The 50488-nt window shown below is 57.1% G+C and overlaps 5 protein-coding genes across 7 annotated transcripts; 3 read left to right on the top strand and 2 right to left on the bottom strand.

Moving 5' to 3' along the window:
• The first annotated feature begins 1372 nt into the window (after nucleotides 1-1372).
• On the top strand, nucleotides 1373-4478 carry CD164L2 (CD164 molecule like 2). Its single transcript, XM_069477523.1, has 5 exons — nucleotides 1373-1460; nucleotides 1904-2071; nucleotides 2173-2244; nucleotides 2760-2804; nucleotides 4330-4478. The coding sequence occupies exons 1-5, from the start codon at nucleotides 1373-1375 to the stop codon at nucleotides 4476-4478; spliced, it is 522 nt and encodes a 173-aa protein (XP_069333624.1).
• Nucleotides 4479-8099: 3621 nt separating this feature from the next.
• FCN3 (ficolin 3) lies at nucleotides 8100-12441 on the top strand. 2 transcript variants are annotated; one of them, XM_069477521.1, is made up of 8 exons: nucleotides 8100-8196; nucleotides 8474-8569; nucleotides 8951-8995; nucleotides 9231-9263; nucleotides 9503-9630; nucleotides 10896-11025; nucleotides 11135-11269; nucleotides 12093-12441. In XM_069477521.1, the coding sequence occupies exons 1-8, from the start codon at nucleotides 8106-8108 to the stop codon at nucleotides 12332-12334; spliced, it is 900 nt and encodes a 299-aa protein (XP_069333622.1). In that variant the 5' UTR covers nucleotides 8100-8105; the 3' UTR covers nucleotides 12335-12441. The 2 variants fall into 2 exon arrangements, with proteins under 2 accessions (XP_069333622.1, XP_069333623.1); XM_069477522.1 differs by lacking the exon at nucleotides 9231-9263.
• A 1794-nt stretch (nucleotides 12442-14235) lies between these two features.
• On the top strand, nucleotides 14236-25735 carry MAP3K6 (mitogen-activated protein kinase kinase kinase 6). 2 transcript variants are annotated; one of them, XM_069479639.1, is made up of 29 exons: nucleotides 14236-14939; nucleotides 16226-16365; nucleotides 16455-16478; nucleotides 16794-16984; nucleotides 17103-17271; nucleotides 17634-17740; nucleotides 18154-18324; nucleotides 18412-18524; nucleotides 18906-19065; nucleotides 19289-19451; nucleotides 19528-19635; nucleotides 19748-19797; nucleotides 19892-19987; nucleotides 20144-20231; nucleotides 20314-20447; nucleotides 20717-20844; nucleotides 21088-21224; nucleotides 21539-21644; nucleotides 22203-22360; nucleotides 22458-22650; nucleotides 22750-22888; nucleotides 23200-23365; nucleotides 23515-23691; nucleotides 23972-24077; nucleotides 24335-24500; nucleotides 24590-24702; nucleotides 24794-24867; nucleotides 25151-25227; nucleotides 25424-25735. In XM_069479639.1, the coding sequence occupies exons 1-29, from the start codon at nucleotides 14351-14353 to the stop codon at nucleotides 25512-25514; spliced, it is 4134 nt and encodes a 1377-aa protein (XP_069335740.1). In that variant the 5' UTR covers nucleotides 14236-14350; the 3' UTR covers nucleotides 25515-25735. The 2 variants fall into 2 exon arrangements, with proteins under 2 accessions (XP_069335740.1, XP_069335741.1); XM_069479640.1 differs by lacking the exon at nucleotides 16455-16478.
• Nucleotides 25736-25917: 182 nt separating this feature from the next.
• On the bottom strand, nucleotides 25918-34600 carry SYTL1 (synaptotagmin like 1). The gene is made up of 15 exons (XM_069479637.1): nucleotides 34543-34600; nucleotides 32203-32431; nucleotides 31065-31213; nucleotides 30754-30826; nucleotides 30623-30668; nucleotides 30085-30121; nucleotides 29731-29830; nucleotides 29462-29576; nucleotides 29095-29255; nucleotides 28754-28850; nucleotides 27864-28022; nucleotides 27538-27616; nucleotides 27322-27421; nucleotides 26305-26510; nucleotides 25918-26108 (listed from the first exon to the last, which is right to left on the bottom strand). The coding sequence occupies exons 2-15, from the start codon at nucleotides 32391-32393 to the stop codon at nucleotides 25969-25971; spliced, it is 1653 nt and encodes a 550-aa protein (XP_069335738.1). The 5' UTR covers nucleotides 32394-32431; nucleotides 34543-34600; the 3' UTR covers nucleotides 25918-25968.
• Nucleotides 34601-40046: 5446 nt separating this feature from the next.
• On the bottom strand, nucleotides 40047-50278 carry TMEM222 (transmembrane protein 222). Its single transcript, XM_069479638.1, has 6 exons — nucleotides 50088-50278; nucleotides 44757-44841; nucleotides 43468-43499; nucleotides 41624-41720; nucleotides 41396-41526; nucleotides 40047-40146 (listed from the first exon to the last, which is right to left on the bottom strand). The coding sequence occupies exons 1-6, from the start codon at nucleotides 50219-50221 to the stop codon at nucleotides 40059-40061; spliced, it is 567 nt and encodes a 188-aa protein (XP_069335739.1). The 5' UTR covers nucleotides 50222-50278; the 3' UTR covers nucleotides 40047-40058.
• Nucleotides 50279-50488: the final 210 nt, after the last annotated feature.

Raw genomic sequence — 50488 nt, 5'->3', positions numbered from 1 at the left:
ATTGCTCTGCTGAGTGGAGAACAGACTGGAGCAGGAGGTGGCGAGGGCTCCGGTATGGAAAAGCGAATGGATCAGAGCTACCAGCTGGTACAACTGCTATAGCAGCTCAACCTCGTTCTGAGACAGTCACAGAGGGCTTCTTGCAGGAGGTGGGTTTTTAATGGTGTCTTGAAGGATTAGTTAGATGGAGTTGGGGCGAAGGAGGACCCTCTAGGAGACAGAGCAGTTAGGATAAAGGCAGCGGGATATGAAGGGGGAGGGGGAGGTGCTGTTCCGTCTTCTTGGAGTGTGGGGAGGTAATGGAGAGAGCCCAAGACAAATTAAGAGACTTCTAGAGCCAGGAATCAAAGCGTGGTGGAGGCCAAGCCATTGTTGAGAAGTTAACTAGAAGAGACGTGGTCAAATCCACGGTTTCAGGCGAGCCCTGCTCTTTGGTGCCAGTGTGGGGAGGGGCCGGGAGGCTGAGAAGCCGCAGAAGGAGGGCGAGGGGGCAGAGAGGGCTGAAGATGAGACTTGGTTTCCAACCAAGCAGATGGGCGGAGGAAGACGGAGAAGAGGGGGAGGAGGTGCCCCCTAAGGAGCTTGAGAGGTGGCTGTGGAGAGAGGGGACAACCCAAAGAAGCTGGTGCCAGACCACGATAGGTGGCCTTGGGGAAGGCTGCGGAAAGGCCCAGCTGACCTAGGAATGGCGTGACCCATGAGTTGGCCAAAGGGTGTGGTGGGGCCGAGGCAGACACAGAGGGCTGAGGGGCACAGGGAGGAGGGTGCAAGGGCTGAAGCGAGGTGGAGAGGGGGCACCAAAGCTGGGCCTGGGCGGCCAGAGGCGACGGGCGAACTGAAGCCCGTCCCGAGGGTCACGGGGCCTGGTTGGAGGGCGCACCCGGCAAGGCCTGGCCTGTGCTGAGCCCTGAAGGCAGGAAAGTGACCTCACTTCAAATCCAGATTTTGCCACTAACTCTGTGACCTCGGACTAGTCACTCACCTTTTCTGAGCCTGTTTCCTCACCTGTGAAGCAGGGGAAAAAACAGTCGCTACTTAAAGTTTTCACGAAGCGGCCCTTGGGGGTACCCAGTAACCACCTTTGCAACTAGTCATGGACCCCGCCCGCTTTTGTCCAAGCCCCGCCCAGACCGCTGAACCCAGCCCACCTGACCGCGCCCACCAGCCACGCCCCCATCTGGCCCCGCCTTTCCCTGGCTCACTCCTGGACCAACGAGCCCCGTCCCACCTGGCCGTCCCCCACTGGCCACGCCCCCACTTGGCCACGCCCCGGTTGTCTAGGTCTCGTTCCCCACAAGCTCTGCAGAGCCCAGTCCAGAAGGGACGCGCCACGCCAGCTGTCCGCGGACCCCCAGCTCCCGCCCCCGCTCCCATGGCCGCGCCGGGACCCCGCGCCTTGCGGGCTGCGCTCTGTGGCGGCTGCTGCTGCCTCCTCCTGTGTGCCCAGCTTGCTGTGGCTGGTAACGCGCTCAGGGTCTGATCAGGGGCCCAGGCAAGGGCAGGTGGAGCATGGCCCTCACCCAGCGGCCATCCCAGGAGCAGTCTGGGCTGGGGAGTGGGGAACTTTCCAGACGTGTGCAGAGCTCCGGGGGTGGGAGAAGGGGGCTCTAGCTGTGTGTGGGGCCCTGTGTGATATACAGGCTCCAGGTGTGGAGGATTAGGGACCTTCAGGTGTGTCTGGGGGTGGTGGCTCCAAATGTATCGGGAAGCCCAGGTGTGTGCAAACGGAGGGCCTCTGGGTGAATGAGTGTAGGGGAGGTTCTAGGTGAGGGTAACCATGCGCTTGTGGAAGCTCCAGGTGTGTGCAGGGGTGCGAGCCCCAGCAGTGGCAGGGTGGAGGTGGGTGGGTGATGCCGCTGGGCTTTGAGGAGCTGCTCCCTTCCCACTCCCATTGCACTCCCAGGCAAAGGAGCTCGAGGCTTTGGGCGGGGAGCCCTGATCCGTCTGAACATCTGGCCAGCTGTTCAAGGAGGCTGCAAACAACTGGAGTTCTGTAAGCATTGTGTGGAGGGGGACAGAGCACACAACCTCTCGGGCTGCGTGTGGGAGCAGTGTCAACCAGAGGAGCCAGGTATGCAGTTGGCACCATCCCAAGTTGTGTGTCTCCAGCTCTGAACCCCAGAGCCTTGGCCCCTCTCCCCAAAACCTCTCCCCTGCACCTTCTCCCACCAGGACGCTGTGTGGCTCCAGCTGAGGTAGCCAAGGAAGGTTGCTCTGTCTACAACCGCTCAGAGTCATGTCCAGGTAAGGCAGCTCCCACTGGCCAAAGCCAAGTTGGAGGGAGGGGGCTGAAGTCTCCCCAACCATAGCCTGCCCCCTAGGAGGAACCAGCCTCTCTCCGGGAGTGGACTATACCCACCAATACTTGGGTCCAGTTTCAATTGTCTTTAGCTCACTGAGAAGTCCCTTCCCCCCTCCGGCCTGTTTCCTCATCTGAAAATGGGTGCAGGTGTATAGAAGGATGGAGCATTAGCTCTTCTAATTTAAGGCATGGTAAGGGCTTGGGACATTCAGAAGGGAATGGAGGGGGCTTCCTGGAGGAAGTGACATCCGTGATGAGCCCTGAAGGTAGAGCTGGAGAGAGGGCACATCTGGTGGACGGAGGGAACTGTGTAACTGAAGCTTGAAGGTAGGTATATCAGGTGTCTGGAGCAGGGACAGGGGCTTGATCTGAATCGGAAGTCCAGCTGTGGGCAGGACTTGGGTTTGCGGGAGTCGGGGTAGGAGGCTGTTTGGTCATGCATTCCCCATCTCCCCAGCAGCCCACCACCACCCCACTGATGAACCGAAGACGATCACAACAGGTAGGTACTACCAGGGGGTGAGGCAGCGGGAAGACCACAGGTACAGGGAAAAAACAGATCTGGGCTCAGGCACTGATATGCCCTGTGACCTCAGCCTGTGACTTCTCCCCTCTGAGCTGGTTTCCATGTCTGTGAAATGGGCTGGATTATACCTACCTCGCGGTATTGCTGTGTGGATTTTATGAGAGGCGGCATAGTGCCCACTTGGGTATCTGACTCACTGAAGGCGAAGAAATGACAGCGCCCCTCCCTTCCCCCATCACCAGTTCTGGGAACTCAGGGTGACCCCTCAGGACCTGTCCTTGGAGCTGAGGGTGTGTGGCTCACATTGGAGATAAGATGTCCTCAGTGACTACTGCAACCTCCAGGCCCAGAGAGGGTCACAAAGCAGGTTCCTGGCAGAGCAGAAGCAAGAACCCTGCCCCCCTCGGTTCCCACTGCCCCTCGGAGCCTGGAGGTCAGCAGACTTGGCAGGGATGGCTGGAGAGGCTCTTGGTTAATTAAAGCCGGAAACCGATCTCACAGGCTGCATTATTGATGGCTCGGCTCCCTCAGCGCGAGCCCCAGATCAACCTCGTGTGGCTCACTTCTCCCCTCTCTGCTCCTCTTCCCCCTGCTGTTGCCTCTGGGGCTCCCTGAGCGGCAGCTGGGACAAGTCTTTGCCCTTCATATTCTCAGACCCCCTTACACCACCTACAACCTCCAGGAGGTGGACCCAGCTCATGGCTGGCCCCTGTCCACTGTCCCAGAACGATCTTCCACCCACCAGCCTGCCCTGTCCTGGGCACCTGGCCCAGGGCCTGAAATGGAATCCCTGGTAGGAGTTGATGGGTAACGTGGCACAGTCGGGAGCCACCCAGGCATAGCCTGGCAACCATGCCCCTAAGGCTCTAGCCTCTAAGGGGCAGAGGAAAGTGTCGGGGGACCCTCTGTGAGTATGGCTCTAAGTGTGAGGTGACTTTGGCCAAGTCTGGCCCTCAGCCAGGACCCTCCCTCTGACATGCACTCAGCAGGGTGCTGGCTCTGGGCCTCCACTTCCTCCTCTGCCCCTTTCCTCTCTAAGGCCTCTGACATTGGGTGACACTGGGGTCTCAGGGCTTAGGAGTCCTGAGAAAGGACCTCATCAACTGTATGTGGGCTCTGAACCCTGAGATCCAAGCCTGAAAGGGACTCTGGGCTGGGTGGTCTGGATGCCCGAGTTCTAGATCCATCCTCACCCTGTTGGGCTAGTGAGGGACAGGGAGGCTGGAGGGGAGCTCAGCCACCATCTGGTCCATGTGATCAGGAGGCCCAGAGAGGGTGTGCATGGGGTAAAGCCACAGAGCAACTAGGGCAGAGCCAGGGCTGAACAAGCACCCCTGGCCCCAGCCACTGTCCCTCCCACCAGGCACCCCCCAGCTGTCTGCAGGAGCTGGGGGGAACTTCAGAGCCCAGTGTTCAAGGACCACATAGTGATGACTGGGGCCTCAAGGTGCACCAGTTATGGGGGTTGAGCTTTGACCTCTACCCTGCCTCACCCCTGCAGGGAGCCCCTCAGTCCCTGAGGCCCACAGCCCTGGCTTTGATGGGGCCAGCTTTATCGGGGGTGTCGTGCTGGTGCTGAGCCTGCAGGCAGTGGCCTTCTTCGCGCTGCGCTTTCTCAAAGCCAAGGACAGCACCTACCAGACACTGTGAGTACCTGGCCAGGGCAGAGTCGCAGCCACTTCCCCCTCCTGCCCTGCAGTTCCCCCTCAGCCCTAAGGACAATGACTCCTTCCCAACGTCCCCATGTGAGCCACACCCCTTTTCTCTCTTCCATTTGGGGGGCTTTCTCTGCCAGATGTTGGCTGGGATGAGGACTCAGCCTGGGCCAGGTGTCTGGGAGCCCAGCTGAGCCCTGCTGTGTCTTTGTCCCCTCATGCTGCGAGCAGGGAGGAGAACCAGTAGGTGACAGCCCAGGCGAGCTGTGGCCTGCAGCTCTGTGGCCGTGGGCAGGAGCTGGGGCCGGGTGTCTAGTTTGGTTTCCTCTGAGAAGGGGAGCTGTGCCTGGGCCCCTGCGTGCCGTGTGTGCTGTGGGACGGGTCGCTGCAGCCTGCATTGAAGTGTTTGCTCTTCCAGCCCTGCCTGCCCTCCGGGGGGTGGGGTCCTCAGCCAGCTGAGGCAGGGTCACCTCCCTGAATGTCCTCTCTACCCTCTGCAGAATCTGACCCCGTGGGCCTGGACTCCACACTGAGGGGAAGGGGGGATGCAGAGGCTGCTCTTTTGACCCCTGTGGCAGGGTGGGTGGGAAAAATTTTGGCCACCAATTTTTGGCCCCTGTGGGCACGGAACAGGCCCAGCGCCCGATGTCTGACGTGCCTTCCTGTTCCGGGCCTGGTACCTGCAGCTGAGAGCCTCCCTCAACCACCTCGTGTCTCGTCCGTCGTCCCTGCTGGGCCCCCCAGCCTGGCACCTGAGTTTTGTGCCTGCCGCTTCCCACCAACCTGGTCTAGGCGCTGTCCCCAAATAAAGGAACTCCTTCCAGTACTGTGCTTCATGTCCTGTGTCTTGGGCTCTGCGTGGGTTGGATGGGGTGAGGGTATGGCCACTGTTCTCTCCTTTATTTATTTATTTATTTTTTGAAACAGAGTCTCACTCTGTTACCCGGACTAGAGTGCTGTAGCCTCAGCCTAGCTCACAGCAACCTCAAACTCCTGAACTCAAGCGATCCTCCTGCCTCAGCCCACTGTTCTTTGCTTAATGGGCATTCTGCCTAGGATTGTTGCTGTCACCTTTTAAAATATTTTCGCCTTTGACACCTGCTAACCCTCTCTGCCTGCCCTTGTAGTACAGGTGAGGGTTCAAAGACTCAGGTAAATGCACCTGCCTGGGATCACAGGCTGGATGGGGCAGGGCTGGGGTCTCAGTCAGGGCTTTTCTGACCCCAGTGTGAGCAGAACTTCATCCCCAAGTAATCTCCAGGCTCTCTCAGCCCCCTAAAATTAGGTCTTTGCCCCGGTGCCAAGGTGGAGCACCCCAGGACTCCCAGGCAGCTGTGTCTGGCGTTCCTCACTCAGGCTCTCCTGGAAAGCCCTGGCCCCCGTGCCCCATCCCTCGGCACAGAAGTGCCCCAACTAATACCGTCTCCCACTGATCAGCCACTTGCTGGGGCCAGGCTAGCTAAGAGTTTGGCGTCCTCATCTCATTTAACCCCACTACTGAGCTGGGAAGTTGAGAGGAACAGGGCGAGGGTAGAGAGCTCAGCACAGGGAGCCTGATTGCCCTGTGTGAACCCAAGCAAGTTGTGTAACAGCTCTGGCCCTCAGTTTCCCCATCTGTAAAGTGGGGGTAGCACATCCCAGTGGGACGTGGAGAAGGTTCAGAGCAGGCGTGCGTGCTGTTTGCTTCATTCCAGGCCTCCCGGTCGGCCCTTCCAGCTGTGCAGCCTGTGGCTGGGCCCTCTCACCTCTTCCTCCTGCAGCGCAGCCACACTCTGGGGGCCCCGGCTGCAGGCGGAGCTGCTCTGCAGGTAGTCCCCCCTCCTCTGCTCACGGAGGGCTCGCCTGCCCATGCTCCGCACCACCCACGACGCCAACCACGGTCCACCCCACCCTCACTCGTGCCGAATCTCCAGCCTCTCGGGCATCAGCCCCCCCTTTAATCTCCCCTCCAGCTCCTCGGACCCCATCCTGTTCCCAGCCCGCCTTGCCTTCTCTACCTTCCCAGCCTTCGCACTCGCTGTTTCTCCTGCCTGCATCACTCTTCCCTGGCTTCTCCCTCAGCACAATTTCTCTTTGTCACCCTCGTTTTATTTATTTATTTTTAGAGACAAAGTCTCACTCTGTCGCCTAGGCTGGAGCACCGTGGTGCAGTCAGAGCTCACTGCAGCCTCGAACTCCTGGACTCAAGAGACCCTCCAGCCTCTCAAGTAGCTGAGGCTGCAGGTGTGTGCCATCACACCTGGTTAATTTGGTTTTTTTTTTCATTTTTTTTGGAGATGGGATCTCTCTATGTTGCCCAGTCTGGTCTGAAACTCCTGAGCTGAAGCAATCCTCCTGCCTCAGGCTCCTGAATGTGTTTCAGACCTTTTTCTATGAATTTACAACATATATACACACTCATAACATTTTTAAAATACAAAGTGGGCTCATGCTGTACATAATCGTTCTGCGCTTTTGCCCCTCTCATCACAGATCAGATTCACCCTGACTTGTCCAGATGGTCACAGTTTATTTGCCTGGGTCCTATCAATGGCTGGCTGGGTCATTTCCACGTTGACTCTTACAAGCAGCACTGTGATGGACAGGCTTGTTCGGAGATCTTGGCATGCCCATGGGAGAGTTTGAGGGGGACAGATTCCTGGAACTGAAACTGCAGTTTCAGGGCATCCCTCTCACGGACGCATCCTGCCAGGCAAAGTCAGCCTGCACTTCCCTGATACCACCCGTGCCTCAGCCCGCTGGCACTGGGCCCAGCACAGAGGAGCCCTCAGGGAGGGCTTGCAGAATGAGTGAATGAAGAACGAATGAGGCCTCCCTCTCCTCCTCTACCACCTGAGGTCCCTCTCTGACTCAGGCCTCATCCTTCACATGTGGACCATGGCTGCTGGGTCCTCACTGTCCTCAGCCCCCAGGCACCCCCTGCACAGGCTGCCCTTTCGATTGGCCTATATTACCAGCTGTCTCCTAGGCCTCAAGGGACTCGAGGTTGGGCATGAAGTCACTTCCCTAAGGGGGCTTCTGCCCGGTGGGGGCATGGGACTTGAGCAAAAGCTCTGTGGCTCTGGGCACATGAGTGCCGGAGAGAGCAGAACTATGTCCCATCTCTGGGCCTCAGTTTCTCCTCCTTTCTTCAATAAGTGTTTATTGAGCACCTGCTTTGTAGCAGGCCTGTAACCCAGGGCCAATGATAAGGGCTAAGAGTAAGGCTGGGAGGGTGGGAGGTGACGTGCAAACCGCACTCAGCGTGACCCTGGACTGCAGTAGGTGCCCAGTAAATAGTAGCAGTGGTCACTGTTAAGAGTAGAGACAAGGATCAGGGGAGGATTCCTAGTGGAGATGGCCCTCGGGCTGGACCTTCCTGGACAGGTGGAGCTTCACAGGTAGAGATGAACAAGAGCGTAGAGGGCTGGAGAGGCGGCTGGGGGCCCCGGCAGCCAGGGTCAGAAGTTGGACTCCATCCTGGTTGGACAGGGCAGAGGGAGGAAATGCTCCCACCCCCTGCTGGCTCCAGTCTGGGCGGGGTGTCCCTGGGGGACAATGAGAGGAAGTCTTCTTCCTTCACATCCTTCCACCAGCCTGTCCCCTTATAAACCAGCATCCTTCCTCTGGTGACCGCAGAAAGATGGGCCTCCTGTGGACCCCTCTGTCCCTGCTGCTGCTCCTGCTTGGGGGGCCTGCCTGCCTGAGGGCCCAGGACCACCCCAGCTGCCCAGGTACGGGCCTAGGGTGCCCTCCCCACCAACCCACCTCTCATTCCCTCCCTGGGTGTCCCCCCACTCAGGCTCACCAGTCCCAAGGAGCAGGGTGGGAGTTTGATAATCTGAGCCGTACATGTAAATACATGCAAATAGGATGCAAATCACACAAACCCTTGCCAGCTCGGGAGACGAGTATCCTGACAGCTAGAATCTGGGAGATGGAAAGAGAACTGCAGAGGGGTCTGGGAGAGACAGGCCCACCCTGTGCTCACCCGCCTGTGTCTCGTTGCAGGACCCAGGGAACTGGAAGCCAGCAAAGTTGTCCTCCTGCCCAGTTGTCCTGGAGCCCCAGGAAGTCCTGGGGAGAAGGGGGCTCCAGGTCCTCAAGGTGAGAGATGTGAGAGATGCCGGGGAGCCGGCAGAGCCCTTGGGGGAAACCAGGGTGGCCGGGGAGGCAGGAGTCACTCTGTGCCGAGGAGCCGCGGCAAAGGGCAAGGAGCCCGCTCCGTGCCAGGCTCCAGGCTGGGCGCCCAGCATCCTACAATCCACTCTGCCAGGTAAGCAGTATCAGTTCTGTCTACCGAGGAGGAAGATAAGGCCAGAAGACGGTGAGTTTTTTGCCCACAGTCACAGAGCTAATGAAGGATGAAACTGGGATTTGAACCTTCTTGCTCCAAATCCCTTGGAGGTTTTTGTTTGTTTGTTTGTTTGTTTGTTTTGTCGTGGGTATGGGGCAGGACTCAGGGGATCTCTGCATCTGGGATTTCAGGGCAACCTGGACCACCAGGCAAGATGGGCCCCAGGGGCGAGCCAGGTGAGTGTGTGGGCTGGTGGCCTCCCCTCCTTTCTCTGCTTGTGTCCCTCAAATAGAGGGTGGGAAGTCTCCATTTGGCGCTGCTCAGCAATAGGCCAGATTGCCCCCCACAAGGGGACGGGAGGCTGGGAGGAGTCGGGGGATTAGGAGAAGGGGTACCTGATCCACACTGGTTCGTGGGCCTTTCCCTGGGGCTGCTCAGACCTCAAGCCAACGCTCAACCTTCTCTGGGCAGGCGATCCAGCCAACCTGCTCCGGTGCCAGGAGGGTGAGCAGTCTCCGCAGGCGCCAGGAACTCGGAATCAGGCGGTGCAGGGGTGTCGGGGACCACCACCCTCCCCCTGCCCGGCGTGGCCAAGCCCCTCCCCACAGCCCTCCTTAGGACTCTTCCTCAGGGGCCTAAAGGAGCCAAGGGGGCTCCTGGGCTCCCACACTTGATCCATTGCCCGGGTGTGGGGTTGGGGAGTAACTTGGGGGCCCCCCCCTCAGTTTATCTCCCCTTTCCAGGCCCCAGGAGCTGCCGGGAACTGCTAAGCCGGGGCGTCACCTTGAGCGGCTGGTACCATCTGTGCTTACCTGAGGGCAGGGCCCTCCCAGTCTTTTGCGACATGGACACCTCAGGGGGCGGCTGGCTGGTGCGTGTCTGAGAAACCAACTGGTAGGCCAGGCCCAGTGGTCACTTCTGGCCCCGGCCCCTAGGGGGAGCCAGAGCCCGCCGGAGCAAGGCATTCCTTAGCGATTCACTGCCACGTCTGCCCAGCTCCCAGCAGGGCTGAAGAAGTATGAGAAGGCTTCACAGAGGAGGTGTCATTTGAAAGACATGTGAAGGCTGCGTAGAAGTTCTCTAGACAGATGTGGCGTGGGGGGGGGGGGGCGTTCCAGGTAGAGGTAAGACAAACTCAGGGAGGCAGGAGAGTACAAGAGGGTTTGTGGGACTGTGGGTAGGCTGAGGTCTGCTGAGGTGGGCCAGGCGTGGACAGAGGACCTCTGCAGAGGCCAGGTCATGGAGGGCGCCAAATGACCCGCTGAGGAGTGTGCAGGGCACTGGGGGGCCACGGGAGAGTGTTAAGCAGGGGAGGGACAAGGTCAGACTTCTGTTATAGAAAGATGACTCAGGCTACACGGCACAAGGTGCATTGCAGTGGGGGACAAGCATGGAGGCAGGGACATGGCTTAGGATGACTGTAGGGGGCTGGGCAGGAGAAGACAGTGGACAGTGGAGCAATGGAAATCAAGGTGCTTAGGTGGAACGACATTTAGGAGGAAACTCCGCAGGACCTAGGTGCTGCTTGGCTTGGCTTGGAGGGACGTCTGGGTAAGGCCAGGTTCCAGCTTGGGCCTGTGGGGCTAAACTCTCTGCTTTCAATATCCTGGTTAAATTAAAGCAGGTTATTTTGAGTCTAACTCCCAGCAGGACTGACTGTCTCCTGAGGGCAGAGACTGTTTCTGTCATTTCAGTCCTCCCCAGGGCTTGCAAGGCTAAGGTGTGAAGTTGAAGTGTCAGTGTCAGTAAAAGTCAATAAACGAATGTGGAGTTCATCAATATATCAATATATTCACAGGCAAAGCTCACTTGAAGGAATCACTTTTTTTTTTTTTTTTTTTTTGAGATAGCGTCTCACTCTATCTGCTAGAGTGTAGTGGTGCAATCGTAGCTCACTGCAGTTTTGAACTCCTGAGCTCAAGCCATCCTCCTGCCTCAGCTTCCCAAAGTGCTGGGATTACGGGTGTGAGCCATTGCACCCGGTCAGAAATTGCATTCTATCAACAATCCAAAGAGAGAGGAAGTGTCTACCCACCTCTCAGAGTTCACGTGTGCTCAGATGCCACTTCCCTGTGCTTCCCCGCAGCCCATGCCCAGCCCCGAGTAATAGCTGGTGTGCTGCCCTCTCCTCCCTAGGTGTTCCAGAGGCGCCAGGATGGCTCTGTGGATTTCTTCCGCCCTTGGTCTTCCTACAAAGCAGGTTTTGGGAGCCAGGAGTCTGAATTCTGGCTGGGGAATGAGAATTTGCACCAGCTTACTCTCCAGGGTGGGTTCCCTGCAGGGTACGGGGCCCTGAGGGGTACTGTCTGCTGTCCTGAATACCCCCTACCCTGGGATCTGAGGGTTCCCCTGTACCTGCATCCCCTTCCTTCCAGGTACCTGGGAGCTGCGGGTAGAGCTGGAAGACTTCAATGGCAACCGTACCTTTGCCCACTATGCGACCTTCCGCCTCCTGGGGGAGGCTGAGCACTACCAGCTGGTGTTGGGCAAGTTCTCAGAGGGCACTGCAGGTGGGTAACCTCAGGTGGGGCCCTGGGGAGGGAGGCTGGATCCTTTCCCAGCACTGCCACTGCCTCTATGAATGACCAAGGGCAATTCCTTCCCCTCTGTGGGCCTCAGTTTCCTCATCTGAGAAATGGCACTTATGAGACAGGATGGTGCGAGAGTGAAGAATTTGGGCTCTGGAGGCAAACAGACCTGAGTCTGAGTCCAGCTCTTCTACTTACTAACTAGGTGACCTTGGGCAAGTCCCTTCCTGTTCAGAGCTTCATTCTGTCTCTACAAGATGGGTGGGGAGAGGGAGGGGCCCTGGGTGCCGTGGGAGGCTGTGTTTAGTGTTAGCCTTCTCTGCTTCGGAAGAGGAACCAGGGAGGGCTTCTTTCAGAGCAGCAGTGACTGTTGGGGAGAGATTTGAAAGGGGGAAGTGGTTATGGGGAGGTGCCTCAGGGGAAGCCCCTTTCCTGCCCAGGTGTCCCCAAGGTTCCTCCTCGCCGTCCCTGGCAGAGTTGCTCAGGCTGCTTCTGGGAGCCCAGAGGGGACAAGAGGAGACAAGGAGCTAGAGGGAGGCTGGGGAGGGGGCGGTGGTGGGGGAGGTGAAGTAAGGGGGAGAGCTATTGGCTTTGGAGCCAGAGAGTCCTGAGTTCAAGCCCCACTGCCGCTGTGACTAGCTGAGTGACATTGGGCAAACAATCTGGCCCCTTGGTGCTGCTGTTTTCTCACGGAGCCTGATAAAATTCACCGCCACGTTGCTCTGAGGCTCCTATGACATAGTATCGCCAAAGGTGCCAGACATGGTGCTGGGAGCCAAGGTGCCCTCCGTCCCCTCCCTGCCAGGGGACTCCCTGAGCTTCCACAGCAAGAAGCCCTTTACCACCTATGACGCGGACCATGACTCGAGTGGGGGCAACTGCGCGGTGGTTGTCCACGGTGCCTGGTGGTACGGATCCTGCTATCAATCCAATCTCAACGGGCGCTACGCAATGTCCGAGGCCGCTGCCCACAAGTACGGCATCGACTGGGCCTCAGGCCGCGGTGTGGGCCACCCCTACCGCAGGGTTCGGATGATGCTTCGCTAGGGCACCCTGGCAGCCAGCACTCTCATCTCTCCCATACAGCTTCCTACCCATGGCCAACCGACTCTGCTTCCTTGGCCGCATTTAAAAATAAAACAATTTTAACCCTTTCTTGGCTTTCAGGACTCTTCCAGTCACTGGGGAAAACCTTAGAGGGCAGAGCAGGGACACAAGTTCCAGCTCCACTCAAGGAAGAACTTCCTTCCAGTCAGGAAGATGGAAGGGACAGCCTCATAAGGTGGTGAGGCTTCTGTCTCTGGAAGCGTGCAAGACAAGGCCAGAGGAGCATATGGTGCAAGGACTGGCAGAGATTCAAGCATCCAGGGACAATCTCCCTGGGCCCTTCAGGTCCTGCAAGTGGTTGGTTTTGTGGTGGGAATTGCGCAGCAATTGCCCCAGCATCCTTTGCATTGCTCGCGCCTGCCCCTTGTAAGTTGTCTGTTTCCTACCGTAGCCTCTGTCACAGGCCAAGTCCTCACCCTCTACTAAGTCTCTCCTTGTTCCATTGGGGGCCGATTGGAATCTAGGGTCAGACTAAGGAGGGTACATTTTTCTTCTATGAGGCAACAGGGCAATGAAACAGCAGCCACTGGACTAACATTTATTGAGCAGTTTATCTGTCCAATGTCACATTCTAGTGACAGAAATAAATTATTAGGAGTCTGACAAGTAGTCCTGGGATTGCACCCTGCTCTATCATGTAGTGATCTTGGACAAGCTACTCAGCCTAAGTCCCCAGTTCCTGATTTCCGGGACCACTGAGGTTTACACCAGGTTGTTGCTTCAGCCCCTAATTCACACAATGAAGTTGGGGATTCTTGGGGATTTGAAGCTGGGAAGCTGTTGCAGCCCAAACGGCTAGGATTTCTAGGGTTCTCCTTCAAAGGGCGGCTAGAGAGACGTTTACAGGGAAGTGCTTCGTAGGTGCCATGGTCACGTTCTGGGTAGAAGGCAGCAGGGCTCCACAGCAGGTTGGGTTCTGCGAAAGGCAGCCCCCGGCAAGAGGGTAAAGGCTGTGGCTCAGATGCCCAGTCCCACTCCAGGGCTGAAACTTCTGGGCAGGCTGGCCTTCCACATCCCCGTCCCTGCCTGTGCGTGCTGCGCCCTGGAGAGCTGTTCTGCGCTGTGTTCCGCACACCCTGACGTCTCTGGAGAGCCCTTCATTCAACAGATGGCGCCTCTTCCTTAGCCCTGGTCTGGGCACACACCTCATGAGCCCAGTCCACAGTGGTTGGCATGTACAGAGGCACAGGCTGTTCTGGAAGTGGCCAGTCTCAGAGGTTCTGGCGGGAGAGTGTAACCAGCTCCATGAACCCCTATGTTTTTTATAATCTTCTCCCTTAACTACTTGACTCTTAGTTGTTTCTCAAAAATGATGGACTTCTGGCCTGAAGTGATCCTCCAGCCTGGGCCTCCCAAAGTGCTGAGATTATAGGTGTGAGCCACCACATTGGCTGAAATGATGGATTTTGTACAAGACAAAGGAGTTGAGATTCTGAAAGCCCCAGAGCAGACTTCCTGACGCCAAGATTCACTATACACCCCCACAACCTGCCGCCGTGCAGGTAGCCCCTTGTGAGATACACCCCGACCTGCCCCCAGGTACTGTGGCCCCTCCTTTAAAAGTCCACGAATCCCTTAATCCGGAGATAGGTTTGAGGCAGCTTCTCCCGTTCTCCTGGAAGGACGTCTGTCCTATTAAAAATTCCTTTCTTCCTTGGCAATCCTGTCTCAATAATTGGATTTTTGTGCAACCAGCAATTGGACCTACACGGAAACCCCCTTGCGGTTTCGACAAGAGGAGGGAGGGGAGAGGCCGAGTCCCAAACTGCTAGGGAGTGGCGCTGCCCTAGGGCCGAGGGTGGAGCTTTCCCCGTCGACCGGGAATGGGCTGGACCCAGCCTACATGTGAAGGCAGGACTGAGCGTGGGCGGGCGGTCCCTTGAGGAGTCTGGGAGGTAGACACCGCCGCACCGAATCCCGGGAGCCCCCACGTGACTCTGAGCCGCCGATCACCGGATGCCCCAGATTCCTGGGACCCAATCCCCGATTTCAGATCCTCAGGAACTTGCAAGCCCGAGCTCGGATTTCTTCCTAAACTTGATTCCCGGAACGGGACGTCCGGCAGGATTCCGGATCCCCACATCCTGTAGGAGATTGTCCGATCCCGACCGGATTCCCGAGCGCGAGATTCCCGGATCCGCAGGCCCAGGCTCCTGCCCCGCCGCGGGTTCCCAGCGCCCCGCGCCCCGCGCCCAAGCGCCCTGCATGGCGGGGCCGTGCGCCCGGCCCGGGGCGCAGCGCGCCGGCAGTTGCTGGCAGGACCCGCTGGCCGAGGCGCTGAGCAGGGGTCGGCCGCTCGCTGGGTCCCCGGGCCGGGGCTGCGCTCGGAGCCGGCCGCTCAGCGTGGTCTACGTGCTGACCCGGGAACCGCGGCCTGGGGTGGAGCCGGGGGAGGGAACCGAGACCGAGCCGCTGCCCCTGCGCTGCCTGCGCGAGGCTTGCGCGCAGGTCCCCGGGCCGCGGCCGCCGCCGCAGCTGCGCAGCCTGCCGTTTGGGACGCTGGCGCTGGGCGACACCGCGGCGCTGGACACCTTCTACAACGCGGGTGAGCGCGCGCCGGGGGCGCGGCCACTCGGGGCGGGGCCGGGGTGGGTACCGGGTCTAGGGGCCTTAAGGTGAGGCAAAGCTGCGGGACTTGAGGCGGAGCCCTGACAAAAGTCGAATTTAGGGGATCTGGAGCGTTGCCGGGCTCGGGATGGGACTTTGGGATCCAGGCCCGGTTCCGGGGTTCCGAGTCGGGGCTTAAGCACCCTTCAGTCTCGGCTGTGCCCCGCGAGCGCGGCAAGGACCGGGCGGAGCTTAGGAGCCTTGGGGCGGGGCTGTGGCGTCCCACGGGTGGGGTTGGAGAACTCAGCTTGGGACAGTCTCGCGGGGACCTCCTAAGGGCAGATCCCGGGAAGGCAGCTTGGAGTAGGGAAAGGAGGTGCACCTGGGAGGCTGGGGTTCAGGGGTCCTAAGGATTCTACTTCCGAGCATCCGGCTGGAGAGGCAGAAAGGGAAGTGAAGGGACCCAGCGGGACCGGATTCTGGGAAAGAGAGTTTAGGTCAAGAGGCCCAGGCAGCCAAGAGGGAATGGGCGGGGCAGGGGCGGAGCTGGAGGAGGGCCAGGGCCGATCGGGGGCGGGGCCAGAAGGTGGCTGTTCCAGCGCGGGTCACGGCTCCCTCCTGCCAACCCTGGTGCCCCGCCCTCGGTACTTGTGCATCCTGGAGTCCGGGAGCTGTGCTTCCTGGATGTCCGTGAAATCTCAACCTAAAAATGAAGGCTGACCCGACCTCGAGGACACAAAGACACACACAGTCATCGACAGACTAACAAATCGCATACATGTTGACTTACCCAGGCTCTTGCAGACCTTGTCCCACACAGAGATACAGTGGGACACAGTAAGCTATACACACACCCACCCACCCAGCCACACACACATAGACACAGCGTTGTCTACACACATTGGTGGTGCCGGCCCCTTTAAAGGGGCTGGGTTGGAGATCTGGGGGGGGGGACTTCTGTGTGTACACAACTGCCTTCCAAATGGCCTGGAACAGGGTCTGAGCTGGGGCACAGCCTTCCCTCCCCCATGCCTGGTACTCACAGGGTCTGAACAGTGGGACCAAGGTCCCAGCCCAGTGAACCCAACTCTGCTCTTGCAACACCACAGATATCAGTTCTGTGAAAGAGCCAGAGGGAACCTAAAAGGGAGAAACTGAGGCCCAGAGCAGAATCAGAGCCTGCTGGTGTCCCACAGCAAGGCAGGCTGAGCCAGGATAGATCCCCAGGCTCCTTCCCTGCCGAGCTGGGCCTCGGGCTCAGGGCCTGCTCCTCTGTGCCCACAGACGTGGTGGTTCTGGAGGTGAGCAGCTCTCTGGCACAACCCTCCCTGTTCTACCACCTCGGCGTGCGTGAGAGCTTCAGCATGACCAACAACGTGCTCCTCTGCTCCCAGGCAGACCTCCCCGACCTGCAGGCCCTGCGGGTAGGTGGCCAGGGGGCTGGTGGAGGCAGGCGCAGGGTTGGGGTGGCATCTACCCAGAACACCAGTTTCTGACTGTCTGCCTCCTGCAGGAGGATGTTTTCCAGAGGAACTCGGTGAGCAGAATCTACCCCTCACTTAAGTGCCCTTTGACCTCCACTGTGACTTGTGACCTCTACTAATCTTCCTGGCCTCTTCAGTTACCTCTGACCTCTACTAATCTTCCTGGCCTCCTCAGTTACCTCTGACCTCCTAATGCCCCCTGATATCCATATGACCCTCTGTTTTGTTTCCTATTGTCACGTTTCATGAAGTGTGCCCTTTCCTGCTGTCCCAATCCCCACTGGTGCTGACCTCTGACCCCATCACTGCCCCTCTCTTGCCCTGTGCTGACCTCTGATCTCCACTGATCCCTGCCTCCCTCCCACCAGGATTGCGTTGGCAGCTACACACTGATCCCCTATGTGGTGACGGCCACTGGTCGGGTGCTGTGTGGTGATGTAGGCCTTCTCAGAGGTCTGGCTGATGGCCTTGTACAGGCTGGAGTGGGCACTGAGGCCCTGCTCACCCCTCTGGTGGGCAGGCTTGCCCGCCTGCTGGAGGTCACACCCACGGACTCTTGGTAATGGGGACATCCAGGGAGGGCGCACCGGGAGGAGGCTGGTGAGGGTACCGTGGGCCAGGGCCGAGACACAGGCCCCACCATCCTCTCTCCCTGCCTCCCCTGTCCTGGGCGTCAGTGGCTATTTCCGGGAGACCATTCGGCAGGATATCCGGCGGGCACGGGAGCGGTTCAGTGGGCAGCAGTTGCGGCAGGAGCTGGCCCGCCTGCAGCGGAGACTGGACAGCGTGGAGCTCCTGAGCCCCGACATCATCATGAACTTGCTGCTGTCCTACCGCGACGTGCAGGTGTGTGGCGTTGAGCCAGTCTGGCAGCATGCGTTTGAGTCAGACACACCCAAGTTCAGCTGTGCCGCTTGCTCACTGGTGGCTTAAAGCAAATTATCAAACCTCTCTGAGCCTTGGTTTCCTTCTTTGTAATCATGTCACTGACTCCCAGGGCAGTTGTGAGGTTGGGAACACCCAGCATGGGGCACATAGTAGGTGCTCCCTGGAAGGTGTGGTGTCTGCTGTACCTCTGGGTCTGAGGGATGAGTGGAGAGGATGGCGGGTGGGAAGGTGGGATGTCAAGGGTGGGACAGGACACTGGCTCAAGGTGTTCCTCAGGGGCTGGGGCCAATCATGGCAGAGCTTGCTGTCCCCTCATGCAGGACTACTCGGCCATCATTGAGCTGGTGGAGACGCTGCAGGCCTTGCCCACTTGTGATGTGGCCGAACAGCACAATGTCTGCTTCCACTACACGTTTGCCCTCAATCGGTGAGTGGCAGAGCAAGGTTGGGTCATAGGCACATGGAGGTTGCTGTGGCCTGGGTCTCTGCCATGCAAAGTCATTGCTGTCTGGGATCACTGCTGTTCAGGGCGGCTGCTGTCAATAGGTCCCTGTTGTTTTGGGTTACTGTTGCCTGGGTGGGGGTAGGGGAGGTGGTGCTGCCCTTAGTGTGGTCACAGCTGTCCAAGGTCACTGCGCCTTAGAGTCATTGCATCTAGGAATCACTTCCATCTAAGGTCACTACCCTAGAGAGGTCAGTGCTGGCCAGGATCACTGTCATTTTGGGGTCATTATAGTCAGGCTTCTGGAAAGGTCCCTGCTGTTAGGGGTCTAGGGGTCCCTAGACAGAGTGGGTCAAGGCCACCAGACAGGTCCTGAGCCCATCTTCCCTCTTCCCTAGGAGGAACAGGCCTGGGGACCGGGAGAAGGCACTGGCTGTACTGCTGCCACTGGTACAGTTTGAGGGCTCTGTGGCACCTGATCTATACTGCATGTGTGGCCGTGTGTACAAGGACATGTTCTTCAGCTCTGGCTTCCAGGACGCTAGACACCGGGAGCAGGCCTATCACTGGTAAGGAGCACGGTGAGGGGCGGCGGGCTGAGCCAGTGATCTGAGAGGTGGTGCCGTGGCATCAGTCGGCCCTGTGCCCCACCCCAGGTACCGCAAGGCTTTTGATGTGGAGCCCAGCCTCCACTCGGGCATCAACGCGGCTGTGCTCCTCCTTGCTGCTGGCCAGCACTTTGAGGACTCCGAGGAACTCCGGCTAATAGGTGAGCCCAGATCCTGGCTCCCTGTCCCCTCCCCCACAGGGCCTTGGAGGGGCCTGGGAAGAGGTAGGGAAAGAACACTGGGCAGGAGCTAGGATTGAGTTCATCTGTTTTGGACTATTCTGCCTGTACCCACACCTGGGTCCTCGTGACCCTCAGGAGCTCTGGGGCCCACAACTGTTCCCAATCTCATACCTGTGTTCAATACACCCTGAGTTCCATGTATACTTGTTCCCAAACCCTCACCTGTGCCTGAGCTCCTACTGCCACCTGCAACCTTGCCACCCAACGTTTTACCCATATCTATGTTCATTCCCACCTGAATGGTAGGCCTCACCCACACCTGCACCCTCACTCACTGGAGTCCACACCCGTCTCCCCCAGGCATGAAGCTGGGCTGCCTACTGGCCCGAAAAGGCTGTGTGGAGAAGATGCAGTATTACTGGGATGTAGGTTTCTACCTGGGAGCCCAGATCCTCGCCAATGACCCCACCCAGGTGGTGCTGGCTGCAGAGCAGCTGTACAAGCTCAATGCCCCCATATGGTAGGTGGCCCCCTCTGCATTCTTGACCTGGCCTGGGCTGCCAGCTCCTACCCCCATGTTCACTGGCACTCTAGCCTGAACCCTGAGCCAATGACTTGGCCACTTTTTGACCAGTGCCCGTAGCACCCAGTGCCCATGGTCTGGCTACATCCAAGCCAGTTTACTCTCCCTGGCAGTGCCGGCTGGTGCCTGGGCTGAGCTGAGGACAAGGCTGTGCCTGCAGGTATCTGGTGTCTGTGATGGAAACCTTCCTCCTCTACCGGCACTTCCGACCCATGCCAGAGCCCTCTGGAGGACCTCCACGCCGTGCCCACTTCTGGCTACACTTCCTGCTACAGTCCTGCCAGCCATTCAAGACAGCCTCTCCCCAAGGGGACCAGTGCTTGGTGAGGCCACAGGTGAGGGGGACCTGGGAAAGGAATGAGTCCTTTCTGACCTACCCCTCTCCTCCACTGCCCACAGGTGCTGGTCCTGGAGATGAACAAGGTGCTGCTGCCAGCGCAGGTTGAGGTTCGGGGTAGGGACCCAGTGAGTGCCGTGATCCTGAGCCTGCTGGATGGGGAGACCCAGGTGAAGTCGCCTCTTAGTTCCCTCACTCACATCTAACTTAGAGACTTTCTCCCATCCTCAGACCCCTTTCTTGTCCCCAGGACTCCCCATCAAACCCCATTTCTTCTCGCAGGACGTTCCTGCCAGCTGGACCTTCCCAGTCGCCTCCATTTGCGGAGTCAGGTGAGAGGCAGGACCTGGAGCAGACCCGGGTTGGAGGAAAGGGGGCGGGCGTTGCGGCAGCCTGTGTCTCACCGGGTCTTTCGTCCTTTCCCAGCGCCTCCAAGCGGGACGAGCGCTGCTGCTTCCTCTATGCGCTGCCGCCGGCCCAGGACGTCCAGCTGTGCTTCCCCAGCGTAGGGCACTGCCAGTGGTGCGCGCAGCCTCTCGTGGTCGGGGTACTCAGAGGGCTGGGACGCCCAGGGGAGTAAGGGAAAGGAACGGACGACGTCCGCAGGTGCTCCCGGCTTTGGAGGGGACGGTTCCTGTCCAAGATGCCCCCCGCAGGTCTGACCTCCCCTTCCCTCAGGTTCTGCGGCCTGATCCAGGCCTTGGTGACGAATCCGGATTCCTTGGCGCCCACGGAAGCGGCAGAGGGCGTGGGGGAGGTGCTGGAGGTGAGGACGCGAGACTGGGACCTGGAGGAGGGCGACCGGCTGCGGGCCCAGCTGAACCCCCATCTCGCTCCGCGCCCCGCAGTTTGATTACGAGTACACGGAGACGGGCGAGCGGCTGGTGCTGGGCAAGGGCACGTACGGGGTGGTGTACGCGGGCCGCGAGCGGCACACGAGGGTACGCATTGCCATCAAGGAGATCCCGGAGCGGGACAGCAGGTGCGGTGCTCCCAGCCGCGGGCGGGGTGGAGGGCTCGCGGGGGCCCGAGTTGGGGGGCTCTATGGACGGGCCCGTGGGCTGAACAGCCGGGGCCGTGCGGGCGCGGCTGAGGTCCGGAGGGTCGGGTGATAGGGCTGCGGAAGGTCGGAGACCCGCTTGTGGGCGGGGCGGATCCCCGGGGGCGTGGCCTGGCTGGCACCAGATAGGGTATTGGAAAGGCTTCTCTGCCCAAATCTGTCCCATTCCTTTCTCCCCCACCTCCCCCCAGGTTCTCTCAGCCCCTGCATGAGGAGATCGCTCTCCACAAACGCCTGCGCCACAAGAACATCGTGCGTTATCTGGGCTCAGCTAGCCAGGGCGGGTACCTTAAGATCTTCATGGAGGAAGTGCCTGGAGGTACCTGCCCCGTGTGGGATGGGAATGAAACCCGAGGTGTGGGGATGGGTGGGGGCAGGAAGGGGTGGAGAGCCCTGAGGGGAATAAACCCTAGATGTGTGGGTGGTGTAGCCCAGAATTAGCTGACGAGTGGCATTGGCTGATGGAGTCTGGGCTATGGCATGGGTGTGTCTGGGTCTTGAGAGGAGAAATGTGGGCTGGAATAGCAGGTGCCAATAACGAACTTGGACTGTACCTGCCCAGGTAGCCTATCCTCCTTGCTGCGGTCAGTGTGGGGACCCCTGAAGGACAACGAGAGCACCATCAGCTTCTACACCCGCCAGATCCTGCAGGGACTCAGCTACCTGCACGACAACCATATTGTGCACCGGGACATCAAGGCAAGTCCTGGGGCAGGCCCACCCTGGCCTGTTGGGGTTTGCAGGGAGGGGAGGAGACATGGTTTCAGAGGTTGGCAGTTTAGATTAAGTGGGCAGACCTAGTGCAAAGGGTGGGGAAGGTTCCTTAGAGAAGAAGTTCCGCCTTGAAGCCAAACCAGATGCCAGCTCCCAGAGGGGCATATAAGTGGGATGGCAGGGGGAAGGCATTGATAGAGGCAGGGCCAGGCTGGGATCCCCAGGAGATGGGGTCCCAGGAAAATTCCAGTTCTGCTCTCAGGGGCCCAGCTCAGTGTCTACTAATCACCATCAATCAGGGGGACAATGTGCTGATCAATACCTTCAGTGGGCTGCTCAAGATTTCTGACTTTGGCACCTCCAAGCGGCTGGCAGGCATCACACCCTGCACTGAGACCTTCACAGGTAACAGGTGTGGGGCTGGTGCATGGGGATGCTGACCTGGAGCAGAACTCCCAAAGCCTTCTAGGGAATAGGGTGTCTCCCAGGAATGGAGTTAGAGTCCTAATGGGGGACGAAACCGAGGCAGGTGATTCGGCCAGGGATGAGGGGTTGGAATCTTGAACTGGAGCTTGGATAATTGATGAAATTGAAGTTAGCACCTGAAGTGGATCCCAGGAGTGTTGATGCAGGCCAACGTGGGTGTGGGAGGACAAAGGAGGTGAGAGTTCAGGGAGGATGATGCAATCCAGGATATGTGATGCAACCCTACTGTGGGTGAGTCCATGAATATGATGGAGGGTAGGATGAGTGTTGAAAGCCTTGGCAGGTGATGGAGCCTAGGGTGGGTGATGAAACTCAGCAAAGATGTTTGATGGCCAGGGTAGGTGATGGAATCCATTTTGGATGATAGATTCAGCATGGGTACAGGTGGCCAGAGGATGCTGGCGTTCCACTCTCCCACATAACCCCCACCCCATGAAAAAGCCTACACAGACATTGTTGCTCCTGTTCCTGTCCTAGGGACCCTGCAGTATATGGCTCCAGAAATCATTGACCAGGGCCCACGAGGGTATGGGAAGGCGGCTGACATCTGGTCATTGGGCTGCACTGTAATTGAGATGGCCACAGGTCGCCCACCCTTCCACGAGCTGGGGAGCCCACAGGCTGCCATGTTTCAGGTGAGACCCCACAGGGTCTGGCCCATGGAGATGGAGTGGGGCCAGACTGGGCCTTCAGCACCTCTAAACTTGACTTTTGTTTTCCCTCCCCCCTCAGGTGGGCATGTACAAGGTGCATCCACCAATACCCAGTTCTCTGTCTGCTGAAGCCCAAGCCTTCCTCCTTCGAACTTTTGAACCAGACCCCCGCCTCCGAGCCAGCGCCCAAGCACTGCTGAGGGACCCCTTCCTACAGCCTGGGAAGAGGAGCCGCAGCCCTGGCTCCCCCCAACATGCTCCACGGCCCTCAGGTTCTTTGGGGGTGGGGGAAGGGAGCACATTGGAGGGCTGAGGAGCCACGGAGGTGATAGGGCTGGGGGGCCCAGCTGACAGCCTTATCCCTCCCTCAGATGCCCCTTCCACCAGTTCCATTCCTTCAGCTGACTTGACCATCCAGTCTCAGACTTTCCCACGCCCTCAGGCACCCTCTCAACACCTGCCCAGCCCACCGAAGCGCTGCCTCAGTTATGGGGACACCAGCCAGCTCCGGTGAGAGCCTGGGGTCCTAGGGGTGGGTTTCTTTTGCTTAGTTTTGCCTTTGTACTCCTTCCAGAAAAAGCCCTCCTTGGGGGCCTGGGCACCTTGCCACGTGCCAAGGATGGCATCCCATGCCTGCTGTGCCCTGTCCCAGAAACTTTAACTTGTACTTGTTGTGCCCCCTCAGTGCTGGGTTTATTTCTTTTTATCCCTGTGAGGTACGCATAAAAGTAGAAGCCCAGGATTCAAACCGTGCAGCAGAGGTGGCTGGACGGTGCTGCTGCCCGCCCTCCATCAGCTGCTCCCCATTGTATTGTGCCCAGGGTGCCCGAGGAGCCTGGGGCTGAGGAGCCCGCGTCCCCGGAGGAGAGTTCGGGGCTGAGTCTGTTGCACCAAGAGAGCAAGCGCCGGGCCATGCTGGCTGCGGTGCTGGAGCAGGAGCTGGCCACGCTGGCGGACAATCTGCTCCTGGAGCAGGAGCAGGAGCAGGTGGGCGGCCCACCCCAGAGCCCCCTGGTGGTCGAGTATGAACAGGACTCCTGCAGATGATCTCGCCCCACCCGCAGCATCTCTCTCGGCTAGGGTGGGGACATCGGGTGGCGGCGACACTGGCTGACAACTCCTCTCTTCCTTCTCAGGGTTCCCGTCTGGGCAGGAATCATGTAGAACAGCTGCTGCGCTGCCTCGGGGCGCACATCCACACTCCCAACCGCCGGCAGCTGGTCCAGGAGCTGCGGGCACTGCAAGGGCAGCTTCGAGCCAAGGGCCTTGGGCCTACACTTCTGCATGGACCGCTCTTTGCCTTCCCGGAAGCGGTGAGGGGGCTTTCTGGCAGTTAGGGCTACCCAGTAACAGACAATGAGCTTCCTGTGCCTGGAAATGTGCAAGGACTTTATGTTCCAAGATTCTGTGTCTCTTCCTGGAAGACAGGGCCATCAGGAAAGGGACGTCTGCCCAGTCCTAGCTTCCCAGCCCTTCCCTTCACCCCAGGCCCGCCCACCCCACTTGCCTCAGCAGACTTTCTGGCCTTTCCAGCTCAAGCCCCACCTCTAGTTGGGGCTCAGCAGTCTCAGCAGCGGTCTCCCTCCTGTCTAGGTGAAGCAGATCCTCCGCAGGCGCCAGATCCGCCCACACTGGATGTTCGTGCTGGACTCGTTGCTCAGCCGCGCGGTGCGGGCTGCCCTGGCTGTGCTGGGCCCGGGTAGGCGCAGGAGGGAGGCCAACCGGCCCACGGCGTGGGTGTGGCCCTTGGGGCCGTGGCGAACGCCAAATGGGGTGGGTAGGGGGCGTGGCCTGCGGGGCCGGGATCCGCAGCGGGTGGGGCGTGGTTAAATGGACCAGAACCATTTGGGCCCCCGCAAAGAGCCCGGTATCCGGGCCCAGCCGCCCTCGCCGGTGTCCGGGGGTCCCAAACAGGCGTTCTTGCCCTGCCTGAGCTCACCGCACTTGTACTGGCAGAGGTGGACGAGGCAGTCCCACCGAGGTCAGAGTTGAGTAAAGACGGGGAGTCCCAGCAGAAGCAGCAGGAGACCCGAGTCCAGCAGAGCCCGCTCCCCACGGAACCCGCGCAGGGCCCCCCGCCTCTCATGGTGCAGCTGAGCCTCCTGCGAGCAGAGACTGATCGGTAAAGCCCCTCAGAATCGCCATAGGCTCCGCGCCAGCGTCAAGCCGCTCTCCACTCGCCACTCTATTCTGCTCTCTGCCCTCCAACAGGCTTCGCCAAGTCCTGGTGGAGAAGGAATGGGAGTGCCAGGCCCTGGTGCAGCGGGTGCTGCAGCGGGTGAATGCGGAGGCCGGGACCAACGCCCTGGCCTCAGAGCCCCCAGGTGAGCGGGCCTGGCTGGAGAACACTAGTGGTGGGTGTGGGGCAGCTTCTAGCAGGAGGCACACCGGGCTCATCACCCGACTTCTTGACAGCTGCCCTCCCAACTGACCAGGGCCTGGTGCAGTGGCTACAGGAACTAAGTGTGGATTCAGCCACCATCCAAATGGTGAGAGGGGCTGCTGGCCATTCCTAACCCCAACAACCACAGACTCCATCTCTGTCTGTCTGTCAGCTCTTCTCACTGTTCCCTCTGATGCAGAGAATCTCAAAAATGGATGAGCACTTAGTATACTCCTCCCATTGTACAGATGAGAAAACTGAGCCCCAGAAAAAGGGGGAGATCTGCCTCAGTATTTTTGCAGTAGAAAGGAGCTAGTATCTGGGTCTTTGGACACATCTTTCTGGAATTTTATCTGTCCCTGTTTCTGTGGGTCTTTGTCCATAACCAGCTGCTGAACCACAGATTTACCCTCCATGCCCTGCTCACCTGTGCCACCCGAGATGACCTCATCTACACCCGCATCAGGTACATCTTGGGCCCTCCAGGGATGAGCCATCCTTATGGCCTCATGCTGGCCAGCGGCAGGCCTGCCTAGGTTCTTCCCTGGAAACTACAGGGGCACCTAGGTTCCCTGAGGACAGAGGGGGTATCGGGCAGACAGTGGGTACCAGAGAGAGCCCAGGGCCTTCTGGCTGAGCCACATTGAGCCCACTACTCCCAGGGGAGGGATGGTATGCCGCATCTGGAGAGCCATCTTGGCACAGCGAGCAGGATCCACACCAGTCACCCCTGGACCCCGGGAGGCTGAGTGAGCACATCGGAGGCAGGACAGACGCAAGGATGGATGACTGGAGAAGATGCAAGCTGCTTCTGACGTGCCCACCCCAAGACCCACGGGCAACTGCAGGAGGCCAGGTGGGTGGGGGCCAGGGTAGGGCCCAGGCCTAGCCCCAGTGTGGGGAACCAACCAGAGGCACCCAAGCACACTGAGCACTACCAGACAAGAGATTATTAAACTGAACACTTTTGTACCCTTGTCCTGACAATTTCGGAGGGGTGTGTGTGTGGGTATCCTAGGAACAGCCCCAGGGTCTTTGTGTCAGAGTCAGAAGTCCCTTAATCTGGCCCCTCTCATTTCCCTGCTGTCACCTTCCTCCCTCTCTCTCCCAGCAGTCACCAGCCCCTTATTTCCCTTGGAGCAGACTTTATTGACTTTAGCGGAGGGCAGACCCTGAGAGGGAGGTCCAGAGAGAGGGGTTGGTAGGGCTACGTCCTGGGGGCCAGGTTCGTTCTGAGGGGTAGAAGGCCATCCACCCACTCGCACGGCTGCTCCAGGAGTGTCTGCCACAGTTGCTTCTCCTCAGGTGTGGAATCCATCCAGGGCACCTGGAGCCCGTAGCTGCTGCCTGGATGTGGGCGGGCAGGGGTCGAGGGCATGGTCACGCTGGGCACCTCAGGGCCCAAGAAACACCTGCCTGGTCCCAGATTATACACTGTTCCCAGTCACTCCCAGTTCTCAGTGGACTCCAAAGTTCAGGAAAGGGCAGAAAAGGGCCCAAGGCCACCCAGTATTGGCTCCCCTCAGGGTCCTGCCCTGCTTACCAGTGCCCAGGCTGAGGCGTGTGCCCCCCAGCTGGCGGCTGGCCAGGGCCCCGTGGTCCCAGAGGGAGAGCTCAGCACAGGCCTGGCGCAGGTCAGCAGGCCGAAAGCCGTCGTAAACCATGGTGTGGTTGAACACGGGGCTGAGGCTGTGACGAACCACCCTGGTACGCTGGCGGCTGGCCCGGCTGTCATCAGGCAGCACCGAGCTGTGGGGGAGGTGGGCTGGCATCAGGTGACCACCACCCTCTCACACTTCCCTAGAGGCAACCAGTCACCAAGTCCTACCCATTCTCCCTCACATATGTCCATGTCCCCTGGCTCCTGCCTGAGACCAGGCCTCAAGCCCTCACTGCCCTGGGGCCTTTGCACCAGCCTCCTCTCAGGGCTCCTGCCTTTTAAAGATTCAACTCCTATTCACAGGACCCCAGAGTGATGTCTCTGAAATGCAATTCTGCTACTTCCTGGCTCAGTGACTTTCACTGGCTCCCTACCGCCCGCCCGCCCCCCTCCCCATAGTTTCCGAAGTTTTCAAAGCCTCAGAACTCTCTCTGCAAAATAAAATATTCTCAAAGGTACAATACCTGAAAGAAAAACAGAATGCCTCTGGCTGAATCAGGGTTAGGAGCTAGAACAGGATTGGTCTACCTCCATTTCTCTCTCTGAGGGTGGGGCAGCACCTGGAGGCATCCCTAGAGGTGTCCCCAAAAGCTTACTTTGAAAACCACTGAACTACAAGTTCAGGGCCAAGCCCCACAGCCTGGCTTTCCAGTTCTCCGAGGGGCTTCTGCTGCCTCTCAGCCTCAGATCTCCGAGTCCTACAGGCCCCAGGCACCCTGAAATGCAGCTCCTGAAAGGGGTCGTCAATTTTCCTGACTTCAGGCCTTTGCTCAAGCTGGCCCCTTCACTCCTGCTCTGTTGTCAAAGCCCAGGCTGGGGGGTCAAGGGTTGATTACTAGGGGTTCGGAGGTTGGGAGTTCCACTGCAAAAGGAAGGAAAGCAGGTAGCCCCTCTCCTCACCACTGCACGTAAGTATCCAGGGATCCCGAGCGCAGTGGGATGAGGTCCCGAGCTTCCTTCACCCAGAAGTGCAGCTCCCCGCTCGGGGGCAGTCCCGCGCCTGCGGAGAGGCTCAGCTCAGGCCCGCCCCCAGACAGAGTCCACCCCCTCGCCGGACAGGAGTCTTCCGCCTCCCAGGGCCCATCCAGCTTGGCCTCTCGCGGGGCGGTCACTCACCCTCCGAGCCGGCGGGGACGTACTTGAGGGACAGGGAGAGCAGCCCGCGGCTGGGAAGCTCGTCGGGAGAGGGTGGGACCTGCGGGAGGTGGGCTCGTCGTGGGGTGGGTGCAGGGCCTAAGGGAAAGGGCCTCAAGGGGGTGGGGTCTCCATAAGCCTTGGGGTGTGGTTAGCGGGGGCGGGGCCTCCAGAGAAGGGCCCTGGGGATCCTAGCACCCACAGGCAAGGGGCCTACGATTGTGAGGCCGGGGAGGTTCTGGAAAGCCCGGTAGGGTGAAGGCGGGAGATCCGTGCCGCAGGTCTCCCCACGCGCCCGGCTGCCTCACCCGCGGCTGTAGGGGGAGCCAGGTGGGCTCAGAGTCCCAATTCCACGTGTCCAGGGGCACTTCAACTTCGCCCAGAAAGATGTTGCGACCCAGGCTTTCGCGGTGCCACACCGACAGGCTCAGCACGCGGCCCAGGAGCTCGGCCTGCGGGACGGAGTACTGGGGACAGGAGGTGCTTTTCAGTGGAGCAGCGCTGGTGGCCCAGAGTGTTGACAGGGGCGGGTCCTACCGAGCTCCTAGCAGGATGGAATCCTGGGGAGCCCCGAGGGCATTAATAGGGGCCTGGACTATCACCAGGCCTACCACAAGACTAACAAACTGGGCTGGCCCGAAAGTCCTGAGTTATCTCAATTGATTGTTCACAGTCAGTTACAAATGGAACTCTTTGCTCTACTCTTTCTCCGTTTCTCACTACTGCATTTGACTTTATTTTTTTTTTTTTAAGACAGGGTCTAACTTTGTTGCCCCCGCTAGAGTGCGGTGGCGCCATCCTTGCCCACTGTAACCTCAAACTCCTGGGCTCAAGCGATCCTCCTGCCTCAGCCTCCCAAGTAGCTGGGACTACAGGCGCATGCCACCACACCCCACACCCGGCTAAGTTTTCTAATTTTTAGTAGAGACGAGGTCTCTCTATGGTGCTCAGGCTCGTCTTGAACTCCTGGCCTCAAGCGATCCTCCCGCCTTGGCCTCCCAAAGCGCTGGGATTATAGGCGTGAGCCACCAAGCCCGGCTTTAACTAGTTTTTTAAAAAATATTTTTTTAAAGACACAGCGGGGAACGCGTTAATGGGGTCTGACGCTCTGGCAGAATGGAGGGTGTTCCCGCCACGCCGATCCGCAGGAAGGCGCATCCTGCTCATTAAGGGAACCGCACCGTCGTCGCAGCCTTACCCGCAGAGTCTCGTTGAAGACCGGGTTCAGATTCCGTTTCTTCACGGCCGTCTTGCGCTTGCTCTGCTTATCCGGGAGGAGGTAGCTTTTGACGTAGCTGGGGCGAGGGAGGTGAGAGCCCGCGGTCAGGAGGGGCCCTGCCAGCCTGCTCCCAGCCCTGGGCCTCGCGCTGCAGGCGTCTTACGGGATCACCTCCCGCAACCCCACGCCTCCCACACGCTGCCATTCCCATTTCGAAGATGAGGCACCCAAGGCCGAGAAAGCTGAGTGGCGTGTTGGGCTGCGAGAGCGGCCCCCTCGCGTCTCCGCACCGCCCGGAGGGGAGCAGGGCGGGCACTCACGGGTCGGAGCGGCGGCGCCGCGCGGCGGCCAGGCCCTGGCACTGGATCACGTGCACGCGCAGCTCGGCGGCGCCCGGCTCGTAGCGCAGCGCAAAGTGCACGGAGCCGCGCACCGGCACCGCCTCGGCCTCCCCCGACAGGCTCATCTGGCTGCCGCTCAGCTGCGGGCGGGGGAGGGCGGCAGTCAGGGCGCGCGCGGGGCTCACGTCGGGGCTGGGGGAGCGCAGAGGGTTCAGACCCCGGCATGGGGGCGGGAGCGCTGGGTCCCAGGGCGAGCGCGGGGTCCGGCTGGGGCTATGCGTCGGGACGTGGAGGGAGGAAGCACCCACCTCCAGTCTCCCCCAGGCTTTCTCCCTCACCCTCTCACCGTGGAGGAGTTCAGGCTGGACACGGAGGAGCTGCTGCTGAGCATGCGGTCCAGTGCGGGGCCAGACCCCGGGGCCTCCTCCCAGTTCTCCAGGATCTTGGGTGCAGCCTTGGTCCGGAGAGGGGAGAAGTGTCGGGGGCGGCTCCTCTTTCCCTTCCAGTCCCCCGACCGCACTGGGTCGCAGATAGCTCGCAGCCCTGGGCAGGAGCACTCCCCGCCTAGAGTCCGCTCCGGGTCTTGAGAGCAGCCGTGGGCCGCTCCCGCCTACCTGGGCTTGCGGGGGTAGCAGCTCCTGCTCTACCCTCAACGCGGGCTCCAGCTCCGAGTCCGCCTCCTCCGCGCAGACCTGCACGCCCCCTTGGCCGGGGGCTGGAGTGGAGCACAGGCTGCTGAGCGAGCCCCTCTCCTGCCCGCCCTTGAGCAAATTTGGAGGGACTGGTTTGCAACCCCGGTGACCTGCGGATTCAGGCCCCGGTGCTGCCCAGTGGTTGCCCATGGAAGCCACACGGAACCCCCCCACACAACGCAGGAGGAGGAGGGTGAGCACAGGTGTTTGGGGTCAGTTAGAGCTGCCTCTGATCCCTGAAACCTCTGTGTGTGCCGCAACACATGCTCCCACTCACCTTCCTGGGCCTGGGCCTCCTCCTCCTGATCTGAACCCTTTAGGAGAACATATGGCGATGGGAAATCAGGTCCCTGAAAGAAGGGAGGGGTAGAGGTCACACTGGGAGCCAGTGAGGAAGGGTCAAAGGTCATGCTGGGGTGACCCGGTCAGAGGCTCCCGCCAGATACCCCAGCTTCAGATTTAGGGCAGCCCTCAGGGCAGAGCTGCAGGACCAGTCAGACCTGTACTTCACGCCCCTCACACCTTGCCTGCCCCGCCTGACTCCTAGCCTGTCAGTGGGCGGGGGCGGGGGGAGTGCAGTACCATCTGAGTCCCCGACCTCCCAGCTCAGTCCCGCCCCTCTCCTAATATTCACCAGTTCCCCTAGAGCCCGGCTCCACACCAACCTTTCACCAAGGAGGATGCTGGGGCCCAGACAAGGGAAGGGGTGTCCCAGGTCTCCTGCTTCCCAGGCTCAGGCTCTTTCCCAGGAACATTCCGCCTGCACTCCAGGGGCACTGTGTACTCATTTAGTAACTCCTTCCTTCCTTACTCACCTCAGTCTCCTTGAGCCTCTCTTGGGGGGCCTCATCTATGGGGTGCCTAGCAGTAGGGAGACATAGTTTTCAGGGAGGAGATCCAGGTGGCCAGTAGGCAGCTTCTCTCCTCTCCCAAGTCATGTCCTCACCTGGGCTCTGGCTCCTCTTCGTTCTCTTTCCCAGCAGCCTCAGCCTCCCCATCACTGCCCACAGCCTGGTCTCCTGGGCCCAGGTAAGAAGCTCTGTGAGCCCCCTTCTCAGGAAGTTTGTCTGTGACTCACAGCAGAGGCCCTTGGAGATACCCACCCACCTCCCGTAGCCCATGGAGGGGCATTGCCCACCCAAAGACACACAGTATTGGGGCAGCCAGGATGGGAGCCCAGGAGCCCTCTCTCCCTGCCCACAGACAGCCAGTGCCCTGGACTGCAAAGGCTTGCCCACCCTGGGGATCCTCCCTCACCCCTGGAGCTCTTCTTCCTGCGGATAGAGGCTCGGACAAGGTCAGAGCCGAAGTGTGCATGGTGGTGCCGTTGGGAGCGTGCTTCCTGGAACCAGTCCCCTGTCAGGATCTTCAGCTGCCCAGGGTCCACCAGCGAGGCCCGGAGCTTGCTAGAGGATGGGGGAGAGTGTGGCTGTCACTACTCACCCAACCACCATTCCTGCCACCCACTCTGTACCAGTCTCTGTATAGGGACTAGGGACCCAGCAGCAAATTAGACTTGATCCATGCTCTGGAGGAGCCAAGGCTGCTGGGGAGATGAACCCAGAAGAGACAAGCACACCGTAGCGAGGTAGGTGATGTGACAGATGTAAGAAGGGCCAGCTCTGCCTGTGAGAATCTAGGAGGTGACATTTGAATTGCTCTTAAAGGACAAAGGAATTGTCCAGGTAGAGAAGGATAACAATTAGGTAATTACTGTGGACCATACTTGCATAATCCCTCTTAATTCTGTGAGGTAGGACTCCCCAGCCTCATTTTACAGATGAGGAGTGTGGTACTCAGGGAGGTCAGGTATGTTGCCCAAGGTTACATAGCTAGGAAGTATCTGTCCCCAAATGCTGTTGGGAAAGGCCACTGTGCTCTTCCAGAAAGAAGGAACAGCACAGGCTTGGAAGTGACAGGTGTGTTCAGAGACTGGGGAGCAGCCGGTGCTGTGTGGATACTTTGTGTGTGTGTGTTGGGTGGGGGCTATGGAGAAAGATGAGATGGTGGAGGCTGGCATGGACCAATCAGAGAGGCCTTGTGGACAGTCCGGCGGGGGTGGGTTTCAGCAGGGATATTAAGGACAGATCTGGGCAGCTCCAGCTGCAGCATGGCGGGTGGGCTGGAGGGACCCTCACAAGGGAGCTAGTGCAGCCACCCTGGGAAAGGTGATGAGCTCTGAGCTGGCCAAGGCCAGAGGGGACCAAAGGGTGAAACCAAGAACCACTCAGACATCTGCCAGGCAGCAGGTTGGGAGGCATTCAAGGGGTGTCCCAGGTCTCTTGCTTCCCAGGCTCAGGCTCTTTCCCAGGAACATTCCGCCTGCACTCCAGGGGCACTGTGTACTCATTTAGTAACTCCCGGTGCTCCCCTGGCCTGGGTCTCCCTGCCTCACCTGACCCGCCCCTCCTCCAGCTGGCGCAGGCGGGCATCTCGCTTGAGGACCTCAGCAATGGCTGCTTGCTCCTCCTCCGTCAGGAAGCTGAGGTCCAACAGTCCTTCAGCCTCAGGTTCTGGCTCATGCTCCATTGGGAGGGAGGGCAGAACCCAAAGCCCCTCTTGAGATGGGTGCCCCCTCTGGGGCATCAGCTGGGGCCGTGCCCCAGCTGGGCACACGTGGCTCCCTGGGGGCAGACCAAGGGCCAGGTTGAGGCCTGCACAAACACACAGCACATCCTGGAGCCAACTGCCCTTTTCTCCCCAAACATATGCCCAGGTGGTGGGTAGCGTACAACCCCAGGAAGGCTGAGGTCAAGGTGGGGTGGGATACACCCATGGACTTATACATACACTGGCCCATGAACACACTCAGGGACACACTCAAAGAAGTGTACAGAGACATGCATCCATACACTGATCCATGTAGGCACAAATACCCAGTCACACATGCACACTGATACCTGTATAAAGACAGGCACACACACCTGTTCCCCCATGAAGGGACCTCTGCAGACACAGGCAGAAACCTATGCCCAAGAGAGAGACATGTGCACACATCCTTAAACCTGCACATGGCATGTGCACACAAAGGCGGACAGGGGGACAGGGGCCCATCCAGATAGGTTCACCTATACAAAAATAAGTCGGGGGACAAATATGTCCCTAGATATACGCACACAGACGTTTGCACACAAACACTGCCCATCTAACTGGGTTGTGAGCTCCTTAAAGGTAGGGACAGTGAATCACCCTCAAAGCCAGTACTTTGCACACACACAACAGATAGTTGGTACAAGTCTGATTAATTAAATACAGAAATATACCTGCACACCCGGGAATGCACATACACAACCACCCACCCACCCAGACACACACACCTGCTCACCCCCTGCTCTGGCAACCTCCCCTACCACCCCCCCCACCCCCCCACCCCCCGTCCCTTCACCCTTCACCTCCACCCTGCCCTGGCCCATTTGGCCTTCCTGTCTGAGGCAACCTCCTCCCTAGCCCACACCCCCACTTCCTCCCCCGAGGTAACTGCTGCACCCAAGCCTACTGAGGCCTCCAGTGCAGGGATGCCCCCGCTGCTGGCCCTGCCCTTTTGCCCAGAGCCCCTGGGCCCCTCTGCTCTGGCCACACAGTCCTCCGGCTCCCGCCCTAGACCTGGCTGGGGGCCCGGCGGTGGAGGCCTAGGTTGGCAAAGCAACTCGTGCCCAGGTACCACAGTGACTCCGGAAGGAAAACATTTGCCCAGTCCTGAGGGGCATGTGGACGTGGCAGGGGGCCCATGACTCGGCCACAACTGTGGTCTGAGCCCACTGGGCAGTCTCTCCTTTGCTTCCTGCCCCTTCCATGCCAGGGCTCCAGGTGGGGCTAGGATGGAAGAGGCGGCTCGCAGGCAGGTCCTGGCTTGTGCCTGCCGCCTCTTGAGCTCTGTCCCCTCCCAGCTGAGTCAGTGTCAAGCCCAAGTGAGCCCTCATGCCACAATGACCCGTCCCAGGAGCCTGAGGTTTCTGCACGTCCATATGGTATATAACACTGACTGTGTGAATAACCGTGTGCTCAACATTAACAATTTTCATGAACTCTTATGTCCAAAGCACTGGGTGTTACAAACGCAGTTTGGGCCCCTCTGTGGAATGGCGCGTGAGCCCCAGTTTCTGTCTCTGCCGCGTTGTCTGGCGTGCGAGTCTGGGCGTGGTGGGCGTGTCTGTGTACTGTGGAGTTTATGTGCAGTTTGCATGTGTGAATGTTGTTTCACTGTGTGTGTGCCTGTGTGTCTCGTCGCACTGCGATACTACATGGGGAACTATACTGTCTATGTGTTGTGTTCAGTGACTTTCTGGGTGACAGTGCTATGTGGGTGTGTGCACAGTGCGCATTTCCTCCTATGCTGTATGTGTGACTGGGCTATGTATTGTGGTGTGTCCTCTGGTGCTCCAGGGGCCACCAGATACGTGGGTCTGAGGGTAGAAGTCGGGGGATGTTTGGCAGCCCTGAGCCTGGGCTGGGCCAAGGGATCTGAGCCCAGTGTCCCCAGAACCACCTCCTCCCCACAGTCCTCTCTCTGTCCAGAGGCAGAATCCAGTATCTAGTCCTCCCTGCTGCTTCAACAGTAAAAGACAGACCCACGGGTCAATAGGAGGGTCTATCCATCTGCCCGCTGTTCCAGTCCCAGACATGCTCCCGCCTCCCCCACCCCAAGGTCCCAAGGTGCCCGAGGGTGCTCAGGATACCAGGTGGCAGTGCCTGCCCTTCTGGACCCTGACAGGGGACCCTAGCACCAAGGTGTTACCTGTAGGAGTCCAGTATGGGAGGACACTTTCGTAGGAGGCTCCAGCTCCCCTGGGCCAAGTTTCAGGGACCTGGAGAAGAGCAGTGAGAGACTAAGGCTGACTCAACCCGCGGCCCACAGCAGTTGCCCCGCCGCTAAGGAGGAGGAAACACCTCTGCAGGGCTTGATGCAAAACCGGGCCTGGACTCCCAGCTCCCTGGGGACACGCCCCCGCAGCAGACTGGAGAGCCCGGGGCGTGGCCCCAGCTCCACTGCAGACTCAGGGGAATTGGAGCAGGCCCCAACCCCTCTGTACAATACACACCAGTCCCGCCCTGCCCACAGAGCTGATAGGAACTTGCTTTGAAAGCAAAGTTAGAAACTTGCCTTTGTAAGCATCCAGGTAATGGATGGATTGCAGACTTTGCAGGTATACAACCCTGAGCAGACTCCCAGCTCTGCCACTATGGGACCTTGTGCAGGTCTCTTAACCTCTCTGAGCAGCAACATCTTCCCATAGCAGAGTACAAGGAGCCTATTATAAGGGAAATGAGGTGGGCCAGGGTGGCTCACACCGGTAATCCTAGCACTCTGGGAGGCCAAGGTGGGACAATTGCTTGAGCTCAGGAGTTGAGACCAGCCTGAGCAAGAGTGAGACCACTCCCCTACCCTCGTCTCTACCAAAAAGAAAAAAAATTAATAATAATAAAATAAGAGACCAGCCTGAGCAAGAGCAAGGCCATGTCTCTACTAAAAACAGAAAAAATTAGCCGGGCATGGTGGCACATGCCTGTAGTCCCACTACTCGGGAGGCTGAGGCAGGAGGATTGCTTGAGCCCAGGAGTTTGAGGTTGCTGTGAGCTATGATGGCTCCACTGCACTCGCCTGGGCAACAGAGTGAGACACTGGCTCAAGGGGAAAAAAAAAAAAGGGAAGTGAGCCCAGACGCAGTGGCTCATGCCTATAATCCTAGCACTCTGGGAGACTGAGGCGGGAGGATCACTTGAGATCAGGAGTTCGAGACCAGCTTGAGCAAAAGTGAGACCCCTATCTCTACTAAAGATAGAAAAATTAGCCAGGCATTGCAGGGTGTGCCTATAGTCCCTGCTACTTGGGAGGCTGAGGCAAGTGCATTGCTTGAGCCCAGGAGTTTGAGGTTGCAGTGAACTATGATGACACCACTGCACTCTACCCAGGGCGACAGAGCAAAACTCTGTCTCAAAAAAAAAAAAAAAAAAAACAAAAAGGAAGTAAAAGTGCCTCGTACAAGCTGGCATATAGCTGGTGCCAGGTGCTCTCTCCAGCACAGTCCGGTACTCAGTACCTGTGGTCACTTCAGCAACTGCCACCCCTCCATGTCCACATACACCTCTGAGAAGTGCTGGCCACCGCAGAGCAGCTCTCTCCATCCCCTCTGCCAATCTGGGCCCCGTCTGTTTGGGAATGGACTCTTCCAGTGCCAAGGTGAGGGTCCCACACCCTCTATGGGTAGGTAGTCCCTCTGAGCACCCTATTCTGCTCCCAGATTTTGGACTCCAGATTACATTGGCTTCAGGACCATGACTCTGGGGCTGTCTTTATTCTGGTCTTGGCCACAAGAGGCCAAGCCAAAGCTCCCCGACTGCCTCTAAGTCTACCTCTTTCCCCAGTGCCTGCCCTGCCGCCCCCTTCCCCGCACCTGAGGCCATGGATTAAAGATTACAGGGGGCCTCACAGAGGAGCTGGGGCAAGGGTGGATTTTAAACCCTACTCCTCCTCTCCTCCTCAGAACTGGCTCCTGAATGTTTCCACCTCTGAGAGACTGGGGGATCCCTCCTCCACCCAAGCCCAATGTCTGGCCTTCTCTATTTATTTTTTGCAAGTTAATCTTATTTTCAGAGTCTCTTTTCCCTCATCTGTTAAATGGGGGCAATAATCCCAGCTGAGGGGGATTTCATTACAATGAGATCCCAGCAGACTCCTACTACAGGTAAGCATTTACATATGCAATACCCTCTGAGGCCACCATTACTGGGATAGGTGATGTCTCCTCAGTCAAGGCCCCGACGTGGAAGGAGAACGACCAACAGCATCCTCACCACTTCCCACCCGCTGTCCTGGTCCTAGCTCCCCACAAGGATGATTCTCTAGGGGCCCCCCAAGACCCCCGAAGGCACAAAACTTCATTGGTCTTCAAGCTTCTAAATTTCCCTTCTCTGCTCTCCTGTCCTCCCTTTAGCTGTGACTCTCCAGGACTCCAGTTATTTCCAGCCAACTCTCCTGCTGTCATCTCAACCTGACTTCATCTGGTCCCTTCCACCTGAAACCTCTTATTCCCAAGTTTCCACGTTGGTAGCAAGCCCCCCTTGTCCTGGCCCCCAGGCTTCCTGCCCATCTCTTTCCCACCTTGCCGCCTCTGTCTGCCCTCCTGCTGCCCAGGTCTGTCCCTGCTCAGCCTCTTCCAAAAGCCTCCTCTTCTCCGGCCTCCTGGTCGCCACACCTGGCCCCTCCAGCCCTTCATTGCACAGCTGTCAGAGGGCCCTTTGGAACACACCACTTTTCTTTCATTCCTTGGGTCTGGAAGGTGCTGCCAGATAGTCAGGGTAACCCTTGGCACATTCACAAATCTCTGAGCCAGTCCAGCCCCCTTGGACATGTCACTGCCAGACGCCTCACCACCTACCAGGACAGCCCACCCCTCAGCCTGACCTGCAGGATCGCCATCGTAAATCTGGCAGACTGTCCCTTGTCCTACGCCCTTAGAGCCTTAGCTACAGCCTCTACTTCCTGTCCCTTCAACACCTGGGTCCTTTGGTCCTTTTGAGTTGCCTGCTCAACTGCTTTCCCCAGCCAGCCGACCACACCCCTCCAGGACTAGCTCGGCCTCCTCCAGAGTTCAGTGTCTCTGTACTGCAGCCAGTCTCCAGGCAACGTCCTTTGATTAAGTGGCAGGGTCCTGGAGGCCAGGAGATCTGGGTTAAAATTCTGGCTCTGCCACCTGGTTCCTTTGTGGCCTTGGATCAGTGACAATCTCTGTAAGCCTTACTCTCTCTCTTTATAAAGTGGGGACAATAGCAGCCATCTCACAGGACTGTTGGAAGGACTGCTTTCTTTTTTTCATCTCCAGCATCCATTCTCCCTTCTTTTTGGTCACAGCACCCACAACATCCTTTGCAGAAGCAGCCCCTCTCCACTTGCACCCTTGTGCTCCAGCGAGGCTATCTTGAAGGGTGGTTCGAGCGGAGGCTGGGAGCCAGGCTGCTGGGCTTGAGCCATGGCTCCACTCCTCCTCCTCCTGCCATCTCGAGCAGATCACTTCACTGCTCTGTGCTTACTTCTTCATCTGCAAAATGGAATAACACCTTGAAGGGCTGTTGTGAAGATAAATAAGCTGATACTTTATTACAAGGTAGTACGTACTATTCACAAATAGTTAGCACTGAGTAACTATTGGTGACTTTCATGGCACGTTTATGTCCTGTTTCCCCAAGGCCAATTTTAAGTTCTGCTGCACTGAAGAAAACTTTCTTCTATCTATTCTTCTGTGGTTGTCCTCAGTACCAAACTTATCTCCCCCACTCCACTCTCATGTAGAACCAATATGCAAAGCAGGTTTAAAAAATTTTTTTTTTTCCAGAGACAGGGTCTTGCTCTGTCACCCAAGCTAGAGTTCAGTGGCATGATCATTGCTCACTGCAGCCTTGAACTCCTGGGGTCAAGTGATTCTCCCACCTCTGCTTCCTGTCACTGGGACTACAGGCATGCACCACTGCACCCAGTCGAAACAGGTTTTTGAAAATGGAATTGCTGTGGTCAGGAGGGGGCGCCTGTGCCTTGCCCTGAAGTCCCAAGCTTGGAAGCCAAGCACTGCAGGGCCTGGGGTGAGCTGGTAGATGCCTGATCCAGGGCCCCAGTGGCCAGCTGCTAGGGCCTGTCCTCAAGGCCATCCTCAGGACGAGCACCAAGAATTCAGAGACCAAATCCTTGGCTAGCTCAACTGAAGTGACATGTGGGCAGCGTAGGGAAAGACTTCACCAAGGAGGCAGCTTTGGGGAAGGCAGGCCACGATTTCAACAGGTAGAATGCAAAAGACTGGGCAAGTGCCAGAGAGCAGGGTGTACAGAGCACAAGGAGCCTGGGGAGCCTTGAAGGCCACTGACATGGAACAGGATCATGACACAATCACCAGGGTCAGCATGAGTTCAGCAATGTGACCGATAGATGCAGCGGGGCTGGGGGCTGGCAGTTCTCTTGGCTTATCCCAAACTGTGTACCCCTGGAGGGGACAGGTCCGGGGCCCTGGTCTGCCCAGGGAAAGTCCTGCTCAGCCCCAACCCTAACCCTACTGCCAAGTTCTTCCCAACAGGGGAGATGGGCCGGGTTTCAATACTCATTTGCCTCAAGGAGAAAGCTTTGGAATGGTGGATGTGGAGTGACAGGGATTCCCACAGCCTGGGCACCAGGAAGCATTTACCTGAGGGATGCTGGTGGCACTGCAAGCTCCAGGCACTGAACACAGACTCAACCATGGGGCCGGCGACCAGATCCCTTGCCAAGGGGAGAAGAGCTGAGGGGCGAGGGGGCCACAGAGAGAAGGACACAATGCAGAGCACCACCCAGAGTCAACTCTTTATTACCCTGCCCAGGGAGCCCCTCACAAAGGAATCTGCGGAGCAGGAGGGTGGGGTGGGTGGCACAGGGCCCTTCGTGACAACTTGAAGGGGGAGAGACAGTCAGGTGGGGGAAATAGCTCCCCTGCTCCCTGCTGGCACTGGCTGTGCTGGCAGCCCACTGTATTTTGGACCCACGAGGAGCCATCACCAGCAGGAGGCCCACACCCGGGGCTGGGGCCAAGCGCTGTTGACGCTCCCCTGTCTACAGGGTCACTCTGGCACATGTCAGCTCCATGCACCTCTCCAGCCAGGCCCCAAACTGCAGGGGCCCAATGCTGGGAGGGCCTGGAAGGGTGAAGAGGGGCTACATGGGCTGGAGGATGCCAGGAGACGGGCACACACTTCCCCCAGTGCAGCTGCTGGCAGATATCCAATAGAGAGGCCCAGCCAGCCCTTCTGGACTATTCTAGAGGCCCAGGGCAGCTTAGTTTATAGAGATGCCTCAGTGTACCCCATCCCACTCCAGGACCAGAGCTAATGCAGAAGGGCAGGCTCCTAATCCAGCTCTGGTCCAAATGCTGCCTTGGCCAGTGGGTCCAAATGTCCTCCCCTCCCCACACTGGGCACTGGGCTGAGGCAGGAGCCCAGCAGGCACTGGCAGGAGAAGCTCTACAGAGGGTAGCTAAGGTTTTTCCAACACAAGAACAAAGAGGGGCCTTAAGGGCAGGGGTCACAAGCCTGGGGAGAAGGGACAGGGGGCTTCTGAGTGGCCAGTGAGAAAACAAACACTCCCACACCACAGCTCATCCTCAGCCCTTCCACCTAGCCCGGGGTCCAAAAGAATAGGTCCAACCCTGCCTTTTGGGGTGAGGAGAATCTGGAACCAAAAGAGGGTGATAGCTGCCTCTTTGGGAGCCTGGTGGGTTTGGGGCCACAGGGCAGCCATCACCGGAGGTTGAAGACGAGGCTGACGGTCAGAATGATGCCGAGGAGGAGCATGAAGGGCAGCCAGGTCTTCACGAAGGCCCCGACACTGACAGAGAGGAACAGGGACAGAGCACAGCGGGGCAGGACAAGGTGAGCAGGCATATGGCCCAGAGCCCCATCCACAGACCCTGACAGGGCTGCCACCCCTAAAGATGCCCCTGGAACGATTCCCTCATCCTCGAACTTGGCCAAGCCAGGGACCGGGCTGGGCCTGGCGCTCACTATGGGTGACCACCAACTATAGTCAGGGGCAGGGGCTGTTCCAGGCTGCTGGTGGAGATCTACTGACACCTCGCTGGTTGGGTGTAGCAGATGTGCTCACCCTCTCTGGGTCTCACTGGCTCCATCCATAACCACTTGTCTCTGGGAGAGAAGTCTCTAGCAAGAGAACCAGGAACTTTAGTTCTGGTGTAGAAGCCACGAGTGCTCTCTGCCCATGGCCCTCATAATGGGTCCCGCTGGGAGGCAGGAGTTGACGAGAGTTCACACAGTGGTGTGGCTGGAGCCAAGCGGCTGGGAGCCAGGAGCCTGGGTTTGACCCTGGCTCTGCCTCAGTCTCCATGTGACCACAGTTATGTTCTTCTCAGAGGACTTCTAAAAGCCTTCCGGGACTAAAAAATACTTCTGAGAGTCCCCTTTTCAGAAGCTCTTACTAAGGAGGAAGGAGCATGGCTAAGAGGAATGCTTGGAGGGTGGTGGCAAGATCAGCCCAGGCACGTGCTGGCTCCGAGTCTGGGCTCTGCTGTGGGACCATGGGTGACTCACTCGACCTGAGCTCTCCCTTTACCTCTGAATTGGGACAAATGCCTTTGACTTCACATGAGGCTGGGGCTTCAAAGGTCCTCCCAGGCCACCACTGGGACCCACCTGCCCAGGACCCTGCCTCTGACAAGGGATGCTTGGGAGGGGCCCTGTGAGGGTGGTCCACACACCATCCTGTGAGGACCCAGCTGTTCACTTTACCTGAGTACAGAGCTCTGTAGACTCACAGCCTCCCTCAGCAGCCAGAATCACTGCCCCGTTTTACTAAGGACAGCTGCAGCTCAGAGAGGCAGTTACCCACAGTCTCACAGTGAGGAAGTGCCAGAGCTGTGTTGGGGATGCAGGTAGAGTGGGACTTCAGAAGAGCCACCTCCCTCTCCACCAGGAGCTTAGCTAGTCATTCTAGAACCTTCATGGCTCCAACTGGCATCTGCTCCAACTGTCCCTGCTGATTAAAGGACTCTAGAAATGGTCTTTCCGGGATCCTTGGGAGAGCAGCCCTCGGGGAATGTGTGGGTGGGCAGGCAGCTCACCTGACATACTTCCCATAGAGCAGGCAGAAGAAGCAGAGTGTCACCATATTCCAGTTGGTGCTGTTGTTGTAGCGCATCAGGTTCAGGGCCAATGCCACGTGTGAGTGACAGTTGTCACAGCAGAGATTGTGCTGGAGGCACCGGAAGGGTTCAATCAGAATGGGTCGCAGGGGAACCTCCCACCCTGGTCCTGCCTCAGGAGCACCAGCCCTGCCCCAGCCGACCTACCATGCGGTGCTTGTACTCCTCAGAGGCGTCGTGCACAGCCGTGTCCCAGGCATTGGGACCGCTAGTGTACACCTGAGCAGGGTCCAACTTCCAGTACCTGATGGGAGAGAGGGGGTTCTGGACCCTGGCTCAGCTCCCTTGTGGCCCCTCAGCTCTGTGCCCTGAGCTGGGTGCTGAGGCTGTGAGGCTGAGGTCAGATCCAGGGCAAGAGTCACGCGGCAGATCACCTTAACACAGGGCAGGCGCCCAGTTCCATGGTGGATCCTGGGAGGGTGTGGAACTAATTCAGTCTGGGGATGCTATGGCCTGAATGTTTGTGTCCCCCTCAAACTCATACACTGATATCCTAACCCCCACTCTGATGGTATGAGGAGGTGGGGCTCGTGGAAGGTGACGAGGTCACAGCGGTGGACCTCTCATGAATGGGATTAGTGCCTTTATAAAAGAGGCCGGAGAGAGGACCCCTCGTTCCTTCCACCGTGTGAAGACACAGTGAGAAGGCACTGTGGGTCCTCACCAGACACTGAGGTGCCTTGATCTTGGACCATCCAGTCTTCAGAGCAGTAAGAAATCAGTTTCTGCTGTTTATAAGACATCCAGTGTCTGGTATTTTGTTATGGCAGCCTGAACAGACTAAGATGGGGGAGGGGTGCTTTCTGGAGGTAGTGAGTGTCTGAAGGCGGAGAGTTTGGCCAGGCACAGAAAGGGGAGGTGGGTGTTCTAGGCCATAGGAACGGCTTAAACAAAGTGACAGGCATAAAACTATACAGTATGTCCCAGAAATCAGGGGATTCAGAAGGAGAAACAAGTGAAGGAATGCTGGCAGGTGAGGCTGGAGATGAGGGGGGCCACACCATGCGGGGAGTTTACCATCAGCAAGCACTGTCCCCGTCTCCCACACAGCTCGGCAAAGCCCACAAACCTGAGGCTGGGTGAGAACTGCTGTTCTGAGTAACGGAGTGCCCACAGAACGCAGGCCAGGGAGAGCCAGGAGGTCAGGGCGACCCCAGCCCTGTTGGGGGGATGCTTGGTGGAGGAGCCTAGAGACAGTGGCCTGGCCGGGGGCTGCTCAGGGGCTCATGCCTGGAAAAGGGTGCCCCCAAACTGTCCTTGGAAAGCAGCCTGGCAGAAAATACCTGGCCCAGAGACCCTTGAATCCCACTGCCTCCTGCCTGAGGACATCAGCCCTGCGCCAAGCTGCCTCTGCTGTATGGAACACTCGGCCCCCACCACTCCTGGTGCAGCCTTGGACAACAGGTCACCTGATGTTCTGAGAACAGGGACAACGGAGGCATTGTCACCAGGCCTGCAGCTGAGGTGGGCACCTGAGACTGAAAAAACGAAGACCAAAAGTCCCAAACCAAACCAACAATAGCTGCCTGAGGGCCTGGACTGCTCTTATTCTCTCCAACCAGAACTTTTCAGCAGAGTTTCAAACAATGCTTCTCTTACACCTTAAATGGCTTGTTTGCTCCCAACGGGCAAGAGTAAGTCTAGGTTGTAGGGGGAGACAGATCTGGGTGTGAGTCCCAGCCCTGCCACTTCCTAACTGTGTGACCTTGACCAAGTTCCTTCCCTTTCCTCACCTTTGCCATGGAGTTGAAAACATGACCTTGCAGAGCTGAGGCAAGGCCTGGATGGTATACAGGAAAGGCCCTAGCCAGGGACTGGCACAGTAGATGCTTGGTACAGGGCTGCTGTGCTCTGGTGGACCCTGGCTGTTCCTCCCCTCCACATTCTGTCCTCAGGTGCTGGTTCCTGCTGTGCCCCAGAAGGCCCAGCCTGCTGTTCTGGGCAGGAGGAACCTGGCCCTATGGCCAGTCACATGCGTGCTCATCACTTACTTGGCAGGCTTTCCAAAGGCCATGTTGTCTTCCTGTTGAGGGACAAGAGCAGAGGTCAGTGGGGAACCTATATCCAGCCTGATGACAAACCTCGACCAGCAACTTAGAAGGGGGTATGTCAGGGGTGCACAGAAATGTGACACGGGTCCAGCCCTGGGGTAGGCAGGGTATCTGCAGTGCTAGTAGTGGCCTTTCTATGGGAGGGAGGGGGTGCGGCAGAAGTGCACAGAGCACTGCATGCTGGGAGACCAAGGGCCTGGGCTCCAGCTGCCACTGTGCCTCTGTGTGGCACCCCGGGAATTCTCTCGCCCTCTCTGGACCTCATTTTCTCCAAGTTCTGTGGTCAGTCTTTTCTCATCTTTGATCTTGGGCAGCTGGTTTCCTTCATGGTCTGGGCTTCCCACCCAACAATGGGGCCCCACACGGAGCCCATCTCTGTGCCTGGCTCTCTGATTGCATTCTAAGCAGGGCGGGTGGTGCTGGGCCCAGGGCAGCTTCCTGTGAGGCAGACACTACAACAATGTCCTTCCTAGGCTCACCACGTGAGACCCGGGTGTGGGAGTTATGCAGAGACAGATTCTGGGCTCAGAATCAGGAAGACCCTGCTGACAGAGCTGGTCAAGGATGCATTATCATAAAAATATACGACAGTGAAAGTAATGGATGTGAAAGTATTTTTAAGTGCACAGTGACAGATCTTTGTCGTGTTAAAATGATTGGGACAACTATTAATATAAACAGGTTGGTGCCACCATATCCCTTCATTCCAGCCTCTGAAACCTGGAAATAGGCAAGCTGATGCATGCTCATCAGGAACTAGACCACTGGGCCCGTCCTGGTCACATCCCCAGGGAACAGACTTGAGAACTCAGCTCTTTCTTTCATCCTCAAGTCCCACCCCCTCTTCTCTGCAGCCACACCCAGAGAACCATGTCGGCCTCCCCTGTTCCCCGATCTCGACTCCCACCTTCTGAATGTCCAGAGATGTGGTTCCTGGATGGTCTCACTCTCCAATCTTGCCTCTACACCCTACCCATGTCTCGGTACCCCAGGGGGCAAATGGCTGGGTCAGTTACATAAGAATCCTTCTGGCCACACTCCCTCCTGGCCTGTCCTAGAGGCAAGAGAAGGGGGGAAGGGGTCACACACTGGTGAGGGGCAGAGCTGGTGAGGGGGAGCACAGGGCAGGATGTCATGTTATCTGCATTCTCCTGTGCCTGCAGGCAAGACAGGCCGGACTTCCACTTAAACCTTGGAACCCTCCAGAGGGTGGCAGGATGCGGACTCACCGAGACAAAGTAGGGGCCAGCGAAGTCCCGAATAACTCCTGTGGAGGTGCAGATGCCCATGTGGCCAATGATGGGGAAAAACCACCTGCAAGGAAAAAAGACAGAGAAGGGACGGACCTTAGGGGGGTCTTTCAACCAGTTAGATGGATATTGGGGACACTTGATCCAATGTAGGGGCATGTGAATATAATGTGGCGTGATGAAAGCACATGGGGGCTATCCAGAGGGGCTGGGGAAGCACAGAGAGGGGCAGCTGCAAATGAACAGCACAGGGGATACCATTGTACCCCCCAGAATGGCTACTACTAAAAGCAATAACACCGAGTACAGGTGAGGATGAGGAGTACCAAGCTCTCACTCACTGCTGGCGGAGTATAACCTGTTTCTACCATTTTGGAAAACACTTTGGCACTATACTCTATGCCTTAGCAGTTTCCCTTTGCCCCCACCCTTGGGAAATATTTGCCAAAACTCATTGACCTGTACTCTTAAAATGGGTGCATTTTATTGTATGTAAACTATATCTCAATAAACTTGATCAAAAATAACTAGAAATCATTGAATGTCCAACAACAGTAAAAAGGGTATGTAAATCGTGGTATAGTCATATAATGAAATGGTACATAACAATGAAGGAACAAACTTCTGCTACATACAACACAGACTTCCACAGACATGGGGCTGAGTGAAAGAAACCTTTCACGGGAGTACATAATAACATAGTATTCCATTTACATGAAGTTCAAGAAAAGGCAAAACTAATCTATGGTCAGAGTTCCAAAGCGGGGTTGTCTTTGGGGCATAACTGGCTAGAAGGGGATACAAGGGGGTCCTTTGGATCAGGAAATGCTCTCTATCCTCTGTCTGGATAGTGTGACATGAGCGTGTATGTAAGCAAGAATTCAGTGAGTTGTATACTTAAGATTTGTGTACCTTTTGGTATGTAAGTTATACCTCAATAAGAAAGTGTTTTTTTTAAAAAGGTGGGGGAGCAATTTAAAACAATCTGTGGGGGGTGGGGAGTTCAGGCAAGGCTTCCCTGAGGAAATGATGAAGAAACAGTATGTGCAAGGGTAGAGATCTGGACAAAAGTGTGATGTTTATCAGGAACTAAAAGTTCATTTTTTGTAAACCCATGGGCATCTAAAAAAAACAAAAACAAAAACAAATCTCAAGTTCAATTTTTTTAAGGCCATAGACATTAGAAAAAAACCCAATTCTCAGAGGGACCCCAATACACAACACACAGAACCCCAGATCTGTCTGTAGTCTGAGGACTATGGCTCTCTCTATAGGGCCTGGGCGCTGGAGAGAATGATCCAGTTTAAGGACTCCCAGGGCCTACAGCCAGGTCCTGGGCATGAGCACAAAGCACCCTGTTAGGGAAGTGCAAATAAAAGCCACAGAGATGCAGCTCAAAGGAGCAATTACATGGGGCTGGGGCGGAGTCAGCGCTTCACAGAAGAGGTGACTTTTAAGGGACAGGACATCAACAGGTAGAAATCAAAACTGCGAAGTAGGAAAGTGCTCCATGTGGCTGAAGAATGGGAGGCAGAGAGGCGTGGTGGGAAGGAGGGAGGCCAGCTGAGGGGCTACAGCTGTAATACGGACAAGAGATGACGGTGGTCTTCACTAGACAACTGGTGGTGGGGTGGTGAGAAGCAGATGCAGTCAGAAGATCTCTCAAAGGAAGACAAGGCAGAGTTTATGACAGACAGGATGGGGGTCTTCCAGGTCTGCAGCCTGAGCACTTGAGAGGATGGGGGGCCAGACTGGTCTTTTGAGAACAGAATTAAAATCCTGTCATTCTTCTGCTTAACACCCACTGATGGCTTCCTATTACACTTACCGTGCACTTTCAACTCCTTCCAACAGTTGGGCTCCATTATCCCTTGAACCTCATCTCACTCCCCTCTCTAGCCACACTGCCTGCTTGTGGTTCCTCAAACCACCAAATCCTCCCACCTATGCCTTCTTTGCATCTGGAACACTCTTCCTCTAGAACTTTGCACAGCTGGCTCTCCTCATCAATTAGGCCTCAGCTTCACTGCCAATTTTGGAGATCTTCCCTGAATCATGCCTTCTAGCCTAGCCACGCACAACCCCAGGCACCCCACATCTCATTACTCTGCTTTATTTTCTTTATAGTCTTTACTACTATCCGAAATTACCTTGGTTACTTCCATGCCGTCTGTCTCTCCCTATGAGGACATAAGCTCCAGGAGAGCAAGGATGTCTTCTTGTTTATTGCAGCAGCCCCTAGGGCAGTGTCTGGCTGGTAGCTGCAACTCACTAAATACTTGACTAAATAATGAACAAAGGCCCTGCATTTAAGAGTAGAGTAAGGTTCTGATGTCTGGGTTGAATCTTGACTTTGTTTTGGGCAAGTTACTTATTCTCGCCTCTCTGTGGACAGTAATAATTACCTCAGTGGGGGGCTATTGTTAGAATTAAATAGTACATGCTTAGGACACTGCCTTGTACTTCCTAGTTGCTCAATGTTGTTCTCTTGAGGTATTCAGTAAATACTTGCTGTCTGACTGACTGGACTGACATAGAATAAGTTGCAGAAGATCCATAGTGGCCACAGGATGGATGCTCAAGATTATGGGAAAGTAGTTCATCTGGCTTCCCAGTTGCTGATCTCAGACCCTCTGCCCCCAATTCCTTTCATCTGGTTGGGAGGAGGTCTGGGTTTGACCAGTACAGCACATACCACAGCTGTGCCACTGATGGAAATCAGAGTTAAGGCAGGAGACAACAGCAAGAGCCCTGTGCCCAATGAAGCCCCGGAGAAGAAACCCTCAAAGTAAGTTTGTCAGTCTGGAAGCCCCACGAAGGCAAGCTCCTGGGCTGCTTTGTGGACTACTTACATAATAAGTCCTTGATAAATATTTATTGAATGAACAAACAATTTACTGACCCTGTAGCTCTATCTGGCAAGGTAGAATATCTCGGTGGAAAAAGCCCCACACTGGCTTCTAAGCTTATTTCCTCTTTTATAAAATGAGGATGAAGTACGTATTTTCATAGGTTCATGTGAGGATTGAATGAGATAGTGAACATGCAATGTTTAGAATAGAGCCCAAAACAGAGTAAATACACAATCTTAGCTGTTTTTTACTAGTAGCAGCAGCTATTATCTGGCTTTTCAGCAGAATTATCAACATCTCTGAGGGGGTGGACAGATCTTTGGATTCTGTTTCCTCCTCTGATCTCCTCTCCAAAGACAGATGACAGTGCATTGTGCCACATCTATTCCTAGCTCTGCACTCTCTGTCAGCAATCATCACTATACACTACGATGGTTAATTTACCTGTCTTTCTCTCCCTCCTGCTGGAGGTGAGTCCTTTGAAGGGAACATGAACCTTCTGACAGGGACACAGTGTTTTATTCATCTGGGTCTTATGAACATCTGCACAAAGATTTGAATAGAAACGGGATGTAAGCCTCTTCTGGCCCAGATGACAGGGGATCATGGTGCCTCCACCGCATGTTGCTACCAGTTCTCGTGGAGCAGAAGACCTCGCCACAAATGGTATTTATTTATTTATTTATTTTTCTTTCCAACTTAACCCTTGTAAAGTGAACAAATGGTATTTCTGAAAATAGGGACAGGCCAAAGAGATCTTAGTATCACAAGACAGGTCTTAACAAAACCAATACGTTCCCTAAGTATCCCTCCCAATTACTTTCACACTAACATTTCCTTTCTTCGCAGCACTAATCACTATCAGACGTTCTCTTATTAGTTTATTTGTTTACAATCTATCTCCTTCCACCATGACTTAAACACTCATAAGTTTAAGGACCATATCTGCTTTATTCAGCATTGTATATTCTTAACACCTAGAACTATCTGGGCACATGGGAGTCACTTAGCAAATGTGTTAAAAGAACATTAATTAATGCATATAGTTTCTTAAAAACTTTATTTTTGGCCAGGCGCAGTGGCTCACGCCTGTAATCCCAACACTCTGGGAGGCTCAGGCAGGAGGATCACTTGAGGTCAGGAGTTCGAGATCAGCCTAGGCAAGAGTGAGACCCCATCTCTACTTCAAATAGAAAAATTAGCGGGCACAGTGGTGCGCATCTGTAGTCCTAGCTACTCAGGAGGCTGAGGCAGGAGGCTCGCTTGAGCTTGGGAGTTTGAGGTTGCAGTGAGCTATGATGATGCCACTGCACTCTAGCCTGGACGACAGAGCAAGACTATCTCAAAAAAAAAAAAAAAAAAAAAAAAAGAAATTTATTTTTAAAGGACAGATTTGGATGCTCTTAAAAATGCGTAAGTATTTGAACACACAAAATAATTCAAATATTTTAACACACAAAAATTAAGGTCATTTTAGGATCAACAACATAGAAGGCCAAAAATGATCCCTCCTCCACACCACCATTTGGCTGTTTTTAATAGAGAGAACAAATCTATCACATCAGGTAAGAGTGTTTAAGATGTAGTTGAGAACAAGTTAGAGTCTGAAGACTAAGTTTTGAATCCCTTTGCTTATTGGGGCATAAGTTTGATGAAGATACCTAATACTACAAGAAGCTCAGCTTCACCATCTGAAAAGATAGTTCCTATCTTAGAATAGAAATTCGGAGAAAATGGCTGTGAAAGAGGCTGGCAAACTGTCTAGCACAGTGAGGAGGGGTTACTGTTATCAGCTGTCAAGGCTGAAGCAAGAGAGCAAACCACCTCCCTCCACCCAGGAGTCCTGGCTAAAAGGTAGCAAGCAGGACCCAAGCACCTGCTTCTCTCCTGACAAAAGCTGAAGCTATAGAAAGAAACTTGGTCTAGGACGCAGACATTCTAGGACTTAAACTCCCTTTGCAACTGAGATGGTTTGTGACACAAAGGGTTGGACTCCCAGATCTCTGGGGGCCCTTCCAATGTAGACATTCTCGGAGGCGGTGTGGTCCCAACCAAACTCCCATTCTTATTTCCAGACCCAGCAAGATGTAACGGTAAGTAATCAGTAAGCCTTCACTCAATGAGTGAACAAACCAGTAAATGAATGAATGAGGTCTCCTCAGACCCAATTAGGGGGCCCACTTCTGTACCCCTGCAGCTCCTGAGCCTCCCAGCCACACGCCCTTTCCTGCCGGTCTACAACTCTTTCTCTAGACCGTGTAATAAGAGCCGGGAGCGTGTTCCAACCGTTAGCAGACATGGGCACTCCGCGGTTGGCGGGATTCTGGTGACTACGCGAGGTATCGGGCCTGACCCGTGGAAAGGGTACGTAGGGGCCGGGTTCGCCCAAGGATGCCACGCGAGCTTCGGCTCTCCCCGGGCCCTCCTAGTCCCTGGGCTGATTCCGAAGAAGACTCACGTGAGCACCGGGATGGGCGTCCACACTACGCAGTAGGGGAAGCGGCTCCGCTCCACGTCCATGGTGACGCCGCCGGAGCCGTGGTAATGCTTCATGTCCGTCTCGGCCGCCGTCGGCGTCTCCACTTCCGCCATCCCGGGCGGGGGTGGTGGCGGCGGCAACAGGAGCTGAGAACTCCCTTCCGCTTCCGCCGCCATGCTGCGCGCGCCCCGCTCCGGCTGGCCCCTGCTTCGTCGCTGCTCGTCCCCATGGCGTCACTTCCTGGAGGTGGGGTCCGCCCCACTTAACCTTCCCCCTGGGAATTGGAGCCGCGTCCTTCTGGGTCCAGCCCGCCAGCCCCGCGACTTTGCAGCCTACGCTGCGCGGATGCCTTCAGGCAGCTCGCAGTCTAGTGCCGCAGA

Source organism: Eulemur rufifrons, chromosome 8 (assembly GCF_041146395.1).
Source record: "Eulemur rufifrons isolate Redbay chromosome 8, OSU_ERuf_1, whole genome shotgun sequence".
NCBI lineage: Eukaryota > Metazoa > Chordata > Mammalia > Primates > Lemuridae > Eulemur > Eulemur rufifrons.
The sequence above is the reverse complement of the archived record's forward strand: the minus strand, read 5'-3'. Positions and strand labels throughout refer to the sequence as shown.

Coding starts and splice junctions, on each gene's coding strand:
- CD164L2 (XM_069477523.1), top strand. CDS start 1,373: ATGGCCGCGCCGGGACCCCGCGCCTTGCGGGCTGCGCTCTGTGGCGGC. Junction 1,461..1,903: donor TGCCCAGCTTGCTGTGGCTG/GTAACGCGCTCA, acceptor TTGCACTCCCAG/GCAAAGGAGCTCGAGGCTTT. Junction 2,245..2,759: donor CCGCTCAGAGTCATGTCCAG/GTAAGGCAGCTC, acceptor CCATCTCCCCAG/CAGCCCACCACCACCCCACT.
- FCN3 (XM_069477521.1), top strand. CDS start 8,106: ATGGGCCTCCTGTGGACCCCTCTGTCCCTGCTGCTGCTCCTGCTTGGG. Junction 9,264..9,502: donor CCTGCTCCGGTGCCAGGAGG/GTGAGCAGTCTC, acceptor TCCCCTTTCCAG/GCCCCAGGAGCTGCCGGGAA. Junction 9,631..10,895: donor CCTCAGGGGGCGGCTGGCTG/GTGCGTGTCTGA, acceptor TCTCCTCCCTAG/GTGTTCCAGAGGCGCCAGGA.
- MAP3K6 (XM_069479639.1), top strand. CDS start 14,351: ATGCCCCAGATTCCTGGGACCCAATCCCCGATTTCAGATCCTCAGGAA. Junction 19,066..19,288: donor AAGCTCAATGCCCCCATATG/GTAGGTGGCCCC, acceptor CTGTGCCTGCAG/GTATCTGGTGTCTGTGATGG. Junction 19,636..19,747: donor TGCTGGATGGGGAGACCCAG/GTGAAGTCGCCT, acceptor TTCTTCTCGCAG/GACGTTCCTGCCAGCTGGAC.
- SYTL1 (XM_069479637.1), bottom strand. CDS start 32,393: ATGCCCCAGAGGGGGCACCCATCTCAAGAGGGGCTTTGGGTTCTGCCC. Junction 29,256..29,461: donor CCAGCCTGAACTCCTCCACG/GTGAGAGGGTGA, acceptor CCCCGCCCGCAG/CTGAGCGGCAGCCAGATGAG. Junction 28,023..28,753: donor TCTTCAACGAGACTCTGCGG/GTAAGGCTGCGA, acceptor TCCTGTCCCCAG/TACTCCGTCCCGCAGGCCGA.
- TMEM222 (XM_069479638.1), bottom strand. CDS start 50,221: ATGGCGGAAGTGGAGACGCCGACGGCGGCCGAGACGGACATGAAGCAT. Junction 43,500..44,756: donor CTGGCCCCTACTTTGTCTCG/GTGAGTCCGCAT, acceptor GTCCCTCAACAG/GAAGACAACATGGCCTTTGG. Junction 41,721..43,467: donor GCCTTTGGAAAGCCTGCCAA/GTAAGTGATGAG, acceptor CTCTCCCATCAG/GTACTGGAAGTTGGACCCTG.